The sequence below is a fragment of the Tiliqua scincoides genome, chromosome 2 (genome assembly GCF_035046505.1).
Source record: "Tiliqua scincoides isolate rTilSci1 chromosome 2, rTilSci1.hap2, whole genome shotgun sequence".
Lineage (NCBI taxonomy): Eukaryota > Metazoa > Chordata > Lepidosauria > Squamata > Scincidae > Tiliqua > Tiliqua scincoides.
In genome coordinates this window covers 69,924,365-69,996,453 of record NC_089822.1, presented here as the reverse complement: position 1 = coordinate 69,996,453, position 72,089 = coordinate 69,924,365, and the positions used below count along the sequence as shown (strand labels likewise).

General features: G+C 42.7%; 1 protein-coding gene across 1 annotated transcript; it reads left to right on the top strand.

Moving 5' to 3' along the window:
• Window positions 1-15,453: 15,453 nt before the first annotated feature.
• On the top strand, window positions 15,454-69,252 carry GDA (guanine deaminase). The gene is made up of 14 exons (XM_066616445.1): window positions 15,454-15,576; window positions 28,078-28,166; window positions 35,039-35,210; window positions 38,307-38,394; window positions 41,496-41,601; window positions 50,558-50,585; window positions 51,842-51,949; window positions 56,295-56,402; window positions 59,329-59,426; window positions 60,949-61,016; window positions 62,415-62,561; window positions 64,971-65,089; window positions 66,875-66,902; window positions 69,182-69,252. Exons 1-14 carry the CDS (start codon window positions 15,454-15,456, stop codon window positions 69,250-69,252), a joined length of 1,353 nt encoding a protein of 450 aa, XP_066472542.1.
• Window positions 69,253-72,089: the final 2,837 nt, after the last annotated feature.

The window sequence follows — 72,089 nt, the reverse complement described above, 5'->3', positions numbered from 1 at the left end:
GTAAACAACCTGCATTTTTAGTTATTGCTGGGCAGGCCCAGTTCTTCTTCTTTGTCTTTATTAACTTATTCAGACTCCATGTTCAAAACAATTTCTTCCCATCTAGAAAAATACCTGAATCATGGAACAGTGAGAAATTAGAGAAACTGTCTTTTTCTGTGTTCCCACAGCTGTTCCGACAAGTGGTGGTATCCATTATTCTTTTGTAGGATAATTGCTTCCATTGAAAATGGTGAGGTTTTGTTATTGTGCCTAAACAAAACCCAGGTTGGTTTTCGGAAAAAAAAAACAAAAAACTTTAATATAGGAATATGCCAGTAAATAAATATTTTTTTAAAAAATGCCCAAGGGAAGTGATCTCAAGGAAGGATCAATTCCTCATCCAGTTCTGCCTTTCTGTTAGAGACATTTAAAGTTTGGCACCAACATCACTTCAGCAATTTCTCTGAGTCATGTCAATTATGAGTCATAGCAATATCCTTCAGCAATTTTCTGTTACGTATTTTTTAAAATTGACTATTGCTGGCATCCTTGAAGTGGTGTTAATTGATGTAAGGTTGCACTAATGGCATAATACCATGCAGTTGTATCCAAGGGCTGCACAGCCAGTTCTATATGCCCATGGGAGATTTGGAGTTGTGCCTCTTAAAGAGCAGTGTCTCAGTACTACTGCATGGTTCACCTCTTTTGAAATTATAAAAACAGTTTTTGATAAAAATGGGCAGGACACCACATCTGTGTGGCAAACTGAGGCGGTTACCTCAGGCAACATGGGATGTCCACTCTATTCATCGACCCACTTTCACTGCCCCTCCTCTTTCCATGCTCTCAGAAAAGGAAGGGGGGATGGAGCCGAAAAGGAAGTGTGGAAGAGAAAATAGTGCTCTCTTCCATGCTTCCTCTTCTGCTACTTCCCTTTTCCTTTTTCAAAATAGGGAATGGGAGGAGCAAAGGCTGGCACACCACCAAGTAAGAGGACAGCATTTGGCATTCCACCTCAGGTGCAAGGAGGGCTGAATCAGCCTTGAGAAAGGGTACCTGCTTCTCAAAAGGAACAGTAAAAGATTCAACTGGACGTATTTTTAGAAGAGAGAGCACATTTTCAAATTTAATACAGTCAGCATTGAAGATTCAAGGACACCATTATAAAGCACAATAAAATATTCACAGTATTACAACTCCCAATGCAGTTGATGATTGCTAAAATACATCTTGGAAAGCGTTGCTACTTTTCCATTAAAAAAAGAATCAGATAAATTCCCCATGAATTGGGTGCAGAAGAACACTTTTCCCTTTCTAAATACTCATTTCATAGTTTATGAAGGAAACTACATGATACCTGCAGTTCTATACTATGCATTTTTAGAGAACTAAGGTCCCAGTCCTCTCCCACATCATGTTATAGCATACAGCCATGCCAATTGAGTCTGTGCTGCATACTATGGTGGCGGGGGGGGGGCGGGCATTGCATTGGACAGCCTGCAGGAGGTAAATAAAACATTAACTGACTCCTTAAAAAAGTTAAAATATGTCTTAACTATGTTTTACTGTGCCCCCCCCCCGGTAGACTGCCTGATTGCCGATGTGTGTCCCATACCTACTATATAGCTAGTGCAAGTCTGAGGAAAGTCGGGGGCAGGGTGGGCAGAAAAATGGAGGATAAAATTCAGTGCTTGTGACTGCCATCAGGTCCGCTGGCATCGCTAGGGGGGTGCGGGCCGCACTGGGTGATGCGCCGGGGAGGGGTGACGCGCCCTGAGGAGAGGATATGCTAACTGAGGAGAGGATGTGCTAACTTCACGGCTTCAGGAGCTACCCCATTATGCCACAAACTGTTGGATACGGGATGGCCAGCGGAATGCAATGCAAAAAACAGAATAGGTAATATTAAGCAAAAATAACTCTGGTTTCAGAGGTATCGTAAATCCAACAATCTCTTGTATTAGATTCCTTACCATTTTCTAATATACTTGCATTTTTTTACATGTCCACCACATATGATAAAACGTCCCTTCTTCACATTTACACTTCCAACAATTTTTTTATATGTTCTGATTCATTTTTACCAGTTTTACTGGTGTCATGTACTATCTATAAAACATTTTATATACATTTTCTTTAAAATTTGTTGCTCTAGTAAATTTTATATTATATTTCCAAATCTGTTCCCACTGTTCTAATGTAATATTATGGCCTATATTTTGCGCCCATTTTATCATACATTCTTTTATTGTTTCTTCATGCATCTCAAAATCCAATAGGAACATATACATTCTTTTGATATATTTTTCTTTTGTTTCTAAGAGTATTCTATCAAATGGCGTCTGTTCTGAATAGAATCCTTCTTGTTTATCTTTTCCATATTTTGAGTCAAGTCCAGGCAAGGACTGAGAGGACTCAGGGCAGGCTGAGAAGACTCCAAGGACATCATAATGGTCCTGATCCAATGAATGCAGCCCCCAAAAACACAAAAGGGAGAAGGAGGTCCCTCCCTTCCAGCCATATGGAAAGTGAAGCAGCCTCACGGTCATGTTTACTCGCAAGTAGGCAGACAAGCCTTGGCTGGTGGTCAGGCCAGGCAAAGGGGAATGTGAGGACACCAGAATGGTCCCGATTCAATGGAGCTGGAGTGCAACAAATGCTCCAGAAGGCAGATTCTCACCCCCCCTAAAAAGGACAAAGAAAAGAGGCTTCAACTGGTAAGGGGAAGTTTTCTATTTTGCACTTGCAAAGCCAGGAAAGTCCTTTTCTTGATATGCCTGAAATAGAAGAACTTTAAACTGGGCACTGGGAGGGCTGGAAATCTCACTGATTCTTTTTGGGGGGTTGTTATGGCAGGCAGACGACAGAGTAAGCTCCATTGACCACTATGGGACTTACTTCAGAGTAGACATGCATAGGCTTGAGCTCACAGGCTGCAATCCTACCCACACTTTCCTGAGAGTAAGCCCCATTGACCACAATAGGACTTACTTCAGAGTAGATTCACTTGGTGGAACAGGACTGGCTCCCCCTTGTTTAATTATTTCTTTTATTTTAATTTAATTATTTATAATTATTTATTTTAATTTGCTTGATGATGTCACTTCTGGCCATGACATCACTTCCAATGGGTCCTAGACAGATTGTCATTCTAAAAAGTGGGTCCCAGTGCTAAAAGTTTGAGAACTGCTGCAATAAGGTGTTAGTAAGTTGACATGGGGTGTGTGTGTGTGACTCTACAAGTTTTCAAAATCACTAAAATCAGAATTTGGAGGAATAATACCATCATGTTATATATCAATTTCCCCTGGGGGCTGAGGATAAGAATAGGCCCTCAGTTTGGCTGTACTTGTCGTAAGAGGCAACTAAACAGCCACTGGGTAGTTGGGACTCGTTAGCCTGGGAAGGCAGCTCATCTGAGAGAAGGAAAACTCTGACCTCAAACCTCCACTGCCTTGTGGCTACATCCAGTTATGGAAAAGGCTTCAGGAGTCAACCTCGAGGCAAAATCCGGAGCTGGAGTCCCTGAGGCAGTTCATGGCTGAACACAGTCACGTTCTGGCAACTCCTGCAACGTCACTGGAACCAACCGTACTGGCTTCTGCTTTTCCATTGGACAATTTCAGCGACGTGGACAGGGGGGATTTGCTGCATGGGTAACAGTCTATCCTCCATATCTACCTTACCCAGGCTTCGCGCACTGGAGAGGACACTGTTCTGGAACCACTATTCAGAGCACAATACCATAGTCTTCCGAGACTGAAGGATGCCAACTAGATATATCAATCAATGTGTAATTGCAAGCAGAATGTAATGAAACAAACCACAGTGAAATATCTGTGTTCTAACAAAAGGTACAGCCAAAAAACCAGTGTGGGGGGATGGTACATCACCACGCCCACCACCTGGGGCGTTGCCTCGCCCACTGCATGGGGTGACACGCAGGCCTCCCACACCGGGTGACGCAAATCCTAGTGACGCCACTGATTCAGGTCCACCCCTTATATCCCCAACACACCCCCTGTTCTTTCCCAACACGAACCATTACACCTCCTCCCTGCCCACAACCCCACCGCCTCCCCACTGACTTACCTGCTCTGGTTCAGGCTGATAGCCATGGCAGTGGGCCTCCATTGCTGCTTTGTGATGGTAGCTTGGAAATGGCTGCTAGTAGCAGTGGCATTGCTGAGGGGTGTGGGCTGCTCTGCATGACATGCACAGACGGCAACACCACTACTGGCCAAAATTTTTAAAATCTTGGTATTTTCAAATAACAGCATCATGTTATACATCATTCAATGTGTATTTTCATGCAGAATGTAATGAAACAATCTGCTCTGGAATATCTATATTCTATCAGAAGTTATAGCCAAAAAACCAGCAGGGGATGGGACAATTTATTATTATTAATTATTATTAACAGTATTTATATACCGCTTTTCAACTAAAAGTTCACAATGGTGCATCACCATGCCCTCTGCCCTGGACATTGCACTACACACTACATGGGATGAGGTCCATCATGGGGGTGGCACACTGGGTGACACAAACTTTAGTGATGCCACTGGCTGGTGCTGTCCCACTGGTGCTGGGCAGCCTATAAGATTGAGCTGTTTGCCTCATTGCATTTAATAGTACTTCCTCCCAAGTAAATCCTAAGGCTGCAGTCCTATATGTACTTGCTTGGGAATAAGACTCATTGACCTATGAGGCTCACTTCCAGGTAAACATAGATATGGTCAGGCTGTAAACTATAGCACAATATCTGGGGAATGGTCACAAATACTCTAACATTCAAATATTAAACAATCTGTCCTACAAATAAAAATTACATAAGGGTATTTATATGACAAAATGGCTTAATTCTCTTTAAAATAATATTTCCCTAGTTCTATCTGTGCATGAAGGAGCTCTGAAATCCACTTTAATCAGGGCACCACAAAACCTTTGGAGCAGGGTTTATGTCAACAAAAACTCAATCATGATAACCATTATTAGGAAAAGCATCTCACAATCTAATCTTGAAGTTTGTATTATTTGGAAAGTTGTAAAGTTTAGTGACATTGGAAGGATGTACAAAAAATAAACTGGAAGCAACATTTCAGAAGTCATGAAATCAGTTCTCTAAAAGCTTTCAACCACTTATCGGAAATGCCAAACAACTCTTAAAGCAGCCTTGAGTTTTCAGAATGTGACATTCATAAAGTACAAAAAAAGATATAAATAGAAACTAGATAAATATAGAACTGAAATAGCACATGAAAAGAGACAGCTAGTTTGCATGGTAGAGATAAGGATAGTGCTCACTCCTCTCCAGGAAATGTGGAGAGGAGAGTGCTAACCACACTCCAGAGTGGTTAGCACTCTCCTCTCACACTTCTTCCACTCAGTTTCCCTCTTTCTTTTTCTATACAAGGAGTGGGAGGAACAGAGTCTTGCACATCATTAGGTATGGAAGGGGGCACTTGCGATCCTGGCCCCTGTGCCACCCAGGGCCAGGACTGCAGGGTGCCGCCCCCTCACCAAGTGCCACCCGTCTGTCATCTGGGGGATTTTAGAGATCCAGCACCCTGGGGCATTTGCCCTCCTTGCTCCCCTAAGAATGCCACTGGAAGGGGGCAGCATGTAGCACACCACTTCAGGCATCAGGAGGAGCCAGCCCTGCTATAAGATATTAAAGCCTCAAGTAGAGCAATTCTCTGTTTTTTTTCTACCTTCTAGTCACTGCATGTTCGGCTGTTGTTTTTTTTTATATAAAATTAACTGGCTTGTGTAATAGAGTAATAATTAACTCGCATGCACAAGAACTTGTACTTTCTGAGCAAATATTTTGAACTCTGTTCTCTTGCAGAAGCTGAGTATTAATGTCATTGAAAGTATCTGCTTTGTATACTATTGCAAAAGACCTGTCATGAATCCACATTTATAATGTACGGGATCTCTTTAAGTTGAAAGAACAGGTTATTATCTGAAAGAGCTGCAGCTCCCTTAAAACAGCATTTAAATCATTTTTCTGTATGACAAAAGAAGCACAATGTACGTATTAATAGGAACGAATGTTTCAATAAGTCAAAAGGGGGAAAGTGAGTGATCACCTTGTAGAGCTGTGACTTTCCTGCTGATGATTTTCATAATGATTTTCACAGCATTGCCCTTTCTGAGTCACAATTTCAGATGTGAATCTGAGATCCTGTCTCCACACCAGAAAGCAAAGCTTGAAAATCAAGGTTTCTACTACTCAGGGTCAGCTTTAAGCTAATTGGTCCAATCGCTCCCAATTGGGCCCCATATGCTAAAATAAAAATAAAAAATAAAATTAATATTTTTACTAAATCATTTCAGCATCACTAACACAAGAGGTTTTGTAACTATTTACTTTTCAAAGTTAATCTACACATTTTGATGTGTACTTGTAGGCTTACATGTATGCAATTTTATATTAAAATGTGCTTAGATCTATTTGGTCCATTAAGGGTGCAATCCTAACTGCACTCTAGGCTGGTTCAAGTCCCTTACGCCGGCCCAGGAGGGTCGCAAACGTGCCATAAAGGGACCTGGCTGTTATGCTGAATCCCAACCCCATTTCTCGAGTAGTGCAGAATGACTTGAAGCTGTTCCGTTCTCCTTGGACTTGTGCCACCTCCTGAGGAGGCACAAGTGCGAGGAGACTCATTGGTGCCATGGTGGCTTACCTGGGGGCAAGGGGAAGAGTTTCCCCTTACCTCTGGCTGACCCACTTCTGGCCCCAGTCTTGCGCTGGATACAATGTAGGCCTCCTGGTCTGCCTGTTCCAGCGCAAGGTAGGATTGTATTGCACCTCATGCAGATTTTTTTAAGCACACATTTAGATAGTTCTCCATTCTGCCACAAAGTTGTAAAATCTATAATAATGTTATTTATATCTCTAACATTCTACAGGCCTTGAACCTGGGACTCTGTAAAAGAGGTTGCAAATTGGGGCCAGCAGCTCCTAAGACTGGCCCTGGTGCTACTGAAGAATAATGCTGTCATTGCCATAAAGACAGCACACTGAGATCCTCAAAGCAAACCACATGGAGAGAAAACACAGGGGTGAGTTTATATGACACTGTGTTAGTCCATGTCACAATGCCCCAGCCTGAGGACCTCTGCCTGTATTCTTTTAAGCAATGGGGAGGGGAGAATGCAGCAACGAAAGCCCCAGGATCATGCCGCTGTCGGGGTGACGAGGGGCTGTCTTTTACTTACAGAAGGCAGCAGCCGGCTCCCAGGGGTGCGGAGAGCCCCACAGGAACCTCTGCAGGGCTCCCCAAGCCTCAGAAAATGGAAAAATAATGATCACGACCCACTTGCTTGCTGCTGTCTTCTGTAAGTAAAAGACAACCCCTGGCCCCCTCAACAGTGGCACGATCCTGGGGATTGCATTGCTCCATTTCCCCCCTTCCCCACAAAAACATACTTCAGGAGTTTTACTCCTGAAAAGTTTGAGAACCCTGGCCTGTGTGCTGACAGGCCAAGGAATCATACATTGGGTAGAATTATTTTTCCTTAGCAAAATAACACACATGAAAGAAATCCTATTGAAGTTACTGATAATACTGAATATAGCATTTTTAATACAAAAACACTTTTCAGTCTTCACATAAGAAACATAAGAACAGTCCCACTGGATCAGGCCATAGGCCCATCTAGTCCAGCTTTCTGTATCTCACAGCGGCCCACCAAATGCCCCAGGGAGCACACCAGGTAACAAGAGACCTGCATCCTGGTGCCCTCCCTTGCATCTGACATAGCCCATTTCTAAAATCAGGAGGTTGCACATACACATCATGGCTTGTAACCTGTAATGGATTTTTCCTCCAGAAACTTGTCCAATCCCCTTTTAAAGGCATCCAGGCCAGATGCCGTCACCACATCCTGCGGCAAGGAGTTCCACAGACCGACCACACGCTGAGTAAAGAAATATTTTCTTTTGTCTATCCTAACCCTCCCAACGCTCAATTTTAGTGAATTCACCCTGTTCATCCTCACAACAAAGCTGTGAGAGAGATCACTGTTGTTCCATTTTACAGAAGTGATACTGAGAAGTCATCCTATTTTTAACAGAATGTTAAAGGTAAAACAAACAAACATGAAGGAAATTTTATGGCCACTTTAATGCAAAAACTTTGCAGAGGGATTAATCATCCACACAAGTGTTCCAGAGCTATAACCATAAATAGGATCTGGCAAACGTCTTGGATCCTTTGAAGTCCAAGTCAAACATTCAGTTCACCATACTTGACTAGCTTTTTCAATTTTCTCATAGCTGAGGAATTAAACAAAGAGTAATATACTAAATGTATTTAAGAACTGGGTGTAGTAGCTGCTAGTCAGTCTGCTAGTCAGTCAGATTACAGTCTGTGATCTGTACAAAGAAGGATATTATTAAAACCCTGGTGGGTGCATCCTAGGCACACTTAATATGGAATTACATTTCATCAGAACTGTTGTTTAGGATTATAGTGTTTCTGCTAGAAATACTTATTACATATGTAAAACTTAAAATCATTATTGGTTGACTGGTGTCCTACACTACTGTGGCTTAATACATAAGAAAGCAGAAGACAAACCTGTTTTAGCTTGTTACATTCATGCCCTGATCTTAAATGAACTGTTCACTAGATAATGTTACTGGAGTGTCCTTGGCAGCTGTTATTAATGCCAGGAAAACTGGCAATGAACCTTGATCTGTTATGATCACTCAAGTAGGCTGTTTAACCCAGTTGAACAGCAGTTTGTGTTTCCCCAAAATTAAAAGGAACATATTCTTGAAAATTCAACAGCTCCCTAGTTTTGTTAACTAATCATTTAATTCAGATAATGAATCTTAGTAAAACCTTAGCACAGAAGCAAGCAAGTTTGCACTATTTGATTTCAAATTAGCTGATACAAATTGAAGCCTGTATTTCAGACTGCAAGATGGAAAGATTTATTTTACAGGGTGTCCCTATGCATGAGATTATGTGGATTTGGGATTGAAGTACAGAAGTCCATTTCTATAGGTCAGTTCATATTCAAAGCTAACCTCCACATATCAGTACCTCAACAGCAAGCAGGGGCTCTGTTGTTTGTGGCCAGGCTGTATTTACATAAAGGTACCTTTTGTATGAACTGGTGCCTCTTCATGACTGTCTACAAGACCATCCAAATTTGCATACTGCTGTGGTCCAGTTTCAAGTCTAATTGATTGTGTGAATCACATATCCAACCGCTCCCCCCCATGCAGATGTCCTGGGTCATATAAATGGTGTCTCTGTGTGATGGACTGCTCAATCCTGAGCTATCTGGTGTCCAGAGGAACAGTGGCGCCAAAATGGCTGCCACTGTATCCAATGCTTCCTGTCAGCTGCAGGTTTCTCCTCAGGAGAAGGGGACATTTGTCACCTTTCCCCAAGTAAGGGAGGAAGCCCTGCAATGGGGCTACTCAAGTCTATACCAGTTATTTAGCTGGTGCAGAGTAAAGTGGCCTGATGCTGGGCCGGAACGCCTGATGCGGCGTTCTAGATCCTGTGGAGCATCCTGCCTTCCTCCTGCCCTGCTCCCTTCCCTTCCCCTGCCCTGGAATGCCTCCCCCACATGCCACTCACCTGTCTGCCATGTGGAGCAAAGGATGAGCTCCGGGTGGCGGGCTTCCAGCTGGTGCTGACTGGGGTTGGTCTCACAGGCATAGTACATATGCGTCACTCAGCACTGGCAGAGGGTGCCAGTACTTAGGATACATGGATACCTTAGTGGCAGTCCCATGCATCACAGTCCAAGGTCCCTATGTCCCAGGTATCCATGACCTCTTGCACAGTGAAAACATACAGAGGAAGCTGAGTGCTCTGAGTGTCTTGTGTGCTTCCTCGGGCATTTGGTGGGCTACTGTGAGATACAGGAAGCTGGACTAGATGGGCCTATGGCCTGATCCAGCAGGACAGTTCTTATGTTCTCTCCACTGGCCACGTGACAGCAGTGGAAAAGCCGGAGCAGAAGGAGGTAGTAAGCCCTCCTGGCCCAATCCTTTTCTTGTGAGCTTAGATCTAGAAGAGAATGGGGCAGCTACGTGGACCCTGCTGGGCAGGCAGTGGGCCAGGGGAGGTGGGGGAAAACCTGCAAAATACCCTCCTCCAACTCACTGCCACCAGCTTACTGCCGCCTAAGTTACTGCCTGAGGCAACAGGTTCAACTGGCCTGTTGGCTGGGCCAGCTGTGACAAGTGGGTACCTATGAGAAAGTCCTTTAGGTATATTGCCCCCCAAGGTCCTGAACAGCACTCTTATTGCCTACTTTTAGGTAGATAAGGAAGAGTGGCTTATTCAGTCAGGCCTTCCTAGGATGTTGATGTTTAATTAGGATCGACTGCTCCCGTAATAATTTACCAGTATGTTTTTACTAATGTGCTCCCTGGGGCATTTGGTGGGCCACTGTGAGATACAGGAAGCTGGACTAGATGGGCCTATGGCCTGATCCAGCAGGGCTGTTCTTATGTACTGACATCACGTGAATGTAGTTTTATCTTGCAATCGTTATACATTATATGCTCTGAGTGATGCTGAATACTTGGTATTATGGTGTGTTATAAATCAATAAAATAATAATAGAAAATAATAGAAATAATAATAGAAAAGGAAGATTTTGCAGTGTTTCTTAAAGGCAGGAAGAAGGAATGTAGGCTACCTCAGAATGCCAGATGCACAGGAGTGGTACCAGGATGCTCAAATAGTATTAGAAATGCCTGGTGCTATTGGAAATACATTTGTGTGATTGGTCTGTGAAACTCCTTGCCACAGGATGCAGTGATGGCATCTGGCCTAGATGCCATTAAAAGGGGACTGGTCAGATTTCCTTCATACCCCTTTTGCGCTACCAGGGAGGGGGGAAGGATGCCAGACAGTCCTCCCGCAGCCTGCACCAGCCCCTGCGCTCCCCCAGCAGCATCTTCACCTGACCAGAGGGGGGGCTGGGCTGGTCCCTCCCTCCGCCCCGCTGTGCTCCCCCAGGGGGAAGGGAGGAGAACTGGAACTGGACTGATCACGGGTTACAAGTGCTGGGCTGGGGGGTCTGCCACTGTCCTGTCTCACTTCAGAGCAGACTGCTGCAGATGGGGCAGTGACAGGCAAGAGTCGGGGAGCACTGCGAGCTGGGAGTACACTGTTCAACTAAAGGTACAGGAGTCCTACACATCTGCACAGAATAACCAAGTTTTTTTCTTGGTCTGGCTCCATTCAAGCTTAGAGCTAACAAAATTAGTATGGCCTGCGGGTTGGGGTTTGCTCACCCCTGATCTTGAGTATTAGAAATGTTAATCTCTATTCTCTAAGTATCAAACAACTCTTTTTGAACTAATAGCTCTGCCTCAGTTTCCTTCTGCAGAGCTTGCCCGAAACCACCACCCCAGATAAGGATAGCCAAAACGAAAGGATTTTTTCTCCCATCTCAGCCTGCCACCCATAAAGCAGTGAGTATATTACTTAGCTCAAGGAAATACTATGTTTAGGAAGGCACAGGTAATTGGTTTTGGAGAGGACAGTATTGTCAGTTTTTGCTTTGGGAGCACTAGCCTGTATTTTGAGAACTGACAGTCTTGCCTGCCATGAAAGTAGAGTGAGGATCTTGTTCCATACATAGTTTCCTGTTGCATCTATCATTAAATTAGTTACTATTGGAAACAAGTGCCTTGGATAGAAGGAAGACTGCTGTGTATTAAAATAGTGCACTGGGTCTAGAACTGTAATTTAAAACTCAGATTTGCCCTGCTTGTGCATCAGTTTCACATAATATTTTCTTCTTTATCAGAACTTGTAGAGAAGACTAGAGTGTCCTTTCCCCACATTGCAGATTTTCAGGTTGCAGGGGGGTTTGTAGGACTGGATAGGCTGAGGAGAGACCAGAGCTCAGTAGTAAAGCACATGCTTCGTATGCAGAAGGTTCAAGTACTGATTCAGTTATGCCTAAAACCCTGGTTGCTGCCAGTCAATGTTGACATCAACAAACTGAAGGGATCCGACTCTGCAGAAGGCAACTTCCTAACTGCCACTTAATGTCTTGCAGAATGGGAAATTTGAACTTGAATCCCATGGGCAAGTTATTAGTACTCAGCTCCAGCTGAGGAGAAAGATGGAAACCACCCAGAAATATTTTTTAAAATGCTACGAGTATTTATATGGTTATAAATAGTAATGTTAAATGACTGTGCCTTAGAGCAGCTAGTCATGGAGCCCACCAGAGGACAGGTGACTCTGGATTTAATATTGTGCGGTACTCAGGACCTGGTTAGAGATGTCAATGTTAGGGAGCCGTTGGGGAACAGTGATCATGCTATGATCCGTTTTGACATGCACGTCGGGGGAAGAATACTGGGCAAATCTCTCACAAAAACCCTTGACTTCCGATGAGCGGACTTCCCTCAAATGAGGAGGCTGGTTAGAAGGAGGTTGAAAGGGAAGGTAAAAAGAGTCCAATCTCTCCAGAGTGCATGGAGGCTGCTTAAATCAACAGTAATAGAGGCCCAGCGTAAGTGTATACTACAAAGGAAGAAGGGCTCAACTAAGTCCAGGAGGGTGCCCGCATGGCTAACCAGCCAAGTTAGAGAGGTCGTAAAGGGCAAGGAAGTTTCCTTCCGTAAATGGAAGTCTTGCCCTAATGAAGAGAATAAAAAGGAACATAAACTGTGGCAAAAGAAATGTAAGAAGGTGATACGGGAGGCTAAGAGAGACTATGAGGAACGCATGGCCAGCAACATTAAGGGGAATAATAAAAGCTTCTTCAAATATGTTAGAAGCAGAAGCGGTTGGTCCTCTGGATGGGGAGGGAGGGAAAGGGAAGATAAAAGGAGACTTAGAGATGGCAGAGAAATTAAATAAGTTCTTGCATCTGTCTTCACGGCAGAAAACCTCGGGCAAATACCGCTGCCCGAACGGCCCCTCCTGACCGAGGAGTTAAGTCACATAGAGGTTAAAAGAGAAGATGTTTCAGACCTCATTGATAAATTAAAGATCAATAAGTCACCAGGCCCTGATGGCATCCACCCAAGAGTTATTAAGGAATTGAAGAATGAAGTTGCTGATCTGTTGACTAAAATATGCAACCTGTCCCTCAAAACGGCCATGGTGCCAGAGGATTGGAGGATAGCAAATGTCATACCAATGTTTAAAAAGGGAAAGAGATGTCTGAGATGTCTGTGACAGATAAGGAGAGAGATCTTGGGTTGGTGTTGGACAGGTCGATGAAAGTGTCGACCCAATGTGCGGCGGCAGTGAAGAAGGCCAATTCTATGCTTGGGATCATTAGGAAGGGTATTGAGAACAAAATGGCAAATATTATAATGCTGTTGTACAAATCTATGGTAAGGCCACTCCTGGAGTATTGTGTCCAGTTTTGGTCACCGCATCTGAAAAAGGACATAGTGGAAATGGACAAGGTGCAAAAGAGTGACTAAGATGATTACTGGGCTGTGGCACCTTCCTTATGAGGAAAGGCTATGGCGTTTGGGCCTCTTCAGCCTAGAAAAGAGACGCCTGAGGGGGGACATGATTGAGACATACAAAATTATGTATGGGAAGGATAAAGTGGATAGAGAGATGCTCTTTATACTCTCACATAACACCAGAACCAGGGGACATCCACTAAAATTGAGTGTTGGAAGACTTAGTACAGACAAAAGAAAATATTTCTTTACTCAGCGTGTGGTTGGTCTGTGGAACTCCTTGCCACAGGATGTGGTGATGGCATCTGGCCTGGATGCCTTTAAAAGGGGACTGGACAAGTTTCTGGAGGAAAAATCCATTATGGGTTACAAGCCATGATGTGTATGTGCAACTTCCTGATTTTAGAAATGGGCTATGTCAGAATGCCAATGCAAGGGAGGGCACCAGGATGCAGGTCTCTTGTTATCTGGTGTGCTCCCTGGGGCATTTGGTGGGCCACTGTGAGATATAGGAAGCTGGACTAGATGGGCCTATGGCCTGATCCAGTGGGGCTGTTCTTATGTTCTTATTTAATGTACTGGTGGTACCTTGCTATAGAAGGTTTTTCTTAGTCCACTGGCTGCCTTTATATTCTGTGGCACAACACGGCCAAATGCAGGTGGGAATTTAAAAGTAATCACTGTGCCCCAAGTTGAACCCAGTGTGTTATCTCTAGTTCCAAATGACTTGCAGCAACTGTCACAGGATTTGAGGCAGAGGTTTGCCACTGCTGGAGTACCACATACTTTTGGATGGTTGCTTTTTTTCAACTTAAGAACAAACAGTGTTTCCAGTTCCTTTTCCAAGATGCTGTCAGAGCAGCTTACTTATACACGACTCCTAGAGAGTCTCCTAGGCAGATCTTTTAATGTTGAGGCACACGCATTATGCCTGAGTGGTGGCACTTTGCCTATACCCCTACCTTGAAGTCAGGAGGGCTGTGGGATAGGGAGGAATCCATGCAACTCACTGGGTGACCTTGAGTCAGGGTGAACACTTTTTCCAGGACTTGTCCTCTTTTTTAGCCTTGTGTCCTGGAAAAGAACTGCAATGTCTCCCCTGTGAATGGGCCCCTGAAGGCAGTGCAGTCTTCTTCTAATTAATACATTACAATATATGTAATAAATTATATGTAATTTAGTTTTAAATTTAATAATAACTAATAGAGTGTTTAAATGAACCACATGAAATCAATAGATGAATGTTTTTAGCTTTTATTTTGTCCTGTACTACGTTTTTCTTGGATGTCCTACATTTTGGTGTGCCTGGTCCTCTTTGGCAGTTATGACATCAGGTCACCCTGGTCAGGGAACACTCTCACTCTCAGCCTAGCCTACCTGGCAGGGTTGTTGTGAGGATAAATCTGGAGAACCAACCAGCACTTGCCCTGAGGGAAACATTGGATTTTAAAAAAGCAATGCAGATCTTCTTTTTCTTGGATGGGGAAGTGAACCAGTGAAGGAGGGAGGTGGAGGGGAAGCCTCACCACCCACATTCCTGGGCAACAGGTAGAGAAGGCACCTGTTCTGAGCTCACACAGCCAGGGCTGTAGAAACAGGCATGTGAATCTGACTTGCACGGAGCTCGTGGGCACCAGTCTCCCTGCCTAGCTGTGCTGAGGAGGTTTCGGTGGCTGCTGGGCTGGGCTGGGCTGGGCTGGGCTGGCACCTCCCGCACTCAGGACCTCCAAGGCGCAGGGGAGGCGCGCGCATCCTCAGCCAGCGACGCAGCTGGACAACCTGTCGAGCTGCAGCCTGAGGAGGGCGGCGAGGCTGCCAGCGCTCGTAACCACACCCCGAAGGGGGAAAGTCTTGGCGTGGGGGTGGAGAAATGGTGACAGGTGCTGTGGGAACCGCTCTTGGCACGGGCGGAGGGAGGACTCGCGGGAGTAGCAGCAGCAGCAGCAGCAGCCCTCCGGGTGCGCACCGCCGAGGGAGGTGGGCAGCAGCAGCTGGCGGTGACCCTCGCCCACTTTGCCCGGTCCGGCCAAGAGGCGCGCGCCATGGGCTCCCCGAAGGCTTCCCCGCTGGCGCACATCTTCAGGGGGACCTTTGCGCACTCCACCCGCAGCTCTCCCATGGACACGCTGCCAGGACACCTGTTGGGGGTGGAGGAGAGCGGGAAGGTGAGTCCGGGCGGGGAGGGGGGAGGACACGGACACACGCGGCTGCCTGGCACGTGGGCTGCCGCAGGGCGAGCGCCTTCCGACACGAGGCGTGGGTGGCAAGAAGCCTGAGCGGGTTTGAGGAGAGAGGAGGGGGCGGAGGAGCCCTGCTGTGGCGCGGGGGGTACCTGTGGGGAGCGGGTGGGAGACGCGTGAGAAGGGAAGGGGAGCTCGGAGGGGGCAGGCGCTGCGTGCGCGGGAGGAGTCGCCGCGGAAGGCTGGGCAGGGCGAGCAGGTGCCAAGCAGCGTTGCATAACCGCCCCGCCGCAGGTGTGAGAGCCCTGAAGCAGGCACGTGCCAGGAATGACCCTCGTCCTCGGGGTGGGGCCGCCCCCGCCCAGCCAGCCCGGTCCTCGCCAAGCCTCGCGCTCGCTCGCCCGCCCGCCCGCCACTTTCACAGAACTTTCCCTCTCAGCCTCAGTGGGGCTGGCGAGGCGAGGCGGCGCAGCGCGGACGCGCCCTGGAGGGCTCAGTGGTGCCAAGTGCAGAAAGACCCCGGGCTGGGCTGGGCTGAAGCGGTGCACACGTGATTCATATGTCGGCTGAATAGGTTTCATGCATGGCCTGTCTGGGGGTCCAATCCTATCCAGTCTTCCAGTGCCAAAGGGGCATGCACTGTGCCAATGGGGCACAGCGCAGCCCTGCCAATGCCAATGGGGCATGTACTGTGGTGGAGTAGCAGTCACAGAGGCTTCCTCAAGGTATGGGGACATTTGTTCCCTTACTTCGGGGCTGCATTGCAGTGCTGGAAAGTTGGATAGGATTGGGTCCTTTCTGAACATGAGAAAAGACTCCGTCTGCATGGGTTTTAGGCAATTCATGGCAAATGTGGTGCATTCCTAAGGTAGATGCTCTGTATTTTGGATAGCTCACAATGTGTGATGCATGTTGATGTTTTAAATGCAAGAACTCTATGCATGGACCCTATGCATTGTTAAAGAAGCAACCAATAAAGGCTGCTGCTCTCTTAGCATGTATTGTTAATTGCTAACATAGATTAGAAACCAGCTACATACACAGGCACTGAATAAGAACACTTAAAAGTCTTTCAACTCTTTTTTTCATGCTGACTCATATCCATATAATTATCCAAGTGAATTTTATTTCCCTTTTGAATCCACATTAAGGGTAACCTATTGTATGTTAAGAGTCTGAAGATGTGATTGTTTTAGTATACCCAGAGCTGGCCCAAGATCTCCTAATGCCTGAGGCAGCATGCCAAATGGTGGTGTGCCAGTCTCTGCTCCTACAGCAGTCGAGCCCCCTGCTCTCTTCCACACTTCCATTTTGCATTCCTTTTTCCAGTTCAGGGAGTGGGAAGAGGAGAAGGATTAGTGGAGGCAAATAGGTGGGTGAAAGTAGGTACCCTCTGCCAATATGCTGCCTGAGGCGACTGCCTCTGTTAGCCTCATAGGTAGGCTGACCCTGGGAATATCATATAGGATAAATTAGCACTGGAACTCTTGGATGATTGTGGCAGAATGTTTGTGAGGGGAGGAAGGATATACTAATGCTGGGTTATGCTGGAGTGTGAGCATTGGGTGTTTGTGCAAGGGAGTGTGAGTAGGAAATTAGAGCTGAATGTGTGCGTGTGCACGTGCTTTATTATAGGGTACAGGATACAATCAGTGGATTTCTGAGTATTTGACATTTACTGACTACAAGTGTTTGAAATCCTGAGACTTTTGCATAGAAAATTCATATTGGCTTCATATATTTATAGTGCAAGCCTGTGCTTGTTGACTTGGAAGTAAGTCCTGTGTTTTTTCAGTGGAACTCACTCCCAGTTTACTGTGCACATGATTGCAGTCTCAATATACGGCATATCTGAGACTCCTTCTGATGCTAGAAAAGATGGGTTTTAGATAAGCATGGTGAGTACAGTGGTGTCCAGTGCTTCTGGTACATCTCTTTTGCCTGCTTGTTTTAAAAATATAAAACTCTATATGCCAAGGAAAACTATATTTTCAGATTTAAAATGGACTTGATCCTGTCTTTAATTCTGAATAATCACATTCTTTCTTGAAGGTGGTTCTTACAAGCGTAAGAATAAAACGAGATGATTCACCAGAATGGATCACAGAATATATGGCCACAAAACTGACTTTTAAAAAATTGCACATTCATATAACTAAATAAGTTATTTCAACCAATCTTAAAAATATATGTTCATGGGGTGGGGGTTGCCCATCCATTGCTCTGCTCACCTATGTTCAGATTCCAAATAGTACATTAACACTGCATTTGATATTATTTCTAGTGTATGTAAAGGTGCAGAATGCCATTTCATGCACACTTTTCCATAATTTCTCTAAATATTCTTCACATTTATGCCTCTGCTAGCTGTAAGTACAATTTTTACTCAGCCATTAGATAAAATAATGCTAAATGCTTGCAGACTTTGTTGCTTTGGACATCTGGCCTTATGTATTCTTAGAGCTGCAAATTAGTTGCTCATTTAGCAAGTTGTGCAATTATATGTTCCTTTCCGCATCTGTTTTTAAATGTACAGTTAAAAGCTTAACAGAATGTATTACTGTGCAATCTCATACTATTTATTTTTGCATATGTGTGGCGAATGCACAATTGCTGAGACAATTAATAAGAGTGTTTGGCATAGCAACAACAACAGCTTTGCACTTCTTGGCTCTACAGCCCATTTAACACAATTTTTTTCTTTTATATTACAGTACTTATAGTATAGTTCCTTACTCTACTATTTCTGCCATGTTTCATATGACTGTAAAGACTGCTTTACAAAACTGGCTTTCTTTACTATTATCTTATTCGCTGTACTAAACAAGAGTAAGGATCAGGAGCAGATAACTCTTAGATCAAAACTCATCCTAGGAAGTTTACAATTTGCCATTTGGTAACACAAACAAAAAGGAGAAGTGTGGAAAGAGTAGTCATTGTGGCAAAGGAACTTACTAGTCTTCCATGTTGATGGCTGGTGGCGTATCATTTTCCACTCTCTTTTGAAAACATTCCTCTGGCAAACCTAGGTGCAGAAGACTAGAGTCAAATGTTTGAGATGCAAGGAGAAGGAGTCTTCAAAAACTCTACTTAAAAAGTGAACCCCTAAGATGAAAGTTTTCTGAGTGTCTTTCACAAGGTTGAATGGCAAGGCTAAGTCTAGCTCATTTTTACCACTGGTCTCTCTCTCTCTCTCTCACACACACACACACACACACACACACACAGAACAAGCATTTTAAAGGATCTTTAACCATTGCTGTGGTAAATTCAAGTCATAACGGTACCAGAGAAAAAAGTACTCACAACCTAAATGAAACTGAAATACTGTACCGTAAATATATTGTTTATTGAGAGGTTTGTATAGAATAGTAGGGCATGGGAAGGAAGCAGATAAAGCAACACTTACAAATGAAACACAACACAATAAATGAAATTGATTAACAGCCCAATCTTGTGCTCAGTGCCAAAAATGGCTGCTGCTGCATCCTCCATGCTCTGCAGGCAATGCCAGTGGTGCCTTGGGAGAAGGGGACTTTTGTCCCCTTCCCCTAGGTAAGCCGAGTAGCCCTGCAGTGGGACTACTCAATTCTGTCAACCAAAAGGTCGGTGTAGAATTTGGGGTCTCCGTGTTGGGCTGGTGGCCTCCCTCCCTCCTCGCTCCCTCCCCCAGAATGCCTCCTCCCCACCTCTCCTCATGCCCCCACCTACCTCTTCACTGATTGGCAGTCCACACAACTGCTGAGCAGTGGAGCTCCTGTGCTTGCCTGGTGCTAGCCTTGTGGCACATTTGCAACCCAGTGCGTGGCGGTGAGCCGGAGTGAACTGTATAAAATTGGGCCCTAAGGCTGCAATCTTATAACACTTTCCTGGGAGTAAGCCCCACTGAATCCAATGGGACTTTCTTCTGAGTAAACACTTATAGAATTATGCTGTTAGAAAGTGTTGCTACTCTGACAACTAATGAAGGGGGAGAATATTGGCAGGGGAATTAGCAAGGGCATGCTGTCTCTGTGGCACAGCGATTTTCCACTTTTTTCATCTCACAGCGCACTGACAAGGTGCTAAAATTGTCAAGGCACACCATCAGTTTTTTCACAATGTTGCTGACAGAGGCTCACATTGCCCAATGGCCCTATCAATAAATGACCATCCCTCAAACTCCTGTGGCACGCCTGTGGACGTTCATGGCACACCACTGTGCCATGGCACAGTGGTTGAAAATTGCTGCTGTGACACAATGCCTATGCAAAGTGCAGGACTTCTTAGGTTACCTATTTTTATTGGTGTAATAACAGGATCTAAAGGGAGCTGGAGTGTGGTTGAGGATATCTGCTTGCAAGAAGGCAATGGAAAACTGGGCTATGTTGTGAATGCATAGCTTCAGCACAGCTGCTATGAAGGAGAAGGAAGAAAAAAGTTAGTAGGGGAGGCTTCATCTAGAGTCATAGCTAACCCAGGCTGACCCAGGAGCTCCTGACATCTGAAGCACTGGGCCAAATGCTGACCCTGCTTACTTTATGATGTGCTAACTTCTGCTTTTCCCACTCCCTAGACTGGAAAGGAAAGATGGCGATGGAGTGGAAGAGGACAAGTAGTAGAGATAAGAATAATGGCCTAGAGCAGTGCTTTTCAAACTTCATGATGTGGTGGAAAGTGGTGGACCGGCAAATTCCCCCCCCCCCCAGTGTGCCAGGGACCAATACCCCCTCCCTCCCTCTCTTTCTTACTTCTTACTTTTTGTTTTTAGAAAATGGCCTTCTATAATTAGCCATTTATGAAGAAGTGAGAATAAGAGACATGAGTCAAGGAGTTCCCTCCCTTTCTGCCTCAAGGAGTTCCCTCCCTTCCTTTCTCTTTCCTACTTCAGGACACTTTTTGTAGAAAACTTCCTTCTAAATTAGCCATATATGGATGTGAGAATTAGAAAGATAAGCCAAGGACGTCTTATTGAAATTAGTATTCTCAATGTACCCCAGTTCAAAACGCTGCTTAAGGAACTTTGTGTTAATTTGATGTCAGAACCCTGCGTTGTTCACATTTTAAAGTTGAATTAGAGAGACAGACAGGTGCTTATTGTTACTTAAATGTGTTTACTCAGGAATAACTCCCAGAGTTCAATCAGTCTTACTCCTGGTAAGCTGACATAGACTAGCATTGAAACTTTAGTAATAACGAAAAAGAGGCACTGGAATGAGAATGGGGCTGCAATGAAAGGTGGATGAGAACAATGGCTCTCTTTCCCGCTCAGACACCAGCAAGAAGGAAGCACTCTTCCTTCTAGTAGCTTGAGCCACATTTCAATCCAGCATTTCTGGTCCAACATTGAATTCCTTTCCTACTCTAATTTCAAATACAAAAAGGAAATGGTGTTTCCACCATGGAGATGCCAAGTCCTAGATGCTGCTCTGTATCCCTACAGAATCACACCCCAGTAGTGGATCTACTTTTTTGTGTGTGCTTAATCCACAAGTCCAAGGATTGTGTGCCTCTCTGGCTATGTTTCTGTTTCCTCAAGCAAAATCTGGCTGCTCTTCCCTCAGGTAACTCTCAATTCTGGAGAAAGCTTATAAGCTATGTCACAGAACAGCTGCAGATGTCCCATCAGACTGGCACGATCAATGGACCACACTTGGAGAAGCGCTGGGTTAGAGCATCAGAAATTCAGAGAAATATTGTCCCATTCTTCAATATGTGTTCTTGATCTTGATGAGGGTCAAAGGAAAATTAGTCTTAAGGGTCACCCTGTCAGGGTGGCTTGCTCAGAGACAGATCTCTGGACTTCTCTTGGTTAAAAACTCAACAAGGAAAAAGAGGAATGATGAAAGGATTTTAACAAGCAGTGCCATTGATGGATCTGCATACAGAGTAGGAAGATAGGATTGAGCAGTGTTCCTCAACATTTGTCCTCTGCGGTATCACTTTACATGGTTCACCTATTTGAAGTACTACTGGATATAACTGGCGATGACATCATTAACAGTTACTTATGGGTTGAGAGGCCAAATCCAATGCAACAAGCACTAGTATGAGGCTCAGGGTGGACAGAAGGGCTTTTTCAAGTGCAGGAAAGCATGCTTTGGGGCTTTGCCTCTTCATTCAACATTTCCCAGTTCAACCATACTCCACAATTCCATTCTTCTGACCACTTTTGCATATGCAGCCTAGGCACTTCATAAATAACTTCTGTTCAGTTTATTGATTATTCCAGGAATTGCATGTCATGTGGCTCATGATGTGGGGTTTGCCAATCTTTGGATAGACTCGATAGACATGCATATATATAGAATAGAATGGTGACTCATGGAAATGAACAAAGTCTTCCAGATCAAATGTCAGACATAAAATGTTCATATCACCTCATCTCACATCAAACTCTAGGCTTTTTGATGGAGCTCACGTGTTCAGTTGGGAAGAAGCATCAAGTGATATTGCACTTGCATCCTGATTAGTTTAATGTTCACAGACTAGGTCTATATTGTACACAAGAAGCAAAAAGAAAGGAACAAACCTGAATGTGACCGTGGCCTAACCTATCACAGCTTTCTTTAAATAACTTTTGTTCTTCTTGCCTTGCTGTTTATACATTGTCTTTTCTCCTCAGATGACGTTTGTATGCTGATCATAGTATGTAGTTTTGCTACCGCAACACCAAGCTATTTCAGATACCTTTCTATGATTTCTGTATAGGCAGCTGCTCTTCCATGGCAACAAGCCTGTCTCCAGCACTTGCCATCTGGTGTTACGTGTTTGTCTTTCTTACACTTATTCTAGTTAGCAAGTTTGTGTTCAGTAAGTGGCATTAGTCACTCTCCTTCCAGTTTGACTTCAGCACCCCTGTGACATTTATTTTATTGCTCATCAGAAGATCTGATTTAGAAAGCATATGCATCTTAAGTAATTGAGTAGTGCGGACACATATGCCAAAACATGTCACTTCAAATTAGGGCAAAAAAAAACACCCCAAGAACGATTACCTTGTATGAACTATCAGTGGATAACTCCACAAGAGCATCTTTGATATTTTATTTTTCATCACATTTTGAATAATAATAATCTGAAATATAATATTTCAGATTAAAATTCATCAGTGCCAAAATGGCTTCAAAAACAAACAACTTAAAGGTTCAGCAAAACTGCGGAAGATCTAGATCTAAAGATTAGGGTGTGTTCACAACAGTGTGTGGTAAGCAATCATCGCTGGCATGTGGATATTTATGGGTAAAGCATTCAACACATTGCTACATATGGTGCACCTCCATCACTGCTGTCCCTTTTCCTGCTTTTGCCAGAGTGGAAGCCAAGCCACATGCTGCTGTGGCACGACTGTGGGTTGCTGATTTATTTGTCTGTGTAAGCAGTGTTTAGAAGCTGGCATGTAGTATTTACTATATGTGTACATGTTTTTGCTGTATGTATGTACAACCAGTGTCCTGAGTTGCAACCAGTATTAAAACAGATGCATTCATGACTTCTTGAACAGATAATAGTTTCCTTGAGTAAGGGTGAGGATTAAAAGTGCAGAGCCCCTGTAATCTTATTTTTGCCTCTGTGAATGTGGTAACTCTACTTTAAGACCACTAGGTATTATATCATGGGCCAGTGCTGCTGTGTCTCATTAACTGTCATGCAGTGCAATGGTAAATGTTAATGAGATATTGTGATAGGAGGTAATGACTGAATTTATTCATTTCCAAAATAGTCTAGGGCTGTCATGCTATACATACTTACCAGGAAGTAAATAGGTACATTCAGTGGGATTTACTTCTGAGCAGACACACATAGGATTGCACTGTAGCTTATTTAACAGTTATTAACATAAATCACTTGTAATGTTTCCTATTCTGAGAAGCACAGTGGCATCTCTTGAGAATTTGAATGATCAGCTTATGGTCATTTCTGATAAGATTGATAAGAAGAATTGACAAATTTGCAGGCTCCTGCACAACCATCAGTGCTTGGGTATATGTTCAAATCTACTTTAAATGTTACAGCAAAAGCCATATCCTTTTTTTTTCCTCTGTTCTGAATTGATAATGGCTGGTTCAAATAAAAGGTGAAACCATGGTTTGTGCTAACCACAGTTAAGAACCCATACCATGGTATGAGCTTCTAGATGTTCATCAGAAAAATTATAATTTAGAGCTGGTCTTTGCTTTTGTTTCTCATCTGCTCAGGACTCGCCTCCATAAATTCATTCCTTTTTCCACATGCAGCTACCTCTTGAGATTGTTTGATGGCTTTAATTGTAGTTTGTCAATTGTCAGTGAATTCAGACATAATGCGAAAAACTGCAGTTAGCACAATTTCAAACCAAGAATTCAGATCTTAGCTTGTTCGCCTCACACAAATCACAGTCTATGGGCAAGTTTTGATTTAAAAATAGTACAATACCATGTTTAACAAATCATGGTTTCATGCAGGTTTGTTCAGTAGTTCAGTCTGCTCACCACACTTTTGACTCCATGCTTATTATGAGGGCCCAATCCTATCCAATTTTCCCGTTCTGGTAGAGCTGTGCCAGTGGGGCATGCACTACATCCAGTGGTGGGAAGGCAGTCACGGAGGCCTCCTGAAGTTAAGGGAGCATTTGTTCCCTTACCTTGGGTCTGCACTGGTGCTGGAAATTTGAATTAACTACTGTCTGTAATATTTATAGATTTGCCTTAGGATATGAAGCAGTCTGAAGAATTATCTGAGTCTTGTATTTGCGGAACAGGACCAGCACATGTGTGCTTCAAATTGTTGGTCATAGTACTGAATATAACACCACAGCTAATATATAATATAATATAATATATAATATAATATAATATAAAACACCACACTCTTGAGTGTACTGAGTAGGCCATATTTTGGAGTTGTTCTGAAAAAGCAATTAAGTGGAAGATTTAATGTGAATGTATTTTTTCTGTAAAAAATGTGAACCTCATATAATATCACCTGTACCATTACTAATTTGCCTTTAGGTAAATCTAAAATTGACAGGAAACACATGCAGAGAGATAGTCTTATCAAACACTCACATTTAAATATTTATTAAAATATTAAATTAAATACTCACATTAAAATATTTAAATTTTAATTCCTACAACATTCCAGCTTATAGAATAAGCTCCAAGGGGCGTTTGCAAGCGGGGATGACAATTTTTGTCTCTTCCCAGCTAAATTCAGAACTGGTGGTCACCAAGACAACTAGCAAATTATGTCATGCAGTTAAGCTTATTCTTAACAATCTCCAGTTAATAATTGTAAATGTTTATCTTCCTCCTGGCTTGAACAACCAATTATTATCCCAGAATTGGAGCACCTTCTCTAAAATTGTCACGGAGTTAGACATGGAATTTTCTTCATGCCATTGTCTTATTGGTGGCGATTTCAACGCCAGGGTTGGAAATTCAGAGCTGCTGCTCAGTACTGCCGCAAACTTAGATCCTGATTCATCTCTCCTTGATTTATTTTCTTTAGAAAGATTTTCCAAAGATAATAAAACGAATGCAGCTGACCTCTATTTGGCCAGATTCTGTGTCAATTTTAATACAATATGGTTAAATGGCCTTGTAGATTTCCCCAATTCAGGTGAATTCACTTATGCTTCAGCCATTCGTTCCAGTGTTATAGATTATTTCTCGGTTCCACTTCACCTCAAGGTCAATGTTATTGATTTTTTGGTTGATGATCTAGGAATGAGTGACCATTTTCCTTTAATACTCAAGCTAGTTTTAGGTTCTTTCCAGTACTCCACCCCTGATGTAGAGCCTGAAAATGAATATGAAATTAGGCCTAAAATCATGTGGAATACTACAATTAATCAGAAAATGAGCGAACTGCTCTACACGGAGCCGTACAAGAGCTATAGAATCCAACTTTTAAATGAGTCAGATCCGATAGAACTAATTAAGATATATGAGTTATTAATCTCTAGGGTTTCATCCTCTTTAGTCTCCTACACTAATATACCCTCTGCTAAAGGTGGTATAGGGGAGGGATCCCAAACAATATCCCCTTGGTTTGATAGGGATTGTATGGATCTCAAAAATCAGATTAGATCCGTTTACCAGCAATACTGCTATTCAGGGGCTATTCAAATTCCCGATACATATTTTATTTTAAAGAAGCAGCTGAAACAACTGATCCAAGAAAAGCGACATAATTATGCTTCCCGCTTGTGGTATAAACTACTAGCCTCCATAGAACATAAAAATTCTAAGCAATTTTGGGGTATAATCACCAGTTCTGCTCAGAAAACGGCACCTCGCTGTCAGATGGTCATCTCCCCACAAGAGTGGTGCCGCTTTTTCTCCACCTTATATTGCCAAGAGGGTGAAAGTGGCTTAGCATCTTTTACTTTAAATCCTTCAGCAACCACCCCATGGCCTCCTGTATTCACTGAAGAAATTATAGAGCTAGTCTCTCAAAGTAAACAAGGGAAAGCTCCTGGGCCAGATTTGGTATTGCCAGAGATCCTGAAAGTGGACCCCGAATGGTGGGCCCCTATTCTATCCTCATTATTCACAGTGGTGGACCAAACAGGTATAATACCAGCTGAATGGACAAATGCTATTATAGTGCCTATTTACAAAAAAGGCGACCATCGTGATCCCTCCAATTTTAGACCTATAAGCCTTTTATCAGTGGGGGGAAAACTTTATGCAAAACATCTTTTAAACAAGCTGCTATCCTGGATGGAAGATCTGGGCCTTCCAGGGTGGGATCAGATACGATTTCGAAAAGGATCTTCACCAATTGATCACTGTGCTGTTTTAGCTCATCTGATTGACAAGTACACAAGGCTAAAAAATCAAAAATTATATGTTGCTTTTCTGGATCTTAAAGGAGCCTTTGACTCAGTTAATAGATCGCTGCTATGGGACAAACTAGTTAAACTCAATATAGACCCTAGACTTCTAACTCTTATTCAGAAACTTTATACAGGCACCACCTGCCAAATTAAATTTACATCTTCGGGGAAATTGACCCCCAAAATTCAGGTCGAAAGGGGAGTGAAACAGGGGTGCATTTTAGCACCCACTCTTTTAAATCTTTTTCTGCACGATTTTACCCCCTTTTTGCTTCAGATAGATGGACATTTTTCCAAACTAGGTTCAATGCATATTCCAGCATTGCTTTATGCAGATGATGCAGTGCTAGTATCCTGTACACCTATTGGACTTAAGCGACTTTTAAATAGAACTTCTGACTATCTGAAATGTAACAAACTTGAACTGAACTCTCAGAAAACCAAAGTTATGGTCTTTTCAAAATCATGGTGCCCAGGTACTTGGTCTATCGGAGGGGAGAAACTGGAACAGGTCAAAAGCTTTAAATACCTTGGAATTCACTTCCATTACAATCTTTGCTGGGGTACTCATCAAAAATTGGTTACCAACTTGGCCCATGTCACTTTGCAGAGCACCAATCGATTCTTTTTTAGTCAGGGCAATTGTTATATACCAGCTGCTCTCAAGGTATTTAATGCCAAGGTATCGGCACAGCTCCTGTACGGGTGCCCTATCTGGATTAGCTCTATAAATCACACCCTTGAGAGTATCCAAGCAAAATTTTTGAGGGCTATCCTGGGTTTACCTAAATCTGTACCATACTCTGCATTATGTTTGGAGACCGGACAATCGCTCTTAGTATCAAGAGCATGGCTTTTAACCATACGCTATTGGCTCCAATTACATTATAATGTGAAACCAGGCAGTCTCCTATCCAGAATGCTATCTGAGTCTGGTTCTTCTAAATGGTATAGCCAAATTAAATCAAAAATCGAATCAATTGGTTTTTCATTGGATTTTTTAAGTTTCTATCCATTCCCTGAAGTTTATCAAAAGGTAAAGTAAAGAATGCTAGACATTGAGGCACAAAACCTCTTTGAACTTGCTTCTAGAATTTGCTCCCCTCTTAATTTCTCTATTCCGCTAAAGTATGGGCAAATGGCTCCTTATCTGAGTATTCTGATCAACCCCTCTGAACGTCGTGCAGTCTCTTTGGCAAGATTCAATGTGTTTCCATCCAAGGTCACAGAAGGCAGATATAGGCAAATACCATATAAAGAACGCCTCTGCCCTTGTAATTTGGGAAATGTTGAATCAATCATACACATTCTTTTTTATTGTCCTCGGCACACTAGATCCCGCCACACTTACATGACTCCACTTCTCGGCAAAATGAATGGGCTTTCGGATGAGGCAAAACTGAAGTGTCTCCTAAATGACTGCTCACCAGATGTGCTAGAGGGAATTTCTAAATTTTTACTCTTGGTGATTTCCAAGACTTCTTAATGTAATTTGTCAAAAATGTCGATATTTTATGTTGAACTGTAAATGTTTTTTAGTAATTTAGTATCTTAACTCCGTTTTTGATAAACGGGACTAGGACTAATTATGTTTGCTTTTATGATTTCTCTATCTATGCCTAATAAAGGTTTATTCATTCATTCATTCACTCACATTTAAATATGTTATTCTTTTTTCCTCTTAGATTGCATTTTTGGAACCAGCTGATGAGCAGGAGAAACTGGCAAAGAAATGGGGTTTCAAAGCATCTGAAGTTCGAGAGCTCAGTAATAAGTATGCATTTCTTTTAACTTGTATTTGTCCCCAGATATTTTCATCCATATTTTTCAGTGATGATGACGGTGATATTTGGAAAACACCTTTTCTGTGTAGTTCAAGTGCTTAATTTTTATCTATAGTAATCCTTCCAGCAATCTTTATTATAGGATTGGTACTATTATTTCCATATTACAGAGGTGGTGGGAGAGAATTGGTGATGAGATTGTATTTTACATGCAGTATAACGCATAGTGAGCTCATGGCTGAGGGGCGATTTGAAGCAGAGACTTCCAGTTCACAACTCATGTTCTTTACCATTTCCCTATGCCTGCTGTCTTGCATCTTGATATGTATACAGAAATATCGACCCAGATATATGAGAAATGTCTTCAAAAACAGGGTGCTTCTACCTACTCAAGAGTATAGAGACATGCCAAGTATAACTAGAGGTTTAGCTTTTAATAAAAGGTGTCAACGATGCAGTTTTGATGAGGCCAATCACATTTTATTCTTGCAGTCTGGCTTCTCCTCTGGAGTGGGGTGTGAAGGGTTGTGCATGTGAGATAAAGCGGCACATAGTACCAGACCCTGTTGGTATTTTAATGGTTACGAAAATGTTAGGGTCCTGAGAGGGGGAAGGAAATATGAACCTGGAAGTGGATTCTAACTCTTTTCTGAAAAGAAGATATAAGATTCCCTGCACTGAAGCACACTACCAGCCTGAAGTGCAGATACAACCTCAGAAATAAGTAGGCCTAGAATGCTTTTATGATTGTGTGTATTCAGGGTGACCAGATGCAATGGAGAGAGAGTGCCTATACCTTCTAGCAGACTGAATGAAAATTCCTACACTTGGCTGGATGGGCACAAAGAAACAACCTGACCAAAGTGAATGCAGTAACTAGTAACGACCAGCAGAATGAGCTGGATAGCTACTTATGAACAAAGCAAAGCACACAAAGGCCCAATGTATTGCTAAACTGTTTGTGTTTGTAAGCTTTCTTGGAAAGAAAAAACAAAACAAAAGTAACTACCGTAGATGCCTATAAATCGATCCCACAGATAAGTCGAGGGCAGGTTTTGAGCCAACAGTCATGGAATTTTCTATGACCCTCGATATGGTCGGGGGTTAAACTTAGGGGGGTGTCTGACTGTAGTTTTGTCTGATTTAACCAAAGCCAGATCCTGAAAAATAACCCACCCCTAATTGTTACCTAAGAACTGTAGTCTCTAATTTATTAAAAACATAGTAACAGATCATAAGATACATTTTTATTCTTTTTAAATTCTGGTCTTCATCACCTTTTTGTAAACACTATCAGTGTAAGTGCATTGTAAACAACATACCAGTAAAACAGTGGTTCCCAACCTGGTATTCATGTACTCCCAGGGACACTCAACAGGACCTTTAGGGGTACTTGAAAAAGAATGGAATAATGGTAGAAAAAAGCAGATCATGCTCCAGAATGCCTTGCAAGACAGGAATGCCTTGCAAGGACCAGCAAGGCAGGAAGGGAGGTAGCTAGTTGGCTGTGAAAGCCCCACCAATAGCTAGATTTCGGTCATCAATTCATGTATGAACCAGTGATTGAAAACCAGCACAGTAAAAAAGCTGAAACATAATGTGGAAAGTGATCAATCACCCAGAATTTATCAGGATCCTTCTGGTGCAAAACAGTGCAAAGGCAGAATCTTCTGTTCTCCAAAAGAGAAAGTATGTGATGAATACATGAAGTCTGGGTTTTCATAGAGAGGAGATGAGGGCTTGTATTATTACAAACATTTTGCTAATATGAAGGGTACAATTTATGGAAATGGGCTGCTAAGGGATATGCAAGTGAAAAAGGTTGGGAACCACTGCAGGAGATCCATGAATCAAATCCACCTTTAAGGTGTCTGGCGTGTTAAGCCAGAAGCTCTACATATAACATACAACTTACAACACATAACTCAGAGTGTGCAATTCAATTCAAAGCAGAGATATGAGATATTTGCAACCCTTTTTACTCAGAAGCAGAGCCACTGCTTTCCATGGGAGTTATTCTTAAATAATGGTGCACTGAATTGTAGCCTGGGACTTTGTTTCAAATGGAAAGGAGGATCCCATCCTGGTGTTGAAAGAACCAGGCTGCAAGCAGCATTTGCAAAAGGAAACGAAGGAAGGAGAATAAAAGGATAACTTTGACGGGAATTTCCCAGTGAAGTTGCTGTAGAAACAATCTCTGCATCTCTTCTATGAGCGTTGCTGCTTGAGAAAGAAAGGAAACTTTTCAGAGTTGAAAGGCTCTGCCCTCTGATTGACTTAGAGATAAGATGAAGTGATAATTGGAGCTTGATTTCTTGCAAAAATTTTACTTACTATAGTCGAGTATCTACAGTAAATACTTATAGCTAAGAATGCAGTTCCTATTGGACAGTAAGGGCCCAATCCTATCCAATTTTCCAGCACTAGTGCAGCCATGATGTAGCCCCAAAGTAAGGGAACAAATGTTCCCATACCTTGAGTAGGCCTCTGTGACTGCCTTCCCACGATAGGATGCAGTGCATGCCCCATTGGCACAGCTGCACTGGCTCTGGAAAGTTGGATAAGCCCTAAGTTGGTGTGTTTCTTGTGACTCAGCATTAGATTTCACAGTAAACCTGGTAGCATACCTGTGGTTGAACTTAAGAACCCTAGAGTTGATTATGTATTTAAGCCTTGTACACAACCTTTGTGTATAAGGACAAGAGGATTTTTAGTGTGAAGGTTTAGGTATGCAAATCAGCAATTTTACTCCAGAGCCCTACTGCTGAAATTAAAGGTACAGCTCCAAAGTGGGTAATACAGCAATAGGGTGCTTTCCTGAGTGCATTTAGTTGGTAGGAAGTCTCAATTTAATCAATGGGTCTTATTCCAAATTTCTTATTTCTTTGAAACACATTTAGGATTGTGGTGTTAGACTGGAGTAAAGACTAAAAGTTCTTTAAACATGTCAGAAATGTTCTTTTTCAACTTTATCAGTTTATATTTATAAAACCTTGCCAGAACAGGTTGGCTGCAAACTCCAGCTGAGTTAATGAGTGTGGGTTTTCTTGCATAGCAGGAAATTGGAGAGCAGCATGATGTCTCTTTGTTTTACCTTCTTGTGTAAGAGAAAGAAGGCCAGATTTTAGTCTGTGTGAGGCATATTAGTGTATAGCACACTGCTGCAACCCAGTGGAGTTGTTTTGGTTTGCTTTCCTTGAAATTTGAAGATTATTACGATTTACATGTACCAATACTTTTGGAAATAAACCCTTATTTACAGCTTCTTGCACAAGAAAGGCCTGATTTATGACAGGGCTATTGCAGAATTAATATACAGTACTTGGAGAAAAATTGAGTGTGTATCAAAATATTCATGAATCACATATGAAGATTGACGAAAATGCTGAGAATAATAACTGAAGTGGGATAGTAACAGAAGCTTCCTTCCCCCAGAGAGCTGAATCAGGATTATGTAACTCATGGCAGAAACCAGTTTCCTGGTTCAACCAAAAGCATATTTTGCATTAGATTTATCTAGGGAAAGATTCAGAACTATGGACACTATCCATGCATTTGAGTCTCTCTCTGCCCTTTATGCCAGTGTGCAGGCACACTTCGGAGTGGTGCCTACTCTGTAAGATAGACACTGGGGTTCAGTTCTGCATGGAATGTATGACCTCTGAGTTGAAATTTCCTATCCTTGTCCCTGCTGTGTTCCTCTACATTTTTATTATTAAGAATATTTATATAATGCTTTTCTATAAAAAGTAGTTTACAAAGCTTACATCACAAAATAAACATATGGCTCCCTGTCCCAATTGGGTGCACAAACTGGAAAAGATGCCGAAGAAATACCAGCAACAACCATTAGAAAAGACACCATGCTGGGGAGGATAGTCGCTCTCCCCTTGCTAAATATAAGAGGACACTATTTTAAAAGTTCTATTCAGTAGTGAGATAAATTAGAACTGAATCTGTTCAGGAACACTTTCACAAATTCCTACTTCATGTGTTGCAGGCATGCCATATATTAATCCCTGCTTTGTAGCCAGATACCTTGTGGTCTACATGCATGTGTTGCAACAATCATTGGCTCTTTTCTTGGCTGGGAAGTTTGTGACTCTGGGCTGAGAAAAAGCAGAAATTATCTGCATAGCCTGTGAATATTTCATTGTTTGGCTCCTGGTTAGATCTGGGATTTACTGGGGAATCAGCTATTGAGCTGGCATTTGGTGTGGTGGGGGAACAAGTTGAACCATGTCAACACAGTGGTGCACTTTTATAGCTCTGTAGATAGTAGTAGATATATTAATCTAGAGAAAACATGAAAGACAAAAGTCAATGAGCTATGTCTAACATCTTAAAGAAAAATAATTAGCACCCAAATCCTAATGATCCTAATGCCTATGTAACTGTGCTGTTGGAACACACATTGCATCTGCGAGGGGTAATTGCAGAGGTCTCTTCAAGCCCTGGGGCAAGTCTCCTATGCCCAGACAGTTTGGTGATGTAGGTCTGGTGAGAGTAAGAGAGGTGGAATAGGGGAGCAGGCTAAGATACCAGTCAAGTTGCTGCCACTGGTTCACATACCTCCCTTCCACATTCTGCCTCTTGCCTGTCCCTTTCCCTGTTCCACCTCCTGTCCACCCTTCTGCCCAGATACTCTCCCATTCTTCTCCCCATCTCATCCCTACCACCTACCTGCCCCTGTGCTGTTTTACCTGCACTCATGCATGTCGTTGGCTGTTGCAGTGGGCCACAGACACTGCTGCCGTTTGTGGCAGTAGTTCCAAAATGTTCATAGGTGGTGCACTCTGTGCTCTATCATATTGCCATCTACAGCAGCAGAACCTCTGTTCTGCTGTCATAAAGCTTAGTTAGGATTGGATCTAAACATTCATATTTAGGGCCAAACTATATGTTATGACCTTTAAAGCCCTAAATGGTTTGGGACCAGCGTATTTGAGAGACCGCCTTCTTCTGTATAATCCGGTCCGTTCTCTAAGGTCATCAGAAGGGGCCCTGTTGGTTGTGCCGTCATTGAGAGTGGTGAAGGGAATGGCAGCCAGAAACAGGGCCTTTTCGGTGGTGGCACCTGCACTATGGAATTCCCTTCCCTTTGAATTGAGAGCAACTTCTTCATTATTAACGTTCCATCAGGGCCTGAAGACTTTTTTATTCAGGAAAGCCTTTGAGACACTATAAGGGCTGTTTTTATAAATTTATAAATTATGTCTTTTACTGCTTGCTTTTAATCTGCTGCTATGTATTTTATCTTGTTTTAATTGTTTTTAAGTGTTTTGCATTTTTAATGTTTATCTGTTACCTTGCATTTTAACTTGATTGTTAGCCGCCTTGGGTGCCCTTTGGGGAGACAGGCGGAATACAAATCTAATAAATAAATAATCCAGTGGTTCTCACACATTTAGCACTGGGACCCACTTTTTAGAATGAGAATCTGTCAGGACCCACCGGAAGTGATGTCATGACCGGAAGTGGCATCATCAAGCAAGAAAATTTTTAACAGTCCTAGGCTGCAATCCTACCCACTCTTAGCCAGGAGTAAGTCCCATTTACTACCATTCTTGAAAGAATATACATCGTAGCTTGTTAAAAGTACAGGTCTGTAACATTTCCCCAAATGCAAGCACATACCTGGGGATCGCGCCACTGCCTTCCCCCGCACCTGCTGCCTCCTCCCTCCCACCCACACAAGAACTTAGCAGCTCTCAAACTCTCCCAGAGAGTTTGAGAACCACTGGATTAGACCATAAGTCTTTGTAACCCTTCCTGCAGTTCTTCTTAAGGCTGTTATAAATGGCAAACAATTAAGCATGATGCCCAGCTTTTCTCTCTTCCCCATCCCATTCCAGTAGCTTAACTTAAAATGTGGATTGGTGAAGAGTTCTGGAGAACTTGAAAGGCTGCTGCTCAGAGCATTATGCTGTTTTGGTTGATCCACCTAATAAAGGTATTACTAGAAGGTGGCTTGGGACATTTTGCATATCTGTGTTCATGCAGATACTGAACTATCATATCTCACTGTTGATGTTATAATTCCACAAAAGCAGTGTTTTGTAATGACAAGATTATTGTTTTCAGCTTCTCCCAACTCCACTTGTCAGTCAAGTTATAATCAGTGTATTTGCCCCATGTGAGCAGATCTAGGACAGGATACAACAGTGGGTGGTAAGGGCACTGGGCCAGTTGCTGAATAATAATTGGCCTGAATTGAAACAGTGATGGACTCACTAATTCAAACTAGTATTGACTTGAAAAAAGTGTTGATGTTCAAGTCTCTGGATAAAAGCAATAGAATCCTATGAAAACATCTTTTAAGGAAGTTGAATTGTAGAATATTGCTCTTTCTACCTATTAGACAGTGGAAGTAAGTTATTAGTGTCCAAACACTTTATCAACCACCAGCTTTTGTAGAATGCTGGTATGGTATCAGCTGACTCAAGACCTCCTGATGCCCAAGGAATCGAATGCTATCCCTCTTACCCAATGATGTGCCAGCCCCTGCGTTTCCACACTCCAATGCACTAGCTCAGCACTCCTCTCCTTTCTGTCCCCCTCTTCCTTTTCCAATCTAGGGTGTGGAAGAGAAAGAGGAGCAGTGGAGGCAAACAGAGATGGGTCCCCCCCACTGTTTGGCTCCTTGAGGCAACCAGTTTGCCTCATGTTTGAGCCAGCCCTGGTATACACTATCATGCCCTCTGTGATACAGTTCTTAATTTCATAGGTTAGGTAGGATTGGATGGTCCAACAAGCATATTGTTCAACCACAAGGTTGACAATAACAATCAAAGGCGTAAGAGACTTGGAAGGATAATATTGTAGAAGCTGAGCTTTTTTTTCCTATGCTTTTTCTCCCCAGTGAATTCTTCATGCCAGGTTTGGTTGACACACACATCCATGCTCCACAGTATTGTTTTGTAGGAACTCGATTAGATCTTCCTCTTCTGCAGTGGTTGAAGATGTACACTTACCCAACAGAAGCCAAGTACAAAGACATTGATTTTGCTGAAGAGGTGTACACTAGAACTGTGGTAAGTAAATGCTCTGGCAATTGTGAAGATGGGTATCTGCTTTTTTGTGAGCAAAGATATTAGGGCAGAGGAGGGGGGAAACCATGAGCACTTTGCTGAAATGACTACAGCACTCTTGCTATATTTCTTGACAAATAGCACACATGGAATGAGCAACATGCTGCAATTGTGATCTGTTTCCCTTCCCTGCAAAACTTGCTGCTGCTTACCAAGAAAAATTAAAGCACATCAAGGACAGTGATGCATACTGTCATCTGTACTAAGATTCAGCAGAAACAACAAGCCCCTTTGTAATAATCAGAAGGAAGAATGTAAGAATTCACACGCCGTAAGTGACAACGTTATGTCATGTGTTTTAAAATTCATTAATCCTAAAAGAGAAAAAGGTACCAAAGAGGTATAGTCAAGAAAAAGGAAACAAAAGGAAAAGCAGACTGATAAAATGAAGCTAAGTAATCTAGATGTGCACTGATAAAGCAGACTGATAAAATGAAGCTAAGGGCACAATCCTAACTTGCGCTGGAACAGACAAGCCAGGAGGCTTGCGCTGTATCCAGCGCAGGATTGTGGCCAGAAGCGGCTTAGCCAGAGGCAAGGGGAAACTCATCCCCTTACCCCTGGGTAAGGGCTACTGGCCCCAATGGGTCTCCTCGGACTTGTGCCACCTCCTGAAGTGGCACAAGTCTGAGGAAAGCAGAGCGGCTTGAAGCCGCACCATTCTCCCTGGGGACGGGGGTTGGGAACTGGCATAACTGCTGGATCCCAGCCCCGCCTCCTTCTCCTCACTCACCCGCCCCCAGGGCTGCCCATCACCCCTCCCTCCCCCCACCCATGAACGCCTCCCTCCCTCCTTCTCCCTGCCCCCCCACGCCTACCTTTTTTGGCCCCTGTGGGGCCGATGCAAGCACCAAAGGGGAAGTCGGCACGGAGGCATCTGTCCGCAGGCCAGTGCTTCTTGGAGCGCTGGCCTGGCTTCCCCAAGAGGAAGTGCAAATGTGCTTTACGGCTTGCCTAACTACAAATTAAGATTGCACCCTAAGTAATCTAGAAGTGCACATCAACATGCTTCAAAATGAAATATCTTTTCTCTCCAAAATGATAGATGTATGGCTGCTGATTGGGACCATCATACACAGGTCAGCTCTTTTGCCTTATATCATTTTTCAGCTCAAAATCATGTGCACAACCCCTCCCATACAGAGCTGTTTTTTGTCCCTGAAACACCTATTTGCAGCAAATAACCACTTTGGATACCCTCCCCCCCTAAAAAACCCCAGCTTTGGGGGTACCTTTCAGGAGGAGAATAAAACAAAGACCCCCCCTCTCTCACACACACACACACCCAGAACCACAAGAGGTGCCAGAGCAGATCCACAGGGGGAAAGAGATATTAAACTACATGTACATAGAAATGCACTTTAAAATATTTATTTAATGCATTTATACGCCTTTTTGCCCACACACTAGGCACTCAAGGCAGCTAACAAAATATGTAACATGTGCAATCATCATAATAAAACAATAAAAATCATCATTAGAACGTTCTGTAATACATAAAAACAACAATACAGCAATCAAACTGGAAATGTGCTTTTAACAGATATGCTTTTAACATGAAGCACCTGTTCTTATATCTAGCTCAGTCTCTCTTCTCCCAGTGCTATAAGTAGAGGTGTTTGTTTTTGTTAACAAGCAATGAAAAACAAGTCTCATTTCATATGTTTTTTTCCATAATATCTTTGCATATTTAGGGCATTAGAACTGTTTGGATGTGAATTTAAATTGTGAAATAGAGCAATTAAAAACATTTTGCATTTTAATTCAATGCACATTCAAAGCAGTAGCACAATTTTCAAACACCTCTACTTATAAGCAACTGATTGTGTGTGATGGTGATTTTCAGGGTTTTTAAATTGATATATAAATAAGCAACAGGGGCTTTGTGTTATAAGTATACTCCTTAAAAGAATATTTCCAGGCGGGTCAAATTTGATCCTGATTATACAGATGAGTACAGGCAGATATTTGTACAGCACTTAACACATTATGGACACTAAATGCATGGTAAATGCAAAGAGTGTAATGAGAAGAAAAAGGGAAGAAAAGAGGATGAAAACTTAGCATGCTAGAGATCTGTTATGCAAGTACAACATAGGCTGGAAATAGATAGTAGTTTTTAAGTGAGCTGTTACTGAGGCATTATTTCTCACAATGTAGGCACTAATTAATTTTGTATCAACTGTTGCTTCTGACCAAAAAATATTTTGTAGTTTTTTGAAGCCCTACAAAAATCTGCTTAACCTGTTTAAGCAGAGATGGCAGTACTGAAAAACAAAGTAAGGAGTCTTCATGGTTGGTGACTTCAGACAAACTGATTACCAATAAGCTTAACTCAGCAGTTCTCAAACTGCAACCCAAATTTTGGTGGGTTGTGGAATGCTGCCCAAGCTTGGCTGAGCTGGGTTGCCAAGCTTTTGCATTTTTCAATGTGAAAAGTCTGCCTCTGGGGTGTATTTTCATCAGCAAGCATGTTTTCATCAGCGATAACACAAAGAAATTCAGCTTGGAGAAGAATGAAGACCAATGAGCAGAGTGCTTGGCCGTCCTTGGCCCCTTCCAGGCCGAGTTGCATTGTGTTTTCACTGACATACTGACATACTATGGAGGCAGGCTTTTTGTGTTAAAAAAAGTGAAAGCTCAGCAATCCAGAAGTTTTGGTGGTGATGTAATGATGTCATCACATCACCACCAAGAGTTTCAGGTTGTTGAGTTCTGCACTGAAGGTGGGTCATGGGGCTAAAAGATTGAGAACCACTGGCTTAACTGCTGTCACTGTGGTGATGCCTGGAATCAGTGGCCCAGATTTTGCCAACTAACAGCCCAATCCTATCCAACTTTCCAGCCACAGTGTTGCCCCATGGTAAAGGAACACGTTTCCATACCTTAAGAAGACCCCAGACACTGCCCCTCCACCACAGGATGCAGTGCACACCCCACTGGCACAACTGCACCTACACTGGAAAATTGGATAGGATTGGGCCCTAACTTGAGTTCATTGTATGACTTTTTGTAAATAACTAAACTTTTTTTTTACAGAGGCGAACACTCAAGAATGGTACCACTACAGCATGCTACTTTGCAACAATTCACACAGATTCCTCTTTGCTTCTTGCTGATATTATAGGTAAAATGATAAAAGTATTTTACAGAAACTATTATTGCTGCTGAAACAAACTAGTTTTTTTTTTTCTCCATGAAATGAATTGCTGTAAAAGTCTTTGGTGTCTGTCACCCTAACCAGTGTAGTGCAAAAATAGTCTTTTCTTTTCTTTTTTGCCTTTCTCTGATTTTCAGAAATTGCCCTCTCTCTTTGTAAACCCCCTTCACCCTATAACTATCTCTCTTTGCCAGCCCATTCCAGGGAGAATGTGGAAGTCTGAAGTGCTGCCTGGAAGTGGTTGGGGTCTGGATGAGGGCCAATAGGTTGAGATTGAATCAAGAATAGACAGAGGCCCTCAATGCAGGTACTAAGGCATCTGCCCACTCTGAATGGGGTCACATTCCCTCTGCAGGATTGGGTGTGCAGTTTGGGAGTACTCCTGGACTCACAGATCTCTCTGGAGAACCAGGTGGCAGCTGTGGCCAGGAGTGTGTTTGCCCAGCTTCAGCTGGTGCACCAGCTGTGGGAGTACTTGAGTCGATTGGACCTGACCATTGTGGTCCATGCCTTAGTTATTTCAAGTCTGGATTACTATAATGTGCTCTATGTGGGGCTGTCCTTGAAAACAGTTTGGAAGCTGCAGTTAGAGCAGAATATGGCAGCTCGAGTGGTTACCAGAGCTAGGCGGTTCAGTTGGACTGCTGCTTCAGCGACTGCACTGGTTGCCCGTTCGTTTCCAGGCCCAATTCAATGTGCTGGTATTGACCTTCAAAGTCCTTCATGGTTTGGATTCAGGTTATCTGAGGGACCACCTTCTCCTGTTCATTCCAGCCCAGTCTCTTAGGTCATTGGCAGTGTGTTAGAAGTTATAGGGATGACAACATGGGGGCGAGTCTTCCCTGTAGTGGCACCACAACTATGGAATTCCCTACTTGGGAAACTAAGAACTACCCCCTCCCTCGTGGCTTTTTGTCAAGGGCTCAAAACATTTCTGTTTAGTCTTGTGTGTGTGTGATGTGTCATCTGTCTGTCCCATATGCCTCTGTATGCCCTTATTTTGTTTTTATTTATTGCCTTACTGTTGTTTATATTGTAGTGTTTATTTGCTTTTGTTTAAAGTCTGAAATTATAAGCCGCCTTGGGCATCTGCTCTGGCAGAGGAAAGGCAGGGTATGCATTTTTTGAAGAAACAAACAACACTAACTGTGGCCTGTTGGAGAAGCTTTTCTAAAGGAAAAAATGGGCTGCAGGGGGAAGGGGAGGGGAAAGTTCCACTGCTTGTTCAGGCTTCTGTTTTCACAACTGTGGATTCAACTCATAGTGGTTGCCTTGCTGGATTAGATCAAATGTCACTCTGATTCTGCATTCTGGTTTCCAGAAGTAGCCAGTCAGGTTTCTGTGGGAAGCTCATGAGAGACACATGATGGAGGTGACCGTCTCTTGTTGCTCTCCTCATTGTCCCTGCGCCTTTGTTAGAGCAATTCTATAAGCATTTGTCTTAGGAAGCCATCTAAGTTTTCAGCTTTCACTATATCATATGTTAGTAATTCCATAGTTCTATTCTGCATTTTGTAATAACACTTAACATTTATATAGCACTTTAGGGTGTTGACAATGCTGCATAGACAGTACATTCTGCAATGACTTCTAAGGGAGGTAAATATTATTATCCTCCTGCTGCAGATTGGGTACTGAAGCTGAGTGATAGTGGCTTGCCTATAGGCACATTGCCTAATCTTATTCCCCCTCCCCCCCCCAAGTTGGTGCTGATGCAGCCTCACTGGTGGAGTGCACACTGCATCCAATGGTGGGGTGGATCAGGAGGCCTGCTAGAGGTAAGTAAAGATATCTTTTACTTATCTCTGCATAGGCTTCCTGATGGCCTAGTGGTCTTCTCAGACTAAACAGGGGTGGGGAAAGCTGAAAAATGGGGAATAGGATCTGGCATGCACATTTGCTGCAAAGATCCTCCCCTTCCAGTCCACTCTCTGCCCACCCCCCTCCCTGCCTCGCAGTGCCCCTAAACCACCTCCTCCCTGCCCCTGCAGCCAACTTGCGGGTGCCTGCAGATTATCCTGGAGCCACTACCAAATGCACTGCGTACATTCCTTAACAGTGTCACATCTATGAGGAAACTGACCTGCTATAATAGCTCTTTGGCTTGTGGATCAGCTAACCATGAAGGAGTGTAGAGGAGCTCAGTGACACAGCTGCAGAACTCAGTTTTGGTGTACACAGGACACTCTCCATTCTAGTGTGAGCCTAAATATAATGATCCTAATCTCCTGCAATGATTTGCTATATTTGAAATTTTTTAGAGAGATTTAGGAGTATGTTTGGGTTTCTGCATTCCTGTATCTAGGTACCAATGCCGGGCAGACAGGTAGATCTGTGCTCTGCATTGGGAAGAATGGTAGACCAAAGCTGGCTCTGGGCTCCAAAGACTGTTCCAGCTGTTGCCACTTCCCCCTACCCCCATTCTGCTCACCCCCATTGCCACTGCCCACTATGTTTTACCCTCCTCCCTCTTTGGAAAGGGGCCCAAAAGAGACTTTGTATCCCCTGATAAAATTCCTCTCAGAGGCCCTGCAGCTGGCAACGGGGAGGGCTGAGTATGGAGCGGAGGAAGGGGAGGCGATTGAGAACCACTGCCTTAGTTTCCTTCCAGCCCCAAGTGTCAGGCTGCAGCATATTTGCATAACTCTATGGAATTTAGCATTTTAAATAGGCTCCACCTGTACTTGCTCCCAGGGATTGTCACTCCCGAATTGGCCTTTTCAGCCACACTAGACGCTGTTCCAGAACCACCTTTCAGAGCGCGATACCATAGTCTTTCGAGACTGAAGGTTGCCAACAATAAGTGTATGGTACAAATGGATTTTAACTACACCACTGTAAGCTACTATAAGGCTGATATTGGTATGGTTTAAAAAATCCTTCTGAACTGCATGGGAGCCGCTCACCTAAATGGCTAACTGTATGGAGCTTTGCCCCATGTAGTTGTGTCTCAAAGTGAACCCCATGTATGTAGATATGAAACATGCATACAAGAACTTACTTTATTTGCTTGGTACAGCAGTCTTAAGTGGAGAATTTTCTTTTGGTTTTTTTAAAATTCCTCACAGATAAATTTGGCCAGAGGGCATTTGTGGGCAAAGTTTCCATGGATATCAATGAGAGTTTTCCAGAATACAAAGAGTCTACTACTGAATCCATCAAAGAAGCTGAAAGGTAAAATGCTGATGTAGAAATTCTCTTTGCACCCTTTAGGCAAGATATTTTACTAAATGCAGTGGAAGAGGGATGCTGTAGTTTAGGGTCTAGAAGTTAGATCAATTTGATCAAAACACAAAGATGGAGTTTTAACAAAATAATGGAATATGTTGTTTGTTAACAGCTATTTTTATACTAAAGTAAAATCCATTGGAATAGTTTCCACTAAAGTAAATTGATGGAGCCACATTTTTCTTTGAATGTATTTTCAAATGCACTTGTAAACATTTTTTTTTAACATGTCTGTTTCTACATTCCTTATTTCTAAGAACCTACTACAGAGCTATGGAGGAAAATATTACACACATTCTGGGATTTATCTTGGACTTATGCACAACCCAGTTTTCAAAGAATGTCACTGAAATAAGCCTTCTGAAAATGAATGGGGATAGTGTCAAACTAGAGCCTGTGTTGCCCTCAAAATATTTAAATGCATCTAACTTTGCTAATAAGTCGAGGGTCACTGAAATCCTGCTAGCCAAGCCCATACATAGAAAACCCTATTCACTCATTCTGTCTCCTGTGGAAAAAAATATGAGGGAGTTCTCCTGAATATGCTCTGTAGCCCTGCTCCTCTGATGATGCATGCAAGCAATGAGTTCAGAGACAATTACTGAATGGGAAAGGTAGGGTGGGGCTAGCGCACATGTCATTGGAGGGAAATAGGCTATAGTGCATATTCAGGGGAAGATCCTTCTTTGTTTGCTCTCCACAGGCAAGCGAATGTTTGAGTAGGGCTGCATTCAGATGTGCATAAATCTTGAAATACAGATAGAATGAATAATAATAATTGCAGTCATATAAAAAGATTTATTATTTATGCACAATATTTGGTGACCACAATAAAGAAAAAGTTTTGGAATTAATCAGTAGCAAGTAAAGTTGAAGCATACATATAGGTACGTCCTCATGGTTTAAGCTTTAGAAGTGATTGCTCCTACTATCCTGTTTGAGGCGTTTCTTTACCATCATTAACTATTATCATGTATAAAAAGCCAACCGCTGCATCCAGTGACACCGCCAAGGCCACCAGAACTTATGTCCCCTTCTCCTGGGGAAAGTCCCAAGCCCTGCAAATGGGGCTTCTCAAGTCTGTGCCAGACTTGAGAGACTTGTGTTGGGTCTTCTGGCTGACATGGAGTTCAGGATCTCCCACCCCTCTTCCGCTCTAGTTCCTCCCCCTGCCTCCCCCCCACCCCAAAATGACTTACTGCCGGCCGGCGCTGCTGGAGTGCCAGCCAGCCCTCCACGTGGTAAGGCTCAGTGGTGACTGGCGCTGGCCCAGCGTGGTGGCCCCTCCTCTCTGGGTGCTGCAGATGTGCCTTATGGCACACATGTACACCAGGCACTGGAACTCAGTGCTAGCACTGAGGGAAGTCAGGATTGGGCCCTTAGATGCAGTTTGAAGGAAATTAGACAAATTTGTCAAGAAAATGTCAATCACAATTATAAGTCATGATGGGAATATGCAACCTCCTGGTTTTAGAATTGGGCTACCTTAGAATGTCGATGCAAGCGAATAGCAACAGGATGCTGGTATCTTGTTGCCTTTTGTGTTCCCTGAAGCATTGGTAGGGCCACTGTGAGATACAGGATGCTGGTCTAGATGGGTCTTTGACCTGATCTTGGGGCTTATGAGTGGCATCCTTAAATGAAGTATAGATTATCCTAATCTCTTGAAGTGGGTTGCAATAGTTTAAAACAGCAATTTTCAACTGCTGTGCTGTGGCACACAGGTGTGCCGCGAGGCTGCCTCAGGTGTGCCATGGGGCCAAGGAGTCAGGCAGCAGCAGCAGCAGCAGCAGCTGCGTGCGTGAAAAGTGATTTCTTCAAACAGGAAGTGACATCACTGTTCTTACCTAGGAACTCAAACTGTAAATGACAAGAGAAAATATTCCAGCTCAGAAGCTTCTTCCAATTCTCCCCCCCCCCCACTGCTACCATTGTACAATACCAGTAGGAAGCCCTTCTTACTGCCCATTGTGTTAAGTTGGGAACATCATTTAATGTAGCTTTGTGATATTCTCCAAAAGGAAAGGTCCTTAAATCTTATTACTCACTCCCTGGAACTAGCCTGGGTCATGGTGCTTTGGAGACAAGGATGCCAGCAGGTGAAACAGTGTTTGGGCAGGCATAGGGCAATGTGGAAGTCAAGGCTCCTGAGTTTGCAAAATTAATGACATGATTCTGTGCTCTGAAAAGGTCTGGTGTTTATATTTAAAAGGCAATTATCCATTTCTACTGAATATCTTGATGCTTCAAAGAATAAATATGAAAAGTTTAACAACCTGCATCTGTAAAACCACCACCAAGAAGTAGAAAGTTTTTAACATATGCCAGAACTGTCAGCTGGCAACAATAAAGCAAAATTGGTGAAAGACCATGGCAGAGCTGTAATTCTCTGAAGATTGAACCAGAGATACAAGCAAGGAGTGAGCTTTGTGGGCTCTGAAATCACTCAGCTGCCAGGACAGCCACCACCATTCCGATCATAAGTAATGCACCTCTTTTCACAAATTACCCTGAAGATTCCAAATGCTTCTCTGCCACAAACACTGACTTTACTTTCAGTTAATTTCACATACAAAGCTAAAGATAACCAAAATCATGGAACTGGAAGGGACACAAGTGGTCATCTAGTCCACCCCTGCCTGTAGCTTCTCAGAAATATGCTCACTGCTTACTTTTAGTCCATTTCACACATAACCCTGATGATCACCAAAGTCATGGGATGACCTAAAAGGTCATCTAGTCCAACCCCCTGTCTCTAGCTTCTCAGACGTATGTTCAGTGGAGAAGAGATGGCCACTTGGAGAGATGTATCATATCTACTTGACTACTTTTAATGGTGTGCATCAGAGAAGTGTGGGGCGGGGCCATGGAGCATCCCCCTCACAGCTGGAAAGATAGGGATGTCCTACTGTTCTCCCAGCTGCTAAAAGAAGCCAGACAGTGGGGTAGCTATATTGGGAGCGCTCACTTGTCCTGACCTCTCCACACTCCCTCTCACCTGGCTGAGCATGTGGCGGCAGAGTGTGGATGCTGAAGCCTCCTCCGCCACCACCCATGGTCCCCACTCGGGCTTTTCCACTCCCCCTTTCGCCTGCATAAGGTTAAAAGGAGCCAAACATTGGGGTGCTGCATGCCCCCAAGAATGAGGGAGCACTCACCTGAAAATCTCCAAGCATCCTCTCCTCTCCTCTTTTGAATGGGGCTGGGCAGCAGCACACTCACAGAGGAAAAGTGGCACACTGCCTGCCCTGTGCATGTGCAAGCCGTTCTTTCTGTTTGTTTGCTCTGTGCATGGAAGCCTAAAATAGCTCCCCAAGGGTCAGTTTGCCCTTTCTCAAAATGGCGCCGCCAACTTCAATATGTCCTTTTTCAAGATGGCGGCCGCCAACTGATCACGACCCACTAGAATTTCAATTGCGACCTGCCAAGTGGGTCACGACCCACAGTTTGAGAACCTCTGACCTAGACAAACATCTCAATTTGACTCTTGCCGAGCCTGACACTTCTCAGCTCTTTTGAAAATTTTTTTGAAAGGCAGTACCTGAGTACTTCTGCTAATCACGTCACCGCTCCTGCTGTAGGAGTACTGACACTACTCTTCTCCCCAGTCCACTCCATGGCAACCCTGGGAATGGGAGAGTGTGCACTTCATGTTTCTATAGTAGTTATGCCCAGCTCTGCACTGCTAATCCTTCTCTCAGTTTTCATGTATCCACTTTTTCAGGACTGTTTGCTCTCATTGCCTTTTCTCTGCCATTCCTTTCAACTGCTTTTCACAGAATTACAGTACATGTTGAAATTTCTGCCTGCATATGCAGGTACTGCCATGCACAGATCATGCTTTTAGCCACCCTGTTTTTTATGCTTTTGAGTGACATGCAAAATCCCCAGCCTTATGTGCAGCTGTGCCTGTACATAACCGGCTTTTCATTAGTAAAGGGGCAACATGTCTCGACAGCTTTATCCAAAGCAGCAGCTACCACACATCCAATGATAGTGTCCATAGTATGAAAGAGAAGCTACTGTTAACTTCAACTATACACACACAGAGATTGTCCTGTCTTTATAGAAATTCACATTTCTCTCTAAACACTAAAAGCAGATAAAAGCTTCTGAAAGGGAAGGCTAGTTGACGGTATCTTTTTTTAAAAAATTATTTATTTATTACAGATACAGGTGAGGAAAATGGTCTAGACTGGGCAGGTACTACACAGGTTACACATGAGGATATGGCCCTAGATTACAACATGCATTATTCACAAAAAAAAAGCAATCAAACGACTGAAAAAAACACAATCTTCAATACAAAAGCTATCATATTTGCCATTATAAACATTTAAATTTATCTAAACACTCAATATTGTTTAACTAAAACTATCCAATCATAAAAAGGCTTCCAATATTTTCTTACTCTACCTAAATCTCTCTCTTTCATTCTTTCTGTTAAAACTTCCATTTCTACTATTTCATAAATTTTGTCTGTTAAATTTTCTCTAGTTGGCACGTCTGTAGATTTCCAATTTTGTGTGAACAGTAGTCTTGCTGCTGTAACAATATGTACAATAAGGTACCGTATTTTTCGCTCTATAAGACGCACCTGACCATAAGACGCACCTAGTTTTTAGAGGAGAAAAACAAGGAAAAAATATTCTGAACCAAATAGTGTAATAAAATATTTAATAAACTATAACAGAATAACATTTGAACCATGTAAAGTGAACAGCAGTCAACAGTGGCATTAAGAACCATTATCACTGTCATTAACAAATGGAGAGACTTAAAGGTTTGAACACTCTAGTTTTCTGGAAATCCCAAGAACTCATCATCACTAGAGTCAGAATTTATGAAGCTCACAAAAGCAGGTGCACACAAATAGGGGATCACATTATCTTTCTGCTACAATGATGTTCTGCCAAATTCCAATCCACTGGGCCTCATGCCCGCTTAAGGCTGATCAGTCCCCCTTGTGCAACTCACCAGTGCAGCAAGCAAAAATGAGTCCAGTTCCAGTCCACAGATGCCAAGTAAATCAGTCCCATCATTCAGAGTTACCAAATCAGAGTCCAGAGCCAATAAGCCAAATTACAGTCCAAGGTCAGGTTCCAGGTAGGTCAGTTAAATCCATCAGGGTATCCAAGTCCAGTCACAATCCACAGTCAGATTCCAAATTCAATAAACCCAGTCAGTCTCCTCCCCTACCTCCAACCTGCACTCCTTCAAAACCCACAAACCCTTTCTGCCTCTGGTACTCCTTATATCCCTGAGGGCCCTATTGCCTTCCAGTGGCTGCAGCTGTGCAGCACACTCTGCTGGATGCCCAGGCCTTACCCTTAAAGGGGCCACTGCTGACACCACATCTACCTCCTCACCAGATCTTCCTGGATTCCAATACAAGGGGGGGGGGGGAGCAGATCTCTATACAGACCAGTGCAAAAACAGGGGAAAGGTGTGGGGGAGGTAAGATCTTTGTATAGGCATCACAGCAAGACCAATGCAAAACCCCTTGCACACAGAACCAACAGATGGAAGTGGGGGGGGGCGCAGATCTCCATACATAGCAGTGCAAAAGCAGGGGAAAAGTGTGGGGCAGGTAAGATCTCTGTATAGGCATCACAGCAAGACCATTGCAAAACCCCTTGCACACAGAACCAACAGATGGAAGTGGGGGGGGGGCCGATGATCTCCATACATAGCAGTGCAAAAGCAGGGGAAAAGTGTGGGGCAGGTAAGATCTCTGTATAGGCGTCACAGCAAGGCCATTGCAAAACCCCTTGCACACAGAACCAACAGATGGAAGTGGGGGGGGGCGCAGATCTCCATACATAGCAGTGCAAAAGCAGGGGAAAAGTGTGGGGCAGGTAAGATCTCTGTATAGGCGTCACAGCAAGGCCATTGCAAAACCCCTTGCACACAGAACCAACAGATGGAAGTGGGGGGGGCGCAGATCTCCATACATAGCAGTGCAAAAGCAGGGGAAAGGTAAGTCAGCCCCAGTAGAGCCAATGGGGCTCACTCCCAGGGATGAGTGGGCGGGAGAAAAGCCTGCCAGCGCCTCCTCTCCCAGGGAGGAGCCCGTCTCAGTCCCTGGGCTCCCTGGACTCACTCCCTAGGCTCGCTCCCTGGGCTCACAAGCCTGCCAGGGGCTCACTCCTAGGGATGCGTGGACAGGAGAGAAGCCCGCGATTGACTCATTTCGCCTGGAGATGGACTGGTAGCTCGAGGGTCGATGTAATGAGCACCCCTGCTCTAGGGGCTTGCTCAGCAAGACTGCCACCCCACCCCCGCTTTCCTGGGAGTGAGCCCCAGTGACTTACTTCTGAGTAGACACGTGGGCTTTCTCAGCGAGCCTGCCATCCCCCCCCTTTCCTGGGAGTGAGTCCCAGTGAGTCTGAGACTTACTTCTGAGTAGACACACGGGCTTGCTCAGCAAGACTGCCACCCCACCCACGCTTTCCTGGGAAGCGGAGCCGAGCAGAGCGGGCAGGGGGCGGGGCCAGGGGCGGAGTTTTTTTTTTTTTTTTGCAGTATTCGCTCCATAAGACGCACACACTTTTCCCCCCCACTTTTTTGGGGGGAAAAAGCGCGTCTTATAGAGGGAAAAATACGGTATTTTCTATATTGGTCTTTAATTTCTGATGTCACATTTAGGAGGAATATTTCTGGTTTGAATGGTAATACACAATTCAATATCTCTTGCAATAATTTATGTATCATTTTCCAGTATTTCTTTGCTTTTTCACATGTCCACCACATATGATAAAAGGTTCCTTCAACCTCTACATTTCCAACACTTATTTGATGACCCAGAATACATTTTTGCTAATTTCTCTGGAGTTAAATACCATCTATAAAACATTTTATATAAATTCTCTTTAAAAGACACTGCTTTAGTTATCTTAATATTTATATTCCAAATTTGTTTCCAGTCGTCCATCAATATATCCAAAAATTTTTGCCCAGCGCACCATTGCATCTTTAACCATTTCATCCTCCATTCTTATCTCCAGGAGAAAATTGTACATTTTTTTATATATTTCCCCTCATCAATCAAAAATATTTTATCAAAACTTATATCTTCTTCATAAAAACCTATTTTTTGGTCTTCTTGTAATCTTGTTCTAATTTGCATTTCATTCCACCAGTCCAATTTTATTCCTTTCTCTTCTAACTCAAACTTACTTAAGATCTCTCCTTTAATATTCAACAGATCGTTGTATGATTTATTTTGGTCTTTTTAAATCCAGTTTGGATTAGTTGCTATTTCAAGCAGTTTTATCCATCTGGGTAATTTAGAGTATATCTTGTATTTTATCTGTTCCCATATCCAAATTAAAGATCTTCTTAAAATGTGTTGTCTAAAATATCCATGCTGTTTGACTTTATCATAAAACAGGAATGCGTGCCAGCCTATTTGTAAATCATATGCTTCTAAAATTAAAATTTTGGAATTTGGTATGAGTCCCCAATCTTTTATCCAGATTAGGGCTGCTGCTTGATAATATAATTCCCAGTCTGGTAATCCAAATCCTGCTCTTTTTTATCGAAGTAATTTCTGTCTTATTGTCGGTTTTTTACCCTGCCAGATGAATTTTGCAGTGATTTTATTCATTTCTTCAAAAAAAGTTCTCTACAAAATAATTGGCATAGTCTGGAATAAAAACATTAATTTTGGTAATATTTTCATTTTCAATAGAGCTATTCTTCCCATTAGGGATAATTGCAGTTTATTATATTTTTCCAAATCTTTTTTATTTCTTTAATTTAATATAGTTGTCTTCCATTAATGTACTTGTCTTTTTGCTAATTATAATTCCTACATATTTTACTTTGTTTGTTATTTGTAGTCCAAATTCTTTTGCTCGTTCTATATCATTGTCTTTTATATTTTTAAGTATCATTTTGGTCTTCTGGTAATTTATTTTTAAACATGCCACTTCCCCATATCCTTTTAAGTCTTCTATCAAAAATTCTATGGAGTTAAGTGGATCTTCCAAGATAAATACCAAATCATCTGCAAACACTTGTAATTTGTGTTCTTCACTTTTAATTTTAAGCGGTTTCATCCTGTTATTACATTATTCAACATTTCTAGTGTCAAAATAAACAACAGTGGTGAAAGTGGACAACCTTGTCTTACTCCTTGTTGTGTGTTGATCTCTCTCGTCAATTCTCCATTTACTCTTATCTTTGCTTTTTGATTTGAATATATTCCTTGTATCATCTTAATAAATTTTGGACCAAAATGTAATTCTTGAAGACAGTTAATCATAAAGTCCCAATGTAAATTGCCAAAGGCTTTCTGGGCGTCTGAAAACACTAGGGCTAATTTCTTATCTGGATGCGCTTCAAGGCTAGTTGACAGTATCAAAAGAAGACACTTTGAAGTGACTGAAGGGCAGATATAAAATTAGATCTAAAGCTTTTACTAAAATCTTTGGTGTACGCAAGTACTGTAAATTAAGCATAAGTGAATACTGTCTAAAAATAGGAATATAAAAATAGAACACGGAATGTGTGTTACATGGCTAAAATTAAGTTTTAACTTAAAAAAATATACTGCCACTGGAGTATATCATTATGCTTTCACTTGATTTTATATGTTAACTATTTAGTTGTCACAGGAAGCAGAGTAATGACCACTTGTCTGCTCTTAATTACTACCAGATTGTGTAAATCTGAGGTCAAAATCCTTAGCTGGTGTATGTTTGTAGTCTGATTAATCTTGATGGAACAATTTACTCACACTCACTATTTCAAATGGTACATACCTAAATCACTTTTTATATATAGACATGTACATGCACATCTCCATAAAACTAATTCATAGGATACACCAATTGTCTCTAAAATATAATACTAATGTTATTTTTTATATATTTAATGTCCCTTTCAACCCTCTCAGGTTTGTTAAAGGAGTACTGGAGAAAAAAGTAAGTAGAACTGCATGTCCTACCTCTAAGAATGGCAAATTATGTAATGCTTTAAATACATGAAATGCATTCAGTTTTAAAGATGAGATATAGGATGTTTTCCTATGTAAGAAATAAGATATCATGAACTTGTAGATAGAGTGTTTAGCCTGGGATATTTTAATTCATGTTCCAGTTTAGGGCCTAGATGGTAGAAGGACTTACCTACCAAAACTTCTCTCAAAAGGCAGGTGTGCACCAATCATATTCAGATCAGTGGTTTTCCTACTTTTCAATCTCTGAAGTCCTAAAAGGAGTCTTGGGGAGCCCTGCCAATACATGCATGGAGTCTTGGGGAGCCCCAGAGTGCTGGTATATGCGTAGAGTGGCATAGTGCTGAGCCTGATGCTTTATATCAATAAAGAGCTGGAACAAGAAGGGACTGAGGAAGGATTGCCACAAACAGGGGAGGCAGGAGGGAGAAATGGTGGCCACATGATGTGTTTATGGAGCCCCTCAAGGGGTCTCAGGAACTCCTAAGAGCATCCTTTGCTACAGACAATATTGAGCTAGGTAGTCCAGTGTCCTGATTCAGTGAAAGTCAATTTCATATGCTGATATAGAACTGGTGCTTTTAAAATCAAACTACCACTACCCATCCCAGGCTGACTTTATATGTGTTTGGGCCAGAAAGGTATATGAAAAAGAGAATTTGCTGCCATCACTTCTAATCTAGACATGAATCATATTTGTTTCCCTTGGGCTTGCCTATTCTGTAGCTGACTTGATGTCCCAGGATTATCATGCTGATGATGTTGAAATTTGTAACTTAGAAATAATAAATTATTATTCTGGGCCTCACAAATAAACAGTGATTTCTCCCTTATTAACCTCTGCTTCCTGATAGTTTTCTGTTTTATATGCTTTTCTGTGTTTTTCAATAAAAACAACAAGTTGTTTAAAATATACAGTAATTTTGTGCTAGACATGAATCAGCAGACGTTCTAGTAATTAAATAGTACCTTCCTGATAAATAATGACTGGATGCTTTGTGCTAGCTAGATGATGTCATTATTTTGCTATATATACATCATGGTTTAGCCTCAACAGAGTGGAAACAAAATGCTCTGAAAAAAGTATTTTTTAAAGTGTTAAAACTATCCTCTTTTAATATAGATTTTTTTAACTGTTAGAGAAACAACCTACTCATAGGTTTATCTTAGTATGCTATTGTGTACAAATATTCCCTATCTCTGATGTAATCTAAATATTCCCAGTATTCAAGGGTACATCCCATAGTAACACCCCGTTTTGGACCATCATGTACAGAGGAATTGCTTAGTGGCCTCGGTAACCTGGCAAAGACTCATGATATTCATGTGCAGGTAAGATTTTTCTCATTGTATTTAGTGAAAACTCATTAATCTAGCACAGCCATTTTCAACCACTGTGCCATGGCACACTGGTGTGCCGCGAATTGTCCCCAGGTGTGCTGCGGGAATTTGGGAGAGGGTCATTATCAATAGGACCATTGGGGTATGTGAGCTCCCATTGACACCACAGTATGCCTTGTCATCTGTCAAAAAGCTGATGGTGTGCCTTGACCATTTTAGTGCCTTGCCAGTGTGCTGCAAGATGAAAAAGGTTGAAAATCACTGATCTAGCAGGTTGCAAACAGATCAAATAGATTTTTAAAAAAACAACAGATCAAATAGATTTTAAAACTTCTATTTAGCTTACTAGCTCTAATGTCAGGCCCTGCAGTTATATCAGGGAAATTATTTTATATTATGACATGGGGAAAAGACTTCCCAGTGCAATTTCCTTTAGGCTCATAGAATAAGCTTCAGGTGGAGTCATCTTACCAGTGCCAAGGGCAGTACAGATCATGCCAGGAGACGGAAAGTTGTAAACAGCTCCCTGAAAGTGTCCTGTTTTTCTTTTACAATGCAAACCTTAACATGGGAAAAATAGAAACCTTTGAATTTAAAATGCTTTAGTAGTTAAACATAATTTCTATGTGATGAGCAGCCCAATCAAAACTAAACCTCCCCCCTGCTGATACAGCCATGCCAACACAGCTCATGCTGCATCCTATGGGGGAAGAGTCATGGAGGTCTCTTTATGGTAAGATAACTTTTGTTCCCTCGCCCTGGGACAAGCTTTCACTGCCCAATGTGGGTCTCCTCAGAACTGCACCAACCATTTTGCAGGCTCAGGTCCAAAGAGACTAAAGGAGGAGCAAGGGGAGAGGAAACAGGATTAGGACTTGGTAAAGTTGCTATCACTGGAAACCACCCTTCCCTCTCCTGTTCCACTTCCCATCCTCTCTGTCCAGAAACTCTCCTGTTCCTCCTCACCCCATTCTCCCTGTACCCACTGCTTGTCTCCCACAGTGGCTTACCTGCCTCAATACAGGTTGCCCTCTGAGGCAGCACACTGGGGCCACCGCTGCTATTTGCAGCTGCGTCTCCAAAATGGCCACTAGCATTCTGCTGTTTGCAGTGTCACAAAGGCATGTATGCTGCCTCATCAAAGGCTAGTTAGGATTGGGCTGTGTGACATTCAGCATTCTTCAGCTGCCTTAAATGAGAATAAAAAACTCTTAAATAGGAATGAGAGCTTTTATTGATTATTGTTTATTGCACAGTAAATGTGCACTTGTTACAATTACTGAGGTTGTATTTGCTGTTCCTCAAGGTGCTGCTGCTTTTTGTGGGGAAATGTTGACAGTGTACTATTCAAAGAATAATAGTTTGTTGCTGAATACTGCATTTCTGCATGTTGTATGTGTGTTGCAATTTGGATTGCTGTGTGGAATGCAGTTGTGCAAGTATCATAGGCACCTATTGACTAGTGCCCATATCGTCATAGGCAGTGAGCATGCATTGTGCCCACCCATGCCCACACTATTTTATTAAAAAATTTTTAAAGTTTGGGTTTCTTTTTAACTTTTTTAGATACTGACCACTCAAGTATATTCTGTGTGCTCATGTAAACCTCAAAAAAGTGCTAAATGCTAGTAGAATGAGTTCCTTTTCTTCTCTACCTGCCTAACCCTCTCCTTGACCTCTATTCTCCCCATCCTCAAAAAGTAATTTCAAGGCCATGAGCTTCCCCAATTACACATATCTGCCAATAGTATTATTTTTACATGGTGCACATACTATTTCCCTGAGGGAAGTCTGGCCCCATGGATATAATACCCAAGATGTATTTTGTTTTAGTCCATCAGTTGGAAAGGTCACTTGGAACATATGCTGATATTTATGCAGAGGAAGTAGCTTGGGATCTAGAAGTATTCACATAATTGGTGACATACAATTGCCATGATTGCTGCAATTGCTTCAGCCCTATTTAGAGCTGCTATGATCACAGGATGTGCAGCACAACAGATATGTATGTACTTCCTGTTCACAAACTACTTCCTTCATCTGAGTGCAGGTAAGAATGAACCTGAGGATATTTGCAGGTGAGAAACAGTGTAGAACTGCTACATCTGTGAACTGGCTTAGTAATATCTGGCCAGTAAATAACCTTCTAAGGCAGTGTTTCTCAAACTGTGGGTCGGGATCTTCTAGGTGGGTCATGAGCCAATTTCAGATGGGTCCCCATTCATTTCAATATTTTATTTTTAATATATTCGACACTTGACGCTATATGGTATATGACTACATTACTATATATATGCTTTTAACAATGATAGTAAATGGGACTTTCTCCTGGATAAGTGTGGGTAGGATTGCAGCCTAGGATTGCTAAAAATTTTCCTGCTTGATGATGTCACTTCTGGTCATGACATCACCTCCAGTGGGTCCTGACAGATTCTCATTCTAAAAAGTGGGTCCTGGTGCTAAATGTGTGAGAACCACTGTCCTAATGATACTTTGCTACTAGAGAGTAATGTGTTGCTTTGGAATTGGAACCACACTCCCAGTTCTTCCTTTTTCCTTGTTTGCTGGGCAAGACAGGAGCTGTTTTAAAGTCCCTTTGGTGTATGAATCACCTTATCTTGTTGCATCCAAGAAAGTGGAAATCTCATTCAGGATTACATAGATCTGGTGAATCTACATAAAACGTGTTACTGTTACTACTACTACTACTACTACTACTACTACTACACTGTATTTATATATTGTTTTCAATTAAAAGATTCAAAAAGTGATTCACATACATAGCTAGCTAGCTAAATAAATAAATGGTCTGCTCACAGTTTTAAAATATCTAACTCACACATGGGAAATTACAAGCCCTCTTTCCATTTATAATTTGCCCCTTGCCATTCTGTAATGATTCTTAGTAGTTAGATCCCATCCTGCTTTTGATTTCACCCCATGCAAATTTCTGTAGCACAGGTCAAGCAGCAGTGGGGTTCCTAAGGTGAAGAATGAACAGGCCTTGGCTTAAAAATCTAGTAGAATAGTATCATGGGGATGGGGTGGAGAGCTTCAAAATCACCTTCAGTACAGTGCTGGGTGCAGTTTAGAAGAAATGAACTAAAATGACAGACCAGTCCTGACTCTCCATACTGCAATGCAGTGTCACCAGTGTGATGCCCACTATATTCCACAGGGGAGTTTGGGCCTCCAGAGGTCTCCTCAGGGTAAGGAAATATTTGTTCCTTTGCTCAAGGGTATGCCAGTGGTGGACTTACCAGCACTGGTCTTCTTGGACCTGCACTAGTTCTATAGCTTACACAAGTCATTGACCCAGGTCAGGGGTTCAAGGCTAGGAAGGAGGTTAGGGTTTGGTGGATGTCACTGCTACTGAATCTACCCCTTGTCATTCCTGATTTACCCTCCTTCCTACCCTATCGCTGCCCTGTTCCATCCACCCCCTGCCTCCCTCTTACCCCCTGCATGCTGGCAAGGGGTGCTGGCAAGTGGGTATCATCTACTAGTGTACAGAACCAGCTGCTCACTGCTTGCATGCTCCAGCTTTCACCTTTTGCAACAGCTGATTGCAAAAAAGCTGATTACTTTACACCACTGGAATGCTTGTTCTGGTGACATACGGCACCAGTAGCATTGGGCCAGGAGACTGTGAATGTGGACTTCCTTATTTAGTATCTATAAAATGCCTATGATATATTATTTTTCCAGTCTAGCTCGATATTCAACCTTATTCTGTGTATACATACATATCTGAATTCTCACAATCAGACAGATAAACTAGAGCTATGCATGAAATTCTCTAACCCATTGATTTTCAATCTTTTTCATCTCATGGCACACTGACAAGGCCCTAAAACTGTCAAGGTACACCATCAGTTTTTTGACAATTAATAAGGCACACCACACTGATAGCAGGAGGTCAAATCCTCCAGTGGCCCCACTAACAAATGATCCTCCCCCAAATTCCCATGGCACACCTGCAGACCATTTGCAGCATACAGACCAGTGTTCCATGGCACAGTGGTTGAAAATGGCTGCTCTAACCTGAACCAAGGGGCAGGACTGTGTGTATGTAGGTTTTTCTTCACATTCTGTTCAGGAGACACAGCAAGGGCTGGGTTCACTACCACCCATTGAACAGCTAATAGACAGATTTCCAGTTTTCAGAAAGAGTGCCATGTAAATAGCCTAGACTACTCCATACCTGCTTTGTGGAACTGATGACATTAGTCACTTTTTAGGGGTCAGGGAGTAAATGCACAAATGGTTCTTCTTCTTGTTGTGTAAATTAAGCATAAATTTCAATACTGACCATTGACTTTTCTTCACTTTACAGAGCCACATAGACGAGAGTGAAGGAGAAATGAAACTTGTAGAAAAAATGTTTCCTATGCATCAAAATTATGCAGAGTTATATGATAAAAATAACCTTCTCACAAACAAGGTGCAGTATTTTTAAATCACCAAGCATGGTGTGTGAAGAAATGAATGGTGCATGAGGAAAGGCAGAGGGGCCAGGGCTGGACTGCAAGTCCATTACTGTAAAAGAAAAACTGAGGTGTAATTATAGATCATGCTTGGTGATATTTATGCAGATTTTAAGTTTGGGAGATTTGCTGTAGCCCATTAGAAGCAGTGTTAAACTTCCAGTCCAAGAGGCCTTCTGTAAACACTGGGAGGCTGACCTAGTGTGGCCCTCAAGTGAGCCTCTGTGGCACTGCAACTCTGTTCCCCCCTGGATTTCCGCAGATTTCATTATCCATGGATTTTGATATCAGTGGCAGGTTGTGGAACCTATTGCCCGTGGATACTGAGGGCCCACTGTATAACAGTGGCATTGCTTGAGGCAACATCACTTCATGGTTCTCCCAGAGGAGGAACTGGTGGATTAATTAAGATTAATCTTAAAACATTAAATAAATTAATAAAAACCACAAAGCCTCCCTTTGCAGCCAACAAACATACCCTTAAAAACCCTACTGGGTTCAATAAGGTCTTCAGGCCTTAGACAAATTGATTTACATTTGTCAAAATCCCTGTCTTTATCTGAATGATTAACATGTAGTTTTCCTCACTGGAGCAGTTGCCAATTTTGGTTTTTTCTTACAAGGCCAACTCCATTACATGGCATGTGCTTCATTTTAAAATTCCATGCCTTCCCAGTTCTTGAATACCATTATGGTACTTCTGAGACTGTAGGCTAATTCCCAGTTCATTGAAAGAGGAAATATGTATTTTTTGTATATTTGAATATAAATTAATTTCACAGTAAAGCTCCAGTTTTTTTTACATGATTTTCTTTGTGATCATTTTCCCCCAAGAAGCTCTCTGAAATTATGACTTCATTAGTGAATGCTGTTTTACATTTCTATTAATATAAACCTGACTTTGAGGCATATATGATAAACTTATTAAAAAAATTCTTGTGAGGAAGATTTTTCAAAGACATTGAAAGTACCCAGCTGCCTCTGGGTATCGTGGAGAAATATGTTTAGTTTGCCTTTGAAAATCTCCCTTCAGATTTGCCTAGCATTTTATTAGCCATATTAGTGGCAATTAGTAATTTGTATGCACCGCATTAATAACTGTAATGAGACTCAAACTTAAGTGTTATGCTTCTAAATAAAGCACTATTAATCAGGTTTTACCCCCCAAAATTCTTAGGTCTGCATTTGGCAGACAAAATTTTCGTCCAAGATCTTTGAGTATCTTTAAAACAGCCTCTTACTGCACTCTTTGTAGTTTCGTCAGTGGCAGAAGTGCAGGTGTTCCATGTTTGATTTAAAGAGACCATATGAATGAGGGAGATCCTTCATTCATGCAGTCCTTGTAAATCAAATCAGAAGTCTGAAGAAACCATTTGAAGAGCAAAGTAAGGTGGAGGGGGTGATCCACTTTGCTTTTAGTGGGTAGAAAGCAAATCAGTGCAGGTTATATCCATGACAGGCTGGAGGGAGATGGTGGTGGCGGCAGACTTGGGATGAAGGGCAATCCCAATTTGCCACACTCCCTTGTAATTGGCTGGATAGGCCGCCTTTGGTATTCATTTTTTAATCAAACATAAAAATACAAGAAGACCTCAATTTATCACTTTTATTGTATTTTCATTGTTTAGATAACTTTCTCTGAGGTTATATCATAGCCCATTGTCAGGGCAGCAGGGGAGGATAGCCCTTGTCTTCCCGATAGCAGAGTGGCATAGGAGCGCAGGGAGATAGCACAAGAAGCAGGCGATCCCAAACAGAGCCAAAGAAGCAGACACGGGCTCGTTTGTTGCAGAAGCATGTATTGGTAAAAGGAGCAGGCAGAAAAGTAGTCGGTCAAACGGTCCAGAAGTCAGGGATACAGCAGTTCACAGTCACGATAAGGCAGTCCAAGGCAGTACACAAACCAGCAGCATGTCACACAGAAACTCCACCACAGCAAAGCACACTTGGAGTCTGTTCTTGCCCCCATATATACCGGGGCCAGCCAATCAGAGTAGGGCGACCTCTTAGTCACAAGACAGTCTTGTGACCCACTCTGATTGGCTGTCCAGTGGTGCATTGCACCACTCCACCATAGCCTACATGACTCTGCACACATCTTCCCAGGTCACATGGCTCCCACCTGCAACAGGTACAGCTGATTGCATCAGCATACATATACAGTGCTGCTGTTCCTTTATTTGCATTTCATACCAGGCCTGGACATCAAGGCCCCTTCTGCCACAGCCTGGCTTACAACAATTCAGGGCCTGGGATGCCAAAGGCCTGACACCTATGCTTTCAAGAGCTTAAGAAAAGAAATGTAACCAGTCGTTAACTACACACAACAGACCATGAAAGCTGCTTTTTTTGGCAGAGGATAAATATTTATGGGGAGCATCCGTCTCTGTCTGCCTACTTGCCTTCAGTGCTCTTCATTCCACTCTCTGGATTGGAAAAGGAGAAAGGGAAGAGAAAATGTGAAGGGAAGGAGAGTGCTGAGCTCGATCAGGGATGCCCAAATCCCAGCCCAGGGGCCATTTGCAACCCTTGAGCACAATCCTATGCATGTTGTATTGAAGTAAGTCCTATTGAGGTTGATGGGCTTTACTCTCAGGAATGTGTGGATAGAATTGCAGCCTTCATTTCTGTTATTCTTCAACTATGGTTTATTCACTCTCTCTTCCTCATGCTGGTTGTGTAATATTTTGGTTCTGGGTCCAGTTGGGGGGAAAAAAAGGAACTTGTAGCGTAACTATGTTGAAGTATGGACGGGTAGAAGAAACTGCAATTCTTCATTGTTCAAAGGCCTTGTCCAGGCATTCCTTTTATGTATAAGTGGAAGTAAAATGATAATAATTTATAATGGGATAAAAAGACAAATTACACTGTTTTTATCTTTAGACCATAATGGCTCATGGCTGTCATATTTCTGATGAAGAGCTGAAACTTTTTAATCTTAGAGGAGCTGCCATTGCACATTGCCCCAATTCAAACATATCGTAAGTAAAATAATATTAGATACTACAAATGAATATTCTAATCTAGAGCTGTGTTTCAGACAATGTTGTCTTTCAAACCTCATTGTGATATTGGATAATCTGAACATTTAGATCAGGGGTTTCCAAACTTTTTGGCCATTCAATGTCTGCTACGGTTTTGAGGGCCAGAAAAAAAATTTAAATATAAAATTTATATAAATAAATTAGAGATGGAACTTAGATGTGTGAATAAATGAATGCATGGGCTCATTCATTCAACCTCTCTGGCCCTTAGAACACCCTCCAGATGCAACCAGAGCATAGTTCCAGTCATGTTCAGCAAAGTGGGCCAGGGGCTTTCAGGAGTCAAGAGGCTGGCTGCCGGCCGGAGAGAGGCTGGCTGTGGGCTGCATCTGGCCCCTGGGCTGGGGTTTGGAGACCCCTGAATTAGATAATTTTTTTTAATGAAGTAAGGACTAGCTGCTAACAGGGAAACTGAACTTTTGATGCTGTTTAGAGAAGCCAAAGCATGACCCTATCCTAGCCAGGCCTTACACTGCCAGAACAAGTGTAAGGCACTTTCTGGCTATGGCCAAACATGACATGATGGTGTGCATGACTTGGCCACTGCAAGTGACCTGTTCTGCACACTAATGGACAACAACTTGCTGGTACCAATAAATTTGCACAGGGGGTGGGAGGCATGATAGGTGGAACGATGTGATAGGTGGGGTGGGCAGAATGGGGTGGTGACATGGTGGAGAGGAGAGTGGATTGGGACTGGGAAGGGGGTGGTTTTGGCGGCAGCAGCACATGCAGAAAGCTAAACCCCTTCCCACCCCTGATCCCTAACCTGTGTCCTTGCCGACTTACCCTGAAGAGGCCAAAACTCCCCTGTGAGATGCAGCAGGCAGCACTGTTGGGGCCCCTCCCAGATGCCCTGACCCCCGACTTACCCTGGAGAAGGCACCCCATGCCCAGGGTGAGGAGGCTTCCCTGCCCTTGAAGGGGGCAAAGCAAGTTGGCTCACCCCAACCAGCCAGAGGGGGCTAGCAGGGCAAACAAGGAACAGTGCAGGAAACAAGCCAGGAACAGGAAAAGCCTTTTCTGCCCCACCTGGAGGAAGGGGAGGGGCCAAAGGGGGCAGGCTTGCTCCATAAAACAGGGAGGCCAGGGATGAGAGGCGGTCAGTGTGAAGCAGGGAGCTGTGAGCTCCCAGGCCAGGTTTGGTAGCTCTGCTAGGGTGGAGGACAAGGGTGCTGGAATGCCCTCCCTGCTTTAGCCTATCTGAGGCCTCCCTGGGGATGGAACAAGCCTGCTCCAGGCCCCTCCAGGGTAGGGACCCTACAAGCACATTAGCACTTGTGTTGGATTGGGCTGGTAATCTGTTTCCAGATGTTCCCATCAGTAGCATGTCACCTGAATGCTGGGTACTGATTTTTAATGACAAGCATTGCCAACCATGCATCTTTCTAAACACACTCTTCTTTAATTGTTTTTGGATGTAAAGGTAGTCTTTTTCTTTTTCCTGCTTCTATTTCAGATTGCGTAGTGGTCTTTTAAATGTAAAAAAGGTCCTGAAAAATAATGTGAAACTTGGCCTTGGCACAGGTTAGTACATTAGTGAATTACTGCCTTTTTTTTCTAAAATATTATTTTAAAAGACTAAAAATGAGACAAGTGAAATGTTCACATGGTACTGTTGCCATCACATGATACCACATAGTATCACATGGTACAATCACCATGATACTTTCACTGTTGCCATTCCTGTTTACAATAAATCCACATTCCTCCGTGTTTTGCTTTTTAAGTAGCTTTTTAAAAATTGGAAGTGTCAGTCAAATAATTGAAATCATGTTCAATAGAATCTTTATTTCTACAAGGCTCCACTAAGAATATTTCATTTTCAGTAGTGAGACAATTGGCCATGCCCATCTTGAATGGAGGAGTGGTGTCCTGAGACTGGCAACAGGCATGTGGTAGATTACTCCTTGCCCACTCTCAGGACTGGAATGGGATATAATGCAGGATTGGGGATCAGCTGACAAGCTGGTGTGGAAAATTGTTGTGTTAGCTCCCCAAGGCATTCTCCTGGTTAGCTGGGGTAATGGATAGATGGATAGCATGGTGGCATGCTAGGGTTGGAAGATGAGATGAAGCCTTGCATTCCTGTGGTGTCCTCCTTTGGCTGGCTACCAAAGGTTTTTCTAAAGTATAACTGCCCCAAATTTGAAGATAACCAGCAAGTCCAGAGCTGGAGGAGAGATGAACCGTTATAATGCATCCAGGCTGCTTTCAGGTAAATGTGTGGATCTGATAGTGCAACTGGTTTGCAGCTGCTAAAGACAATCTGTAGCATAGAGATCTTTCTACAAATACATAAATACCTTATATATACTTTCAGAAGATGCTTCCAGAAGATGTGACAGTTACCAGGGATATTCTCTCCAGTGGAAACCCATGAAACATCTATGTCATAATAATCTTTAGCTTTAATAAAACTCATGTTTCATCTAATGCAGGGATGTCCAAAGTTTTTGGCAGGAGGGCCACATCATCTCTCTGACACTGTGTCAGGAGCTGGGGGGGAAAAAGAATTAATTTACATTTTAAATTTGAATAAATTTACATATGTTTACATAAATGTATATATTAAAAATGAACTTATTTGAATGAATGAATAAATGATGGTAATGCAATAGCTCAAGGCCTATAAAAGGCCTTGCACAAAGCAAGGTTGGCCTTTCCTTTGCTGCTGCTACTGCATCACAGATGTGAAACATCAAGCAGTGGAGGAAGCCCTCATCCCACAGCTCATGCAAGAGGTCAAACAGTCACCCTCATGCTGAGAGCAATTGCATCAGGCCGGTTTGGGCTCCAGCAAATCTCCGGAGGGCCAGAGGCTCATTGGAGACTGGGTGCTCCCTGAGGGCCGCATTAGGAGTCCTCGAGGGCTGCAAGTGGCCTCGGTTTGGGCACCCCTGATCTAATGTATATTTCCCACAGATGTTGCTGGTGGCTATTCAGCTTCTATGTTTGATGCTATCAGAAAGGCAGTTGTGACATCTAATGTCCTTCAAATTAATAAAGAGAATGAAACAGCCTTAACTCTGAAGGAAGTTTTCCGACTAGCAACTCTTGGAGGGAGCCATGGTAAGGAAACTCATTTTTACTATGTAATCTAGAAAATACAGTAGTCATGTTTTAGGGTAATTTTACTAACCTCTTGGACAAAACTATAGAGCTAGAATTCAAATAAGGGCAAGTAAGTCCAAATTTTCTCTTATATCTAAAATGAGGGGAGTTTTTCTTGCAGCTACCTGATAATCTGAAGATTTCAAAATCTGCATTTCCTATCTGATATTTAGGCCTAAGTGGATATTTCATTTCAGAATGAGAATTTCACAATTTGGGGAATCTTTTTCTATGTGTTTCAGTGCTCACATTTTAGTGATAATATCTGAATTAGAGGCAAAAAAAAAAAAGTCATGTGATTTTTCTGCTCTTATAAACAGCTCTCTAGCATTGTAAAATCATAACATGGAAAGCATTTATATTTTCCTGACAGCATATGTGCATGTACTGTATAACATTTGTCATATTTGCTCATCTCAACATCACCCTAGATATGTCCTGTTGCTGGGCAGCAAATACCTTTTTTTTTATGATTACTCCACAAGAGAGTAAAAATGTGTGTGGCAAAGGGGGAACAAAGATTTGGAATGGGGGAGGAAATGGAGAAAAGGGGTTTACTACTCCCTCTTTCCCTCTTTTGCTTCTCTGATCCTGATATCCTTCCTGAATTGGCTTTTCTTGTTTAATTAAACCATTTTTGCCCAACGTTGCATATATGAAACAGGGATCAAATGCGTATTCCTGTGGGCTGGGCAAAAATTTAACAAGGGCTCTTAGGTGATGTTGACAAGAGTCTGTATGTTACACCTGGTCTGGGTTCTCATCAGCTTTGTCTGATTAGCTTAACATACAAGACTTTTGATCTCTTACTACCCTCCAGTGTTGAACATGGGAACTGCATCATAGACACCACATAAACAAATCACTTCCATCAACAGGAAACCATGCTGAGATAATCTTGTATTGCAACTAATATTGAATATCATGATGACAGCAGTGTCACAATTTGTTTTTCTCCAATTTCACTTTCTGTGGCTGAAATAGTGTGACTCACTATGCAACATTTGAAATAAAAATAAAAGAATACATTATGTATCTTTTTATCTCATGCTTGTCTATAATTAGTGTTACCAGATACAAAATGGGACAGAGTGCCTATACTTTTAATCATTGTATAGAAGATGAAATTTTGGCAGTTGCAGCTCAACATGGAAAGAGAGGGGGCAGTCCTCAGACATGGCTAGGAAGCATGCCAAGAGTGGCTGCAGGAGCACAACCACTCTCGGTGCAGTTCCCTGCTAATCTGAACACCACCCCTCTTCTCCCCTTGAAGGGGAGGAGGGCAACCCTCAGAGCGGCACTATTCCCGGCACACTGTCATTTAAGAAGATAAAGAAAAAAAATTGAGAAACAACATAGGTAATTAGTAATATGTACTGAAAAGTAACTGTAACAGGAGGTCATTTACAGTGGACCCTCAGAATTCATTGGAAACTGGATCCAGGACCCCTGCATGGATACCAAATTCTGCAGATAGTTATATATTTGCTGAGTGTTTTCAGTGTTTATTGCATACCTGTACTTTGGTGGAATTCACCTAAAGGTGGCTAGAGGAAGGGGAGGTCCTAGAAGGGGTCTCCAGAAAAATCTTTGATATAGCCAGTTCCTGCTGGTCAGAGTGGAACATCACTTAGAGTGGAATGGCACCAGAAACAGCAACACAGTATTGACTGCTCATAAGCCAGTATCCACCTGCCAGCAGAAAATTCTTGGGCTTGTCACAAACAGAAGTGACCAAGAAATTTCTTTCAGGTGCTAATTCTCAGCTTTCAAGACCAACTGCAAGTTTTTTGGCTGCTGCTTACAAAACCCAGATGGGCATTATTAATAAAGAGAGGAAATTTTAATTGCTACTCCCTCTTATTTGTTCGTAATACTATGATGACTATTTTATTGTGTTTTAATGTTGAATGTATTTTAATGTTGATATCTTAAATTCCACCTGTTGTAGGGCGGTATTGTGTGTTTGTTTTTGCTGGTCTTTGACCGTAACAATAAATACCACTACCCACTACCCACCTGCCTGTTTTCTGTCCCTTGCAAGTTATCTTACTCACATTTCATCAGATAATTCAGTGATTTTAAACCAGTGTGCCTTGGCACATTGGTGTGTCACAAATGATCCTCAGGTGTGCTACAGGATTTGAGGGGGGGTGTCACTTTTTAGCAGGGCTATTGGAGGATGTGTGTCCCCTCCACTTGCAATGCAGTATGCCTTATCGATTGTTTAAAAACTGATAACAATTTTAGCACCTTGTCAAGTTTGCCAGGAGATTAAAAAGGTTGAAAATCACTGAGATAATTGCATACAGAAATTGATTGTGTGAAAGAGAAAAGGGTCATTTATTGTTTGACTTTGTTTCATAGCCCTAGGACTAGATTCTGTGATTGGAAACTTTGAAGTTGGCAAAGAATTTGATGCCCTGCTCATCAATACCAAAGCTTCAGATAGTCCTTTTGACTTGTTTGCTTCAGATACACTTGAGGTAATTGTATATTGTGTTTTGGAAATACGTTATCTATGTGTGGAAGTTCCTGCTTTAGGCCAATGGTTATGTAACTCACACCTGTGCATGATTACTTGGATGCAAATCCCATTTCTGTTCAATGGGGCTTACTCCCAGGTAAGTGTGCATAGGATTGCATTTTTACTGCTCAATTCTATTCCCTACCATTAGCACTGATGCAGCCGTGCTAAGAGATTGCATGCTGCATCCAATGGCGGGGGGGATGATCAGGCAGCCAGTAGGCAATTAGTAGTAATACTTTAACTTATATATTTATTTTTCTAAAGAAATTTTTTTTATTTACACTCTGGTAGACTGCCCAGATTACCTATTTTGTAAACCCAAGTTGAAAAAGGAGGTGAGGCCTGGTGCCATCAAGATCCAGCCCTCCTTCCGCTGATCCACCCTTGCACTCCCCTGACACTCTCCCTCCCAGCCCATGACATGCATCCACTACCAATTTTGGGGGCTGCTGCTGTGCACATGGTGCTGTTTCCCATTTGGGGCAATGGCCTTGAAGTGCACGACAATGGACCAGTTTTTGTGCCATCATAAAAGGCCTTGTACTCCGAAAATACTATTTCAGTCAGTGACAGAATCCCTGACAGGATTGGGGCCTTCAACTACATGACTTGCTGTTTGCTTCATCCCTATAGAGGTTCTCAAACTGGCACATTGGGACACCCCAGCCCAGGAAGCCCTGTCTCTGTGCCCTTAAGGGGCTGGGGGAGAGGGCAAAGGCCGTGACACAATCCCCAAGAACATGCCACTGCTGGGACTGAACAGGGTGTTTTTTTTCAAACTTACCTTCAGCAGTGCCAGTCACCAGGGGATGCGGGGAGGCCTGCTGAGCCCTCCTCAGGGCTTCCCAAGCCTCAGTATGAGTAAAAATAGTGATAGAAACCACTTCTTGTTTCCCGATTGAAAACTGGAAGTGGTTTCCAATAACTATTTTTATTCATACTGAGGCTTGGGAAACCCTGTAGAGGGTGCAACAGGACTCCCTGCTCCCCCCCAGTGGCACCCTGAGTCTTAGACTCTTCAAACGACTTGATCACAAAGCACTTCAGGTGCTTTGTATTTGTGTTGTTTGACAATTCTAAGCCTTGGGGAGTCCTGCAGAGGGCTGCACAGGGCTCCCCACACCTCTTGGAGTGGAACCTGCAGCAGCCCGCAGTGAGTGAGTGAAAGCACCCGCTTAGCGACGCGGTCCTGGAGATCGCGTTGCTACCCTCGCCACTTCCCCACAAAGACTTTTTTAGAAAGTAAAGCTCCCTAAAAGTTTGAGAACCTCTTCTCTACAGCATACAGTTATCTTTTGGATAGCAGGACTCATTTTGAAAATTACAAGATTCTTTTCTCCAGGAACAGGATAATTAAGAAGATAATTGAGAAAAATGTGAGAAACAACATACGAAATAGAAAATTAGTAATATGTACTGAAAAGTAGCTATAACAGGGGGTCATTTACAATGGGCTCTCAGTATCTGCAGGGGATACATTCCAGGACCACTCCTCGGATACCAAATACCACAGATAAATGATGAGGGCCTGCAGAGTGCTGCAGTTACTTACCTGGGGGCTATTTAACTGTTCTAAAATGCTTTAGACATGAGTAGCCATTTTGGGCTGTAGATTTTACTCTTGAAAGGATGAGTATTGTTTGGTTTTATGGGGTAATATTAATTGGTCTTTAATTACTGCTTTCACTATCAAGGTGGGACTTTTTTATATATATTTGTTTTTTTTCTTCCTAATATTTAGGATATTATCCACAAATTCCTGTGTCTAGGTATGTACCAGTTCTTACTATACAGATATTTTAATCTAATTATAAAACAGGTATCTTCCTGTCATGGGTATTAAAAGCACTTTTTTTGGTTAAAATATTCTTTTAAAACATATGTTTTATATGACTGAAGTGTGTTAGCCAAGCTAAATAATACACCTATTAAATGTGCCCTAGTACATTAACACCCAATCCTATGATGGCCTTATGCTGACAGATCTCGTGATCTGTTGAGTAAGGCTTTGGCTGCTATTGCATGAGCCATTCTGAAATCAGACAGCTTGCTAAAGATGGCATGGGCACAAGGAATCACCATGCTCAACACAGATCCTGACTCTCCTCAGACTTATCCCAGTAAAATAGCTGGTATGGATCTCCTAGGAGGCCTTGGGGACCAGGCAGCTTATGGGGAGGTAAGTAAAACAAGATTTTTACTTAACTCTCCTGGGTCATCTGGTCACCTCCCTCCCCACCACCATAAAATGCAGCTCATGTTCCATCAGCAGAGCTGCATTCTGTGGCCTGATGGGGGATAGAATTGGGCTGTTAATAGTGTTTCTAAGGCTAGAATCCTATGCACACTTCCCAGGAAGTAAGCCCTATGGGCCTTACTTCAGATATGCCTAGCACTGTGCTGTAAATTAATGAAAATGTCAATTTGTCATGGACACTTTGCCCAGACAGAACAATGGACCAGGAAGAAATATGGGCATCCTGCTGTGTTGGGCTCACACTTGTCCATTAGTCAAGTTCATACACCTGACCAGGGCTAAGGGAAGTTTCAGCCAACTTCCCTGGGAACTTCCCTGGGAAGTTGACTGGGAGTAGCAGCCAATAGGAAAGATAGGATCTTGCTTCCCCTGAACTCCATAAAAGGCGAGGGATGGATTGAGATGTTTCCAGCACTTGCAAAGTTAGCTGTGCTTGGCTGTCACACTCTTGCAAACCTTAGAGGTAAACCAAGGAACTGTAACAAAAGGCACAAGTCTAGCTAAATAACAGTTTAGATAGCTTGAGAGGATTTTATTCCATTTGCCTCTATTTTCAAGACCTGATTTTGCCTAATTTCAAGTGCCTACTTTTGAATATTTGAATCTTACCTTTTTACCCTTTTTCCTTAACTATTTTTATTTGTGAAATTTCTCTAACCCGTTTCAGTCAGCCGAAAGCAGAAATCTGTTACCCCTGGCTCTCTTATGGAGTGCTTGGGGCTAACGCGAGCTCTTGTGCGTCTTGTGTATTTTGCAACTGGCTTGTGTTTTAAGGGAACTCTGGTAATTCAGCCCACTACAGATGTGAGGGAGTGCATGGGAAGCGGTCCCCTATTTTTGTTTCCCTTTATGGTGGCAGCAACTAACCTTTCTGGGACTGTCTGCATCTAGGAGCTGCATCTGTCAGAGTCATTCCACAAGGTACCCAAAGATGCATGAGAATGTCAGATGGTGCATGGGATGTGTCATGCACCCATCTCTGCACAGAGCTGTGACAGCCTCACTAGATCACCACAGCCCCACTGAAATCAATTAGACAAGTTAATCACAATGAAATTAAGTACCATTAGACTCAGGGCACAATCCTTTCCTGCGCTGGAACAGGCAAGCCAAGAGGCTTGCACTGTATCCAGTGCAGGATAGGGACCATAAGCTTTCCCCCTTACTCCTGGGTAAGGGCCACTGGGTCCTATGGGTCTCCTCGGACTTGCACCACCTCCTGAGGTGGCGCAAATCAGAGGATAGCGGAGTGACTTAAAGCTGCTCCGTTCTCCCCAGGAAAGGGAGTTGGGATCCAATATAACTGCCAGATCCCAGCCCCACACACCGCCCGTCCTCGCCCCACCCAGGAACACCTCCCCCCTGCCTCTCCGCCACCTACCTTTTGTCCTTGCATTGACCCAGCCAGGCCGATACAAGCATCAAGGAGGAAGCTGGTGCAGAGGCTTATTTCAGTCTCCACAGGCCGGCACTTCTCAGAACATAGGCCCGGCTTCCTCTCGAGGAGGCGCAAATGTGCCTTACAGCACGTTTGTGACCCTCCTGGGCTGGTGCAAGGGACTTGCGTTGGTCCAAGGACATGTTCAAATTGCACTCTCAGTCATAGATACCCCACTTCTTTGCATACTACACACAATGTATTGGAAAAATATGAAAGACTTAAGTTATCTATACCCCATTCATTTGAAGAGAGTATGGTGCTGATGTCTTTGGAATCTAGAAATGTCAAGATAATAATGGTACAGGTTGCATATATTCAGGCAATCATCTCTTTTGTCTTTGTGATTTCAGGTGATGACAGAAATATTGAAGAAGTTTATGTGGCTGGCAAACTGGTGGTTCCATTTTCAAGTTCAGTATAAAACTAGATCCCCTTTCTGCAAAATGCTGTGTTGGTAATTGTGTAGCTTGGAAGGAGTGGGTGAAAACGCAGTGCCTTGTCGTGATGCCACTTTGTCTAGTATGTTTCTGATTTGCACAGAAGATTGTAAATCTCATCACATACAAAAATTGTATGCCAAAAATGTGTCCCACTTGTAGGAGAAAGAGAGGCCAGAATGTCTAAAGTTTACAAAAACACAAAACAAAACAAAAACACCCAACCACAAAACCTTGACTGTGGAATGTGCTCTTCCTCCAGTATATGAAGAAGAATTCACAGTTGCATTCATCATTTACACTAACTCATGATTTATTTTAATAAGAGGTTAATAAAGCTCTGGTATACCTACAGAACATGCACCTCTTTGGAGCTTAGTCACTAATTATAAAGATTGTTTTAGAAAAGCAAACCATTTGTTAAATGAGTAAAACTTCCTCATTGTGTCACCTCTGATGATACTTACTCAGGAATTATTTATGGGGGGAAAGGAGTGAGAGGGGAACTGGCCAGGGAAAACTGGACACAGATAGAGATTTGCCCCAATTGTGTTCAACCATGCTTTGCAATTATTTCTTACATTTTTGTAATGTCCTCTTTCATTCATTCCCCCCTGAAAAGCACTTTTACTGAAAGACAGTAGTTAGATCATATTTTGCTGGCCTACTTCCTTCCTATAAACTCTACTAAATATTCATGAATGTTAGCAATGTCATAGATAATGTCTGGACAAACTTTTCCAGATGATATTTCCAGACACCTACCCTAATGCCAAAGTTGTCCAAGAGCAATTCTAATGTTAAGGCAGGGTGAGATGACCTTCTCAGGTGATATATTTTGGGATATGATTAGAGAGAGCAAAATGACCTATTAGTTTATTAACTTTTTATCACCAGGGCTGAGGGCACTATTTGGGATTTCTGTCTCAGGAATCAAAATATCTTGGTACAGCTTTGCAACAGATGAAGTGAATGCACGCTGGATAGACTGGGACCAGTTTAATGATATAATAGAGAAACTGTTGTGAATGACTGCACTCTATTCCTACATTGGTTGCCTAAGAAAAGGATTCACAACTTTGAACTGTCTGAGCAGGGGTATAAAATTGATGACAAAGGTTCATCTGAATAAAGTATTATTAAAAACTGAGCTGAATATTCCATCACCCTTCTAAAACTGGAAAAAACCACTTGCAGAAAGGTGATCAGGATCAGAAAATGGGAGGAGGATGGATACTTAAGTCTTCCCCACCAACCCTTTCACCATTCCAAATCACCTGCATTTAAATCTCCATAGAGGACAAGCTAAGGGGGGTGGGGGTGGAAATGTATTTTGAGCATGGAAATAGCAAGTGGGAAAGACTAAATCTTGCTGCCTACCTGTGTCAGTCATCCATTAATAACCTCCTTTTTTGATTCAAAAGGGTACTAGCATGATAAGTGCATTGGCATGTAATGTCTAATAAGGCAAACAATTTTGCACTATTGATCACTTGTCATTCCATTGTGATAAGGCCTTGAAAACCTGCTCATAGTTCTTTGCCTGCAAGAGGAGTATTCAATTTCTTCTGATGGCAAAAAAAGAGACATTTCCATATAAAAAGTAAACAAACAGTTTTGAGGCTGCTTTATTTATTTTAGAATTAAATTTAGTATAAACCCATGTGTAAACTCAAAAATTTTATGCTATTCTTACAACAGATGTTACAAACATATTTTTAAAGTGAGAGCATTTAGATGTGTAATATTTTATAACAGCGTTGCACTTTTGAACTATTTATTGCTTTTAAAGTTGCATCAGTTGCAAACCTTGAACACTTTCCCTGCCCTTAAATATCAGAATCTGCCAGGAAAGTGAAGTAATAGAAGGAAGCAGCTGGTTCTGCAATAGCCCCAAAGTCTGGCTTAAAATAAGCCCTGAAAGTACTGGTTTTGCAGCCAGATGGTAACTGTGTGAACATCCTGGTTTGTGGAAATAAATGGTGAGGTAGAGTCCTTCTGACGAAGAACCCTGTCGAAACACTGGAATTGGCCACGTTCTTGAGAACGGAGTTCTACAGCTCTGAATCAGAATTAAGAGGGCCTATACCATTGTTCAGTGATAGAGCATGCACTTTGCATGCAGAAGTTCCCAGGTCCAGTTCCTGGCAAGCTCTCCAGGTTTGGGTGGCAAAGGGCTCAGGGGGCAAAGGAGGGAGAAGTACCCTCTGCCACTTTCTCCTGCAGTTGCATCAGCATAAAATGCAGTTCACTGTAAACTTACAGTATTTTTCCATTAATTGCTAGTGTTGCAGAATGGTTAAAGAGATGAGCTGTGAGATGAAAAAGACCCCCATTTCAAACCTCACCTTGGCCATGAACTCACAGATGGTCTTAGAGCACTGGTGCTCAAAGTAGTGGGTCGCAACGCACTATAGAATGTAAAAAAGGGCCATTGCCTCTTAAGAAATGGGAATGGGTGCCCTGGTGGCGTTGTAGCGATTGCGGTGCTGCGGACACCCAGAGGCTTGTCATCCTACCTGTGATGGTCTGCAAGCCTCGGAGACAGTCCAGGAGGCCCGCAGTCACCTCTGCAGGTCTCCCCCAAGCATCATATCACTCTGATCTGCAGAACTGAGCACACTTCCAGTAATCTGGAAGTCAGTCTGACCTGCAGATTGGAGCGATAAATTGCTTGAGGGAGACCCGCAGAGGTGGCTGCAGGCCTCTGGACCCTCTCCAAGGTTTGCAGACCCCTCTCCCAGGTAGGGTGAAAAGCCTCTGGGTGCCTGCCATGCTGCGATCACTACAGCCGCTGGGGTACATCCCCCATCCCAGTTCA

Excerpts from the sequence above, each read along its gene's own strand:
- GDA (XM_066616445.1), top strand. The coding sequence starts at position 15,454 with ATGGGCTCCCCGAAGGCTTCCCCGCTGGCGCACATCTTCAGGGGGACC. Across the intron at positions 56,403-59,328 it reads ATAACCTTCTCACAAACAAG|ACCATAATGGCTCATGGCTG; the intron begins GTGCAGTATTTT and ends TTTTATCTTTAG. Across the intron at positions 65,090-66,874 it reads TTGCTTCAGATACACTTGAG|GATATTATCCACAAATTCCT; the intron begins GTAATTGTATAT and ends CCTAATATTTAG.